Below are 72,089 nucleotides of genomic sequence, written 5' to 3'. Positions count from 1 at the left end.
TATTCAATCTAGACAAACATTAAAATGCTTAGCCAACCATGGCTAAAACCAAAATCACAAATAAATAATTAAGAGTATTCATAATGATGATAAGAATTAAACCTAATGAAAATTGTTTTCTTGAATGATGAACGGATCGAGACGCGTTTCCAGAATGATTGATGTGTTAGAATGATCTTGGGGTTCCCCAAAAATCACCCTTTTTCGTCAAAAAGCTGCTGGAATTCGTCTGGATGCAAAAAGCTACTGCCGTGCCTAGGCCCATATCGTCGTGCCGCGACAAATAACTTGAACTGGAACATCTTTAAATCCTCTCCTGAGATTGAAACTAGGCAAACACCGCTTTTTAAATGATTTTGAAACTAGGCAAACACCTCATAGTATATATAGTCTTAAGGCTATTATTTCACTCACAATCTAATTATGTATAACGCATATAATTTTGAATCTAATATCACTTCATCAAACATGCTTTTTAAATCATTAATATGCGCCGCCAGATGGAGTACCATTTGGCGGCGCATAACCTTCAGTTTCAGATTGTGTTGAAATTCTCAAGACCACCCTAAAACGGCTGAACGAGCAAGACTCTCTGAACGTGCTTGCCATTCGAGGTCGTCTAGATTCCAAAAAAGACATCTTTCCTCGCAAATCGGCACCACGCACCAAACACCACCGACGGTTCGTGGTGCTTGTTGTTTTGTGTCTTTAGCCAAAATGTTAGATCTATCGTATCTTTTGACTCGTAGCTCCGATTTAGTCACCGTTTTTTTAAATCGTGTATTTTTTCGGGATCTATCCGTTAGCAAACTGCCGTAGGCGGTTTGTCCCAAATATTTTTTGAAACGAGACCTCGAAAGCCTTCAATTTTGCCTTTTTTCGATTCTGACCGTTTTGAATTTCTTTTATATTAATCCTTTTGTGTATGCATGACTTAGCATGTATTGTTTTAAGGCTTATTATTTCACATATAATGTAATTATGTATACCACATATAATTTTGAATCTAATGTCACTTCATTAAACACGTTTTTTATATCACAAATATGCCCCGCCAAATGGAGTAACATTTGGCGGCGCATAACCTTTGGTTTCAGATTGAGCTGAAATTCTCGAGGTCACCCTAAACGACCCTACCATTAAGACTCTTGGATAGTGTCTTGACATTCAAGGTCTTCAGGATGCCGAAAAAAGACATTTTACTCATTTTTAATGTTTTCTTTGAACGTTTTCAATTTATATCATATTATTAGATTTATGTATGCAAGATTTAGCATGGTATATATAGTTTAAAGGCCTATTATTTCACTCGCAATGTAATTATGTATAACACATATAATTTTGAATCTAATGTCACTTCATTAAACACGCTCTTTTAAATCATTTGTATGTGTCGCCAGATAGAGTACCATTTGGCGGCGCATAACCTTCAGTTTCAAATTGTGATGTGTTCTCAAGATCGCCCTAAAACGGCCGAATGAGCAAGACGCTCTAAATGTTCTTTCAATTCGAGGTCGTCTTGATTTCGAAAAAGACATCTTTCCTCGCAAATTCGCACCATGCACCAAACACCACCGACATTTCGTAGTGCTTGTTGTTTTATGTCTTTGGCCAAAATGTTAGATCTATCGTATCTTTTGACTCGTAGCTCCGACTCAGTCAACTTTTTTTTAAATCAAGTATTTTTTTCGGGAACTATCCATTGGCAAACTGCCGTAGGCGGTTTGTCCCAAATATTTTTCGAAACGAGACCTCGAAAGCCTTCAATTTTTCCTTTTTTTGATTTTGACTGTTTTATATTTCTTTCATATTAATCCTTTTGTGTATGCATGACTTAGTATGGTACATATTGTTTTAAGGCTTTTATTTCACTTACAATGTAATAATGTATAACACATATAATTTTGAATCAAATGTCACTTCGTTAAACGCTGTTTTTAAATCACTAATATGCGACGCCAAATGGAGTAACATTTGGCGGCGCATAACCTTTGGTTTCAGATTGTGCTAAAATTCTCGAGATCACCCTAAAACAACCCTAACTTCAAGACTCCTGGATAGTGTCTTGACATTCGAGGTCATCAGGATGCCGAAAAAAGACATTTTACACATTTTTATTGTTCTCTTTGAACGATTTATATCGTATTGTTAGTTTTATGTATGCATTACTTAGCATAGTATATATAGTTTTAAGGCCTATTATTTCACTCGCAATGTAATTATGTATAATGCATATAATTATAAATCTAATATCACTTCATCAAACACGCTTTTTTAAATAATTAATATGCGCTGCCAGATGGAGTACCATTTGGCGGCGCATAACCTTCAGTTTTAGATTGTGCTTAAATTCTTAAGATCACCCTAAAACGGCGAAAACTAGCATGACTCTCTGAACGTGCTTGCCATTCGAGGTCGTCTAGATTCCGAAAAAGACATCTTTCATCGCAAATTTGCACCACGCACCAAGCACCACCATTGGTTCGTGGTGCTGGTTGTTTTATGTCTTTGGCCAAAATGTTAGATCTATCATATCTTTTGACTCGTAGCTCCGATTTAATCACCGTTTTTTTAAATCATGTATTTTTAGGGATCCATATGTTTGCAAACTGCCGTAAGAGGTTTGTCCCAAATGTTTTTTGAAACGAGACCTCGAAAGCCTTTCATTTTGCCTCTTTTCGATTTTGACCGTTTTGAATTTCTTTCATAGTAATCCTTTTGTGTATGCATGACTTAGCATGGTACATATTTTTTACAAGCCTATTATTTCACTTTCAATATAATTATGTATAACACATATAATTTCGAATCTAATGTCATTTCATTAAACACGCTTTTTAAATCACTAATATGCGCCGCCAAATGGAGTAACATTTGGCGGCACATAACTTTTGGTTTCAGATTGTGTTGAAATTCTCGAAATCACCCTAAAATGAACCTAACATCAAGACTCCTGGATGGTGTCTTGACATTCGAGGTCGTCAGGATGCCGAAAAAAGATATTTTACTCATTTTTAATGTTCTCTTTGAACGTTTTCAATTTATAATGTATTATTAGTTTTGTGTATGCATGACTTAGCATAGTATATATAGTTTTAAGGCTATTATTTCACTCACAATCTAATTAGGTATAATGCATACAATTTTGAATGTAATATCACTTCATCAAACACGCTTTTTTAAATTATTAATATGCTCCACCAGATGGAGTACCATTTGGCGGCGCATAACCTTCGGTTTCAGATTGTGCTGAAATTCTCAAGACCACCCTAGAACGGCCGACCGAGTAAGACTCTCTGAACGTGCTTGCCATTCGAGGTCATCTAGATTTCGAAAAAGACATCTTTCCTCGCAAATCCGCACTACGCACCAAACACCACCGACGGTTCGTGGTGCTTGTTATTTTGTGTCTTTGGCCAAAATGTTAGATCTATCGTATCTTTTGACTCGTAGCTCCGATTTAGTCACCGTTTTTTTTAAATCGTGTATTTTTTCGAGATCTATCCGTTAGAAAACTGCCGTAGGTGGTTTGTCCCAAATATTTTTTGAAACGAGACCTCGAAAGCCTTTAATTTTGCCTTTTTCGATTGTGACCGTTTTGAATTTGTTTTATATTAATCCTTTTGTGTATGCATGACTTAGCATGATACATATTGTTTTAAGGCCTATTATTTCACACATAATATAATTATGTATACCACTTATAAATTTGAATCTAATGTCACTTCATTAAACACGCTTTTTAAATCACAAATATGCACCGCCAAAAGGAGTAACATTTGGCGGCTCATAACCTTTGGTTTCAGATTGTGATGAAATTCTCGAGATCACCCTAAAACGAACCTAACATCATGACTCCTGGATAGTGTCTTGACATTCGAGGTCGTCAGGATGCCGCAAAAAGACATTTTACTCATTTTTAATGTTCTCTTTGAACGTTTTCAATTTATATCGTATTATTAGTTTTTTTTATGCATGACTTAGCATGGTATATATAGTTTTAAAGCCTATTATTTCACTCGCAATGTACTTATTTATAACGCATATAATTTTAAATCTAATGTCACTTCATTAAACACGCTTTTTTAAATCATTAATATGCACCGCCAGATGGAGTACTATTTGGCGGCGGATAACCTTCAGTTTCATATTGTGATGAAATTCTCAAGATCACCCTAAAACGGACGAACGAGCAAGACTCTCTGAACGTTCTTGCCATTCGAGGTCATCTAGATTCCAAAAAAGACATCTTTCCTCGCAAATTCGCACCATGCACCAAACACCACCGACGGCGTGGTACTTGTTGTTTTGTGTCTTTGGCCAAAATGTTAGATCTATCGTACCTTTTGACTCGTAGCTCCGATTTAGTCACCGTTTATTTAAATTAAGTATTTTTTCGAGATCTATCCATTGGCAAACTGCCGTAGGCGGTTTGTCCCAAATATTTTTCGAAACGAGACCTCGAAAGCCTTCATTTTGCCTTTTTTCGATTTTGACCATTTTGAATTTCTTTCATATTAATCCTTTTGTGTATGCATGACTTAGTATGGTACATATTGTTTTAAGGCCTATTATTTCACTTACAATGTAATTATGTATAACACATATAATTTTGAATCTAATATCACTTCATTAAACACGCTTTTTAAATCACTAATATGCGCCGCCAAATGGAGTAACATTTGGTGGCGCATAACCTTTGGTTTCAGATTGTGCTGAAATTCTCGAGATCGCCCGAAAACGACCCTAACATCAAGACTCCTGAATAGTGTCTTGACATTAGAGGTCCTCAGGATGCCGAAAAAGATATTTTACTCATTTTTAATATTCTCTTTGAACGTTTTCAATTTATATCGTATTATTAGTTTTATGCATGCATGACTTAGCATAGTATATATATATATATATATATATATATATATATATATATATATATATATATATATATATATAGTTTTAAGGCCTATTATTTCACTCGCAATGTAATTATGTATAACGCATATAATTTTCAATTTAATGTCACTTCATCAAACACGATTTTTTAAATCATTAATATGTGCCGCCAAATGGAGTACCATTTGGCGGCGCATAACCTTCAGTTTCAGATTGTGCTGAAATTCTCAAAACTACCCTAAAACGGTCGAACGAGCAAGACTTTCTGAACGTGCTTGCAATTCGAGGTCATCTAGATTTCGAGAAAGACATCTTTCCTCACAAATTTGCACCACGCACCAAACACCACCGACGGTTCGTGGTGCTTGTTGTTTAGTGTCTTTGGCCAAAATGTTAGATCTATCGTATCTTTTGACTCGTAGCTCCGATTTAGTCACCGTTTTTTTAAATCATGAATTTGTTTTGGGTTCTATCCATTGGCAAACTGCCGTAGGCGGTTTTTCCTAAATATTTATCGAAACGAGACCTCGAAAGCCTTTCATTTTGCCTCTTTTCGATTTTGACCATTTTGAATTTCTTTCATAGTAATCCTTTTGTGTATGCATGACTTAGCATTGTACTTATTTTTTAAGGCCTATTATGTCATTTACAATTTAATTATGTATAACACATATAATTTTGAATCTAATGTCACTTCATTAAACACGCTTTTAAAATCACAAATATGCGCTGCCAAATGGAGTAACATTAGGCGGTGCATAACCTTTGGTTTCAGATTGTGCTGAAATTCTCGAGATCACCCTAAAACGACCCTAACATCAAGACTCCTGGATAGTGTCTTGACATTTGAGGTCGTCAGGATGCCGAAAAAGTCATTTTACTCATTTTTAATGTTCTCTTTGAACGTTTTCAATTTATATCGTATTATTAGTTTTATGTATGCAAGACTTAGCATGGTATATATAGTTTTAAGGCCTATTATTTCACTTGCACTGTAATTATGTATAACGCATATAAATTTGAATATAATGTCACTTCATTAAACACGCTTTTTTAAATCATTAATATGCGCCACCCGATGGAGTACCATTTGGCGGCGCATAACCTTCAGTTTCAGATTGTGCTAAAATTCTATAGATCACCCTAAAACGGCCGAACGAGCAAGACTCTCTGAACGTGCTTGCCATTCGAGGTCGTCTAAATTATGAAAAAGTCATCTTTCCTCGCAAATTCGCACCACGCACCAAACACCACCGACGGTTCGTGGTGCTTGTTGTTTTGTGTCTTTGGCCAGAATGTTAGATCTATTGTATCTTTTGACCCGTAGCTCCGATTTAGTCACCATTTTTTTAAATCACGTATTTTTTTCGGGAGCTATCCATTGGCAAACTCCCAAATAATTTTTGAAACGAGACCTTGAAAGCCTTCAATTTTGCCTTTTTCGATTTTGACCATTTTGAATTTCTTTTATATTAATCCTTTTGTGTATGCATGACTTAGCATGGTATATATTGTTTAAGGCCTATTATTTCACATATAATGTAATTATGTATACCACATATAATTTTGAATCTAATGTCACTTCATTAAACACGCTTTTTAAATCATAAATATGCGCCGCCAAATGGAGTAACATTTGGCGGTGCATAACCTTTGGTTTCAGATTGTGCTGAAATTCTCGAGATCACCCTAAAACAACCCTTACATTAAGACTCCTGGATAGTGTCTTGATATTCGAGGTTTTCACGATGCCGAAAGAAGACATTTTACTCATTTTTAATGTTCTCTTTAAACGTTTTCAATTTATATCGTATTATTAATTTTATGTATGCATGACTTAGCGTGGTATATATAGTTTTAAGGCCTATTATTTCACTTGCAATGTAATTATGTATAACGCATATAATTTTGAATCTAGTATCACTTCATCAAACACACTTTTTTAAATCATTAATATTCGCCGCCAGATGGAGTACCATTTTGAAAGGACCCGTTCATATACATTATAAACGATTCACAATAGTTGATTACATTGCGAGGTATTTGACCTCTATATGATACATTTTACAAACATTGCATTCGTTTTTAAAAGACAAACTTTCTTTACATCAAAAATTGACAGGCATGCCTACCATTTCATAATATCCACTATCCAACTATAAATTGATTTAATAATAATCTTTGATGAACTCAATGACTCGAATGCAATGTTCTTCGAAATATGCTATGAAAGACTCCAAGAAATATCTTTAAAATGAGCAAATGCACAGCGGAAGATTTCTTTAACACCTGAGAATAAACATGCTTTAAAGTGTCAACCAAAAGGTTGGTGAGTTCATTAGTTTATCATAATCATTTATTTCCATCATTTTAATAGACCACAAGAATTTCATTTCAAGTTCTCATAAATATACGTCCCATGCATAGAGACAAAAATAATCATTCATATGGTGAACACCTGGTAACCGACATTAACTAGATACATATAAGAATATCCCCTATCATTCCGGGATCCTACTTCGGACATGATATAAATTTCGAAGTACTAAAGCATCCGGTACTTTGGATGGGGTTTGTTAGGCCCAATAGATCTATCTTTAGGATTCACGTCAATTAGGGTGTCTGTTCCCTAATTCTTAGATTACCAGACTTTAATAAAAAGGGGCATATTCGATTTCGATAATTCAACCATAGAATGTAGTTTCAATTACTTGTGTCTATTTCGTCAAACATTTATAAAAACGCATGTATTCTCAGTCCCAAAAATATAAAGGGTAAAAAGGTAAATGAAACTCACCATACTGTATTTCGTAGTAAAAATACATATAACGTCATTGAACAAGTGCAAGGTTGGCCTCGGATTCACGAACCTAAATTAATTATATATAATTATGTGTTGGTCAATATTTGTCTAACAAATTAGGTCAAGTCATAGTGTACCACAATCCTAATGCTCGAGACTAATATGCAAAAGTCAACAAAAGTAAATTTGACTCAAAATAATTTCCAAAAATCTATACATGATTAATATATAGTTTAAATATCGTCATTTTATATTTTTAAATATTTTTAAAAGATTTATTAGAGTAAATAATATAATTTATTTATTAATAAATAAAATTTTTATATTAAATTTATATAATAAAATATACTTTTATATATATTAAGTAATAAAATTTATAGGGTTCATTTAATATCATAAAGATAATATGATAGTTATTATTAAAGTAAGTTATTACACGTAGTAAAATATGTTTGTATCACATATTTATTTGATAAAATAATATCTATAATGATAGTAAGTAAAAGTTGTATTATTTTGTAATAATAATTATTATTATAAAAATATCAATATTTATAATTACTAAGATGACATTATAATAAAACGATAATTCTAATTATGATAACTTTAATATTTACAATAATTTTTAATATTATCTTTAAAGTAATAATTCTATTTAAAATAATAATAATAATGATATTTTATAGTAACAATGACATTTCTATTAAAATGATAATTTTTGTTAAAATGATAGTTTTAATACTAACGATACTTTTAATAATAATAGTAATGATAAAAATAATAAGAACGATAATTTTATCTAAATCAATATCTTATAATATTTTAATTTCATCATGATACTCTTACTCATTATTTTCTAATCGTTTCATTTAATAGCTTTTAATTGTCTTTTATATCGTGTTCATAATAATGATAATAATAGTAATCAAAATAATTAGGTGTTACAAATATTTGTTTTAACTACACTAATATTAATAATGATAGTTACTATAACATTATTAACGATAATACTAATAATTATCTTAATGATAATATAGTAATAATAATAATAACAATAACAATAACCATTTTTAAATAATGATATATATATTAATAATGATAATAATAATAATAATACTAATACTAATAATAATAATAATTGGATAATAATAATAATACTAATTATAACTTTAACGATAATAACGATAGTAATAATAAAAAAAAAATAACAATTTTTAATGATAAATCCCTTTTATTGATAAAGATAATAATAATGATAATAATAAGATAAAACGAGAACGACGATAAAAACGACGATAATAATAATCATTTTTAATAAATATATCGAAAATTCAATTGATTATAACTTCTAATCCGTTCATCGAAACCATTCGATATCTAAAGGAAAAGTTCTTAATTTTTCGCTAGCTTTCCAAGGACATGCATATCTTATACCTTATCTCAACCGCAAGTGTAACTAATTCAATATTCAACCTAACCTGTCTAAGGACAATATCAAAAGTACAAGCATGCATAATCCTAAATACTCGAGCACTAGTCAGGGATACACTATTAGTATGTAAAAGTTAAATTATGAGTACTCACGTATCAATATTGAGATTCAATATTGCAGGAAAGGTACGTAGACGCAACGGAAATGATAAACACTATATTGACCTCACGAGCATACCCATGAACCATACTCAATCACCTCCATAGCTATAACCCATAATTTCCTTAATCCAATCCTACTCGAAAAACAATTTCGAAATCACTCGGACAGCACTCCGTCGTAATATTTTATGTATACTAATAATATCTTGAAATAATACGGAGTAAATATATATATATAAATCGATTGAGAGAGTTTAGAGAAAAATATTTTCAAGTTTCTATGAAATAATGAATCCTATTGAATTCTATTTATAATAGATTTTTAAATTATTAAAGTGAATTATTAAAGTATGAATTATTAAAGTGAATTATTAAAGTATGAATTATTAAAGTATGAATTATTAAAGTGAATTATTAAAGTATGAATTATTAAAGTGAATTACTAAAATTAAAGTAAAGTAAAAATAAAGTAAAGGTAAAGTTTAAGTATAGTAAAAGTATAAAACTATGTACGTATAATACGCGTATAAATATATATAATATTAATTTAAATCGTTATATGTATTTAATAAAATAAAATATAAATATCGTTATCTTTATCATACTAGTTAAGTAATGAGTTGTCAAAAGTGGTTCTAGATATTTATAAAAGTTATATACGTTTTAATAATAAAGTTCTTTTTAAACTGAAAACGTTTTTTTTACGTTTGAAACTAAATAGATCAATCGAGTCTTTATGAGATTCAATCTTCCACTATCCTTTGTCTAGTTCTCAATGATTGACAATTTGTTCTTATTTATAAATCACTTTACCATTTTTTCGAATATTGTTAAAATGGAATATTTTCTCAAATCAACGTGGGCCTTTCAACAGAGACTTGTAATCATAATTCAATATATCTGATAATTCAATCATTTGATCTTATCTTCTAATTCTATTGATAAACATTTTGAAACAGATACAATCATATAAAGTATTTAATCTAATATTTTGTTTACGTTTCAAGTTATAATATATTTACACATATACATATATAATCATATTAGTTCAATGGTTCGTGAATCGTTGGAACTTGGTCGAGGTTGAATGAATGTATGAACATAGTTTAAAATTCTTGCAATTTAACTTAACAAATATTGCTTATCGTGTCGAAAACATATAAAGATTAAAGTTTAAATTTGGTTGGAAATTTTCGGGTTGTCACAGTACCTACCCGTTAAAGAAATTTCGTCTCGAAATTTGAGTGGAAAGGTCGTGAATGATAATAAGTATGTTTTCATGATGCATACGGGCTGAAAATTAGAGTTTTATCATCAGCGAATAATTTGGATATACAATCCATTTATATGAAGAGTACGAATGAAGCTAACATAGAAGAGTGAAATGAGTAAGTGTAGATTCATCTTATCATTTGACGTAGATATGATTGATTCCCAGATTTCAAGGGATTTGAAGAAAATCTTCTTAATAAGATTTAACTCTCCGGTAATCAAGGGAATTAGGATCCGCTTTAAATGCGATCGTCCATTTTAATTGTTCTGTCGGAGATTTTCTTATAAATTCACCTCCTTCATTTCCTTACAACTCACACCTTCTGTTGATGCATTTTATGCAAGTCCCTAGTCATCTACCCACGTCCATTGCAGGTACAACAGTTTACAGGCCACCATGATTGCTCGTTATTATCCTATCCGTGTTTGTATGTGGTTATAGGAACTGCAAGAACGAGATTTAGATGTTTGACTATGTTAGACTTAGTCAGACGTACGAGTGAAGCCTCACTAGTACGGCTGACAGGCTCATACGCACGGTTGATGCTGAGCTAAGTCACAATTACAACCTAAATGAGAAGACACGAGTGAGTGATCACCCGTACGGCTGATGAAGCCAACTCGTACGTGTGATGAATGAATCGTATGGGTGAGTCATCAGCAGGGGTATATAAAGTCATATGTTCTTCATTTTAGGTTAAGCCTCTCATTTGTTACACACACTCAGATCTAGTGAGCTCCTCCGATTCTCTCTCAGTCCAAATCACCCAGGTGGTGAATAATAGCTCTAGGTGTTGATCTAATCACACTTGATTTAGTTGTGGTTTGACTAAATTAATCAAAAAAAACTTAACCTATTCACTAGAGAGTTTGATTCACTTATTCCGCCAGTGTGTGAGTTAAATCTGTTGATTTCTAAGTTCCTAGTCATGTTTCATCACCTTCTATTCTTTCCCCCTCAACTCATATTTTAATGTATTCATCAATATGCTCCATCCAGTTCTGATTCTCGATATACTTCTAACTTTCATATCGATCATTCTTCTTTTTCATCTACCGCCGGAAGAATCTATTTACTTCTACTATACTTCTGGGTTTATAGTGTTTCTAGTTCTCCCGTGTCTTTATATTGCTATATGCATCGATATATATGGTTTATAATTTCTGGTTTGTCGTTGGGATTTATATGTTCCCTTATATTTCAAAGTCTCTGCTTCTATCTTCTATAATCATTATCATTCACAGTTAATGCTCTCTTTTATTTGCTGCAATTTATACCCCAATTTCTATTTCGGAGTTTTGTCCTTTCGTTTCTTCTTCTTGCGATTAAGCACCGCTTGTAATGGTCCAGAATTCACAGATATGAATTTCGGAATGAACATTGTTAATGTTCTAGGAAGGAAATTGTGATGGCACGATCTTGACTTGTCAAATTACTAGAATACCTTGGAAAAGGCCGAATCATCAAGAAATATTTTCTTGATATTTTAGAGGTTAAATAGAATACAAGAGTCGTATAACATGGCACATGATGATGTTATGATCTGTGAATCATCACGTTCCATTTAGAAACTCAGCATGACTTACTGTAATATAATCACATTGATCAAGTGTCATTATATTATACTAATTCATGCTTCAGTTCCCAACATTACTTCAAAATATTCCTATTTTAAACTTGAATGTTTCAGAATTTAGAAACTAAAATAGTTTCTTTTATGATGTAATACAGATAGCGCGAAGAGGTAAATGATTTCAAATAAGAAAAATTAAGAAAATATCTTCAGAAATATGGAGAATATTTATAATGAAAGATATGATGATATTTTAGAATTTATAATATCAGAGGATGATGAAGAATATTGTCCGCAGGGATTTAGAGTCAGGAGCAAGGTATTCGTTAATGACTTCAGCAGGTACTGAATCATTTGGATCCTTTGAAGTCAGGTTCAGTCTTTGTAATTTGTCCACAGCCTCCTTCCTACTTTGCTCAATCCGTTTTCCAGTTCCAAAACTTCTCTTTTTCTGCACTTTGCCAGCACATTTCATCATTATCATCCAGCTTTTACCGTTTAAAGTAGTTTATAGTTTTTTGCTGCTTCATCAGCATTTTTTTTTTCCATTTTCGGAGAACCAATTCGTAGTTCGGAGTGTTTTTCAAAAACTTCACATTCAAATTAAGTCCAGAAGATAGACGTTATATATACACATATAACTGTTGGCGTAGACATCCTACGAGATTTCAAAATACTGATTGCTAATTCCCAATGATTCGTATGGCAATTCTCATTACAAGATGCGAATGAGCAAATGATGGGGTTTCAATGAATAATTATAATGACTTTTTGAAGAGGCTAAAGTTAAAGGGTAATGAAGTTGTTGGTACATCTGCTAATAATGTGGTGGAATGTAAAAGGTTCCCTGGTAACGATGGTGTATATCTCAAGGTTATAATAAGGTTAGTCTGACTGAAAAGTCGAAGTTGACTTGCTGGAGCTGTGACAAAACTGGCTACTTTAAATAGGGGTTGCAAAGTTATTTTTGCTAATAAATGCCAAAGAATCTGACGCGGATACGTTGTTTAAACTTTTACTTTGGTTTCAAGAGTTTTTCGGGTACATAACTGTGGGTAACATGTGGTTGGATCATCATCTCGATTGCTCATCATTCGAAGTGTCTTCAGAAATTTTCGAAGGGTTTGAACACAAATTGTAATCGTTAACATACATTTGATGTTCTAACACAGTTTTGAAGTCAAAATATAGCTTGTGAAAGATGTAAGGATCTAAGAGTGATGATTTTGGTCATATCTCAAGTTGAATTTTGAGATTTCAAAATCAGAATATGTAATTAAATTTTGAATGAGTATGGTTGTTTTGATTTCTATAAAAGAATGTATATTGTTGTGAAAGTAGGGAGTATAATGGATGATTTGCTGAATCAGATTCGAAGAATGTAACATATTAATTGTGAATTTATATATCTCTCGGGTATTACCTACCCGTTAAAAAAAAATTCACAATTAATATTTTGTACAAAAGAATTTTATTACAGTCTTTATGAAAATATATATATGTATATTTTCTTCAGATGTAACATAGATTTAATGAGTTAATGTTAAATTAAACTCATTTGATTTACGGTTGAAACTAGAATTGAATAATCCCTAAAGGCTTTAAAAAGTACATAACTTTTACGCAGTATTTCTTTAATGACATTGAAATTATAAATCAATAATTCGTTATTTGTTGAAGTACGAATGATGTTATCTGAAAAGTTTCGGGTACATCGATGATGAAAGTGTAAAATCAAATATATACTTGATTTATTATGAATTGAAATTTGTTGAATTGCGACAGAGATTGTAGTTAACGCTGGTTAAGTTGCGGCCGAAGGACATACATTATTGCATATTTGTAATATGAATTAACCGAGTAGTTAAGATTCACACACAATAGCTTAGCACGGAAAGATTTATTTCAATATATATATATATATATATATATATATATATATATATATATATATATATATATATATATATATATATATATATATATTTATATATATATATAATATACATATAATTTCTTCAGAGGGAATGAGTTAATTCTTCATAACTCGTTGATACAATGTACACGTTATTGATTCGTAATGATGTCCACAGTGATTCTTGAACTGACAGAGTTTGTGATGTTATCGGTGTTGTTGATTCGGATGTTGACTGTACTGACGATGCTGGTAACGCTGACGGTACTGTTGATGCTGTTGGTAAAGCAAGTTTAGCTTGTTAATCATACACCATTTTTGTCAGGGTTTCTACTCTTCCTTCTATCATTTTGGTTCGTTTAACTGATTTATGGTTAGGGCTAGATTAGATAATCTCTAAGACTTTAGAGATTACATAATCGCCGCGGAATGTTTATCCAATGAAGTTATGAATTAATACTTCATCAGTTATTGTTGTTGGTACTCCTTGGTATCTATGGTGCGTATGACGTTGATGCTCGTGGGACAGATTGTGAAGTTGAGGATTAAGACGCGGTTGTGGTTGGAGGTGGTAATGGTACTGTTGGCATTGATGATGGTGGTACTGGTTATGCTGCTGATGCTGCTGCTGGTGTTTGTAATCTCTGCACCATATTCTCCAAAGCCACTACCCGATCGCGAAGCTCGTTGACTTCTTCTATTACACCGGGGTGATTGTCGATTCGGACGAGCGGATAAATAAAATCTAAAATTTGATGTAATATATAATCGTGACGAGATACTCTGGAAATGAGCGATAAAATGGTGTTTCGGACAGGTTCGTCGGTAAGTGCTTCAGGTTCTTTGTCAAGAGGGCAATGTGGTGGATGGAAGGGATCACCTTCTTCTTGTCTCCAATGATTGAGGAGGCTACGAACCCATCCCCAATTCATCCAGAATAGGTGATGACTGATTGGTTGATCTATTCCGGTCACACTGCTTTCGGAGCTTGAATGGGATTCCATTTCGAAATCTGAGTGACTTGAACTGATGACGAATTCCATTTCGTACGATTGGATAAAGGATTTTTTTTTTTCGATATGAAATGATTTTGGCTAATGGATGGTATTCTAATTACATAGAATATATATATATATATATATATATATATATATATATATATATATATATATATATATATATATATATATATATATATATATATATATATCAAAAGATTTCGTAGATTACGGAGGACTTTACGGGATATGTCAGGCAAAGTTTAAAGTAACAGATACGATAAGATATGATTTAGCAGATATGCTAAGATATGAATTTTTGTCTATACACTATTCTTGCAATCAATGCAGCAAGACGTGTCTTAGACTAAAAATGATAAGCAGGTAATTTCTTGAGGATGATAAGTAGTTAATTTTAGACACAAAATGATAAGCAAAACTTTTGACATGCAGACACGGTCGAAGTCCAGACTCACTAATGCATCCTATCGACTTATCAGTTAGACACACTAATGCAGACCTGGTTCGCTAAGACCACCGCTCTGATACCAACTGAAAGGACCCGTTCATATACATTATAAACGATTCACAATAGTTGATTACATTGCGAGGTATTTGACCTCTATATGATACATTTTACAAACATTGCATTCGTTTTTAAAAGACAAACTTTCTTTACATCGAAAATTGACAGGCATGCATACCATTTCATAATATCCACTATCCAACTATAAATTGATTTAATAATAATCTTTGATGAACTCAATGACTCGAATGCAACGTTCTTCGAAATATGCTATGAAAGACTCCAAGAAATATCTTTAAAATGAGCAAATGCACAGCGGAAGATTTCTTTAACACCTGAGAATAAACATGCTTTAAAGTGTCAACCAAAAGGTTGGTGAGTTCATTAGTTTATCATAATCATTTATTTCCATCATTTTAATAGACCACAAGAATTTCATTTCCAGTTCTCATAAATATACGTCCCATGCATAGAGACAAAAATAATCATTCATATGGTGAACACCTGGTAACCGACATTAACTAGATACATATAAGAATATCCCCTATCATTCTGGGATCCTACTTCGGATATGATATAAATTTCGAAGTACTAAAGCATCCGGTACTTTGGATGGGGTTTGTTAGGCCCAATAGATCTATCTTTAGGATTCGCGTCAATTAGGGTGTCTGTTCCCTAATTCTTAGATTACCAGACTTTAATAAAAAGGGGCATATTCGATTTCGATAATTCAACCATAGAATGTAGTTTCAATTACTTGTGTCTATTTCGTCAAACATTTATAAAAACGCATGTATTCTCAGTCCCAAAAATATAAAGGGTAAAAAGGCAAATGAAACTCACCATACTGTATTTCGTAGTAAAAATACATATAACGTCATTGAACAAGTGCAAGGTTGGCCTCGGATTCACGAACCTAAATTAATTATATATAATTATGTGTTGGTCAATATTTGTCTAACAAATTAGGTCAAGTCATAGTGTACCACAATCCTAATGCTCGAGACTAATATGCAAAAGTCAACAAAAGTAAATTTGACTCAAAATAATTTCCAAAAATCTATACATGATTAATATATAGTTTAAATATCGTCGTTTTATATTTTTAAATATTTTTAAAAGATTTATTAGAGTAAATAATATAATTTATTTATTAATAAATAAAATTTTTATATTAAATTTATATAATAAAATATACTTTTATATATATTAAGTAATAAAATTTATAGGGTTCATTTAATATCATAAAGATAATATGATAGTTATTATTAAAGTAAGTTATTACACGTAGTAAAATATGTTTGTATCACATATTTATTTGATAAAATAATATCTATAATGATAGTAAGTAAAAGTTGTATTATTTTGTAATAATAATTATTATTATAAAAATATCAATATTTATAATTACTAAGATGACATTATAATAAAACGATAATTCTAATTATGATAACTTTAATATTTACGATAATTTTTAGTATTATCTTTAAAATAATAATTCTATTTAAAATAATAATAATAATGATATTTTATAGTAACAATGACATTTCTATTAAAATGATAATTTTTGTTAAAATGATAGTTTTAATACTAACGATACTTTTAATAATAATAGTAATGATAAAAATAATAAGAACGATAATTTTATCTAAATCAATATCTTATAATATTTTAATTTCATCATGATACTCTTACTCATTATTTTCTAATCGTTTCGTTTAATAGCTTTTAATTGTCTTTTATATCGTGTTCATAATAATGATAATAATAGTAATCAAAATAATTAGGTGTTACAAATATTTGTTTTAATTACACTAATATTAATAATGATAGTTACTATAACATTATTAACGATAATACTAATAATTATCTTAATGATAATATAGTAATAATAATAATAACAATAACAATAACCATTTTTAAATAATGATATATATATATATTAATAATGATAATAATAATAATAATACTAATACTAATAATAATAATAATTGGATAATAATAATAATACTAATTATAACTTTAACGATAATAACGATAGTAATAATAAAAAAAATAACAATTTTTAATGATAAATCCCTTTTATTGATAAAGATAATAATAATGAAAATAATAAGATAAAACTAGAACGACGATAAAAACGACGATAATAATAATCATTTTTAATAAATATATCGAAAATTCAATTGATTATAACTTCTAATACGTTCATCGAAACCATTCGATATCTAAAAGAAAAGTTCTTAATTTTTCGCTAGCTTTCCAAGGACATGCATATCTTATACCTTATCTCAACCGCAAGTGTAACTAATTCAATATTCAACCTAACCTGTCTAAGGACAATATCAAAAGTACAAGCATGCATAATCCTAAATACTCGAGCACTAGTCAGGGATACACTATTAGTATGTAAAAGTTAAATTATGAGTACTCACGTATCAATATTGAGATTCAATATTGCAGGAAAGGTACGTAGACGCAACGAAAATGATAAACACTATATTGACCTCACGAGCATACCCATGAACCATACTCAATCACCTCCATAGCTATAACCCATAATTTCCTTAATCCTATCCTACTCGAAAAACAATTTCGAAATCACTCGGACAGCACTCCGTCGTAATATTTTATGTATACTAATAATATCTTGAAATAATACGGAGTAAATATATATATATAAATCGATTGAGAGAGTTTAGAGAAAAATATTTTCAAGTTTCTATGAAATAATGAAACCTATTGAATTCTATTTATAATAGATTTTTAAATTATTAAAGTGAATTATTAAAGTATGAATTATTAAAGTGAATTATTAAAGTATGAATTATTAAAGTGAATTATTAAAGTATGAATTATTAAAGTGAATTATTAAAGTATGAATTATTAAAGTGAATTACTAAAATTAAAGTAAAGTAAAAATAAAGTAAAGGTAAAGTTTAAGTATAGTAAAAGTATAAAACTATGTACGTATAATACGCGTATAAATATATATAATATTAATTTAAATCGTTATATGTATTTAATAAAATAAAATATAAATATCGTTATCTTTATCATACTAGTTAAGTAATGAGTTGTCAAAAGTGGTTCTAGATATTTATAAAAGTTATATACGTTTTAATAATAAAGTTCTTTTTAAACTGAAAACGTTTTTTTTTACGTTTGAAACTAAATAGATCAATCGAGTCTTTATGAGATTCAATCTTCCACTATCCTTTGTCTAGTTCTCAATGATTGACAATTTGTTCTTATTTATAAATCACTTTACCATTTTTCGAATATTGTTAAAATGGAAAAATTTCTCAAATCAACGTGGGCCTTTCAACAGAGACTTGTAATCATAATTCAATATATCTGATAATTCAATCATTTAATCTTATCTTCTAATTCTATTGATAAACATTTTGAAACAGATACAATCATATAAAGTATTTAATCTAATATTTTGTTTACGTTTCAAGTTATAATATATATACACATATACATATATAATCATATTCGTTCAATGGTTCGTGAATCGTTGGAACTTGGTTGAGGTTGAATAAATGTATGAACATAGTTTAAAATTCTTGCAATTTAACTTAACAAATATTGCTTATCGTGTCGAAAACATATAAAGATTAAAGTTTAAATTTGGTTGGAAATTTTCGGGTTGTCACACATTTGGCGGCGCATAACCTTCAATTTCAGATTGTGCTGAAATTCTCAAGACCACCGTAAAACCGCCGAACAAGCAAGACTCTCAGAACATGCTTGCCATTTGAGGTCGTCTAGATTCCGAAAAAGACATCTTTCCTCACAAATTCGCACCACGCACCAAAAACCATCGAAGGTTCGTGGTGCTTGTTGTTTTGTGTCATTGGCCAAAATGTTAGATCTATCGTATCTTTTAACTCGTAGCTCCGATTTAGTCAACGATTTTTTAAATCATGTATTTTTTTCGGGATCTATCCATTGGTAAACTGCCGTATGCGGTTTGTCCCAAATATTTTTCGAAACGAGACCTCGAAAGCCTTTCATTTTGCCACTTTTCAATTTTGACCGTTTTGAATTTCTTTCATAGTAATCCTTTTGTGTATGCATGACTTAGCATGGTACATATTTTTTTGAGGGCCTATTATTTCACTTACAATATAATTATGTATAACACATATAATTTTGAATCTAATGTCACTTAATTAAACATGCTTTTTAAATCACTAATATGCGCTGCCAAATGGAGTAACATTTGGCAGCGCATAACCTTTGGTTTCAGATTGTGCTGAAATTCTCAAAATCACCCTAAAACGATCCTAACATTAAGACTCCTGGATAGTTTCTTGACATTCGAGGTCGTCAGGATGCCAAAAAAAGATATTTTACTCATTTTTAATGTTCTCTTTGAACGTTTTCAATTTATATCGTATTCTTAGTTTTGTGTACGCATGACTTAGCATAGTATATATAGTTTTAAGGCTATTATTTCACTCGCAATGTAATTATGTATAATGCATATGATTTTGAATCTAATATCACTTCATTAAACACGCTTTTTAAATCATTAATATGCGCCGCCAGATGGAGTACCATTTGGCGGGGCATAACCTTCAATTTCATAACCTTCATTTGGCGGCGCTGAAAATTCTCAAGACCACCGTAAAATAGCCGAACGAGCAAGACTCTCCGAACGTGCTTGCCATTCGAGGTCGTCTAGATTCCGAAAAAGACATCTTTCCTCTTAAATTCGCACCATGTACCAAACACCACCGACGGTTCGTGGTGCTTGTTGTTTTGTGTCTTTGGCCAAAATGTTAGATCTATCGTATCTTTTGACTCGTAGTTCCGATTTAGTCACCATTTTTTAAATCGTGTATTTTTTTGGGATCTATGCGTTGGCAAACTGCCGTAGTCCCAAATACTTATCGAAACGAGACCTCGAAAGCCTTCAATTTTGCCTTTTTTGATTTTAACCGTTTTGAATTTCTTTTATATTAATCCTTTTGTGTATGCATGACTTAGCATGATACATATTGTTTTAAGGCTTATTATTTCAAATATAATGTAATTATGTATACCACATATAATTTTGAATCTAATGTCACTTCATTAAACACGCTTTTTAAATCACAAATATGCGCCACCAACTGGAGTAACATTTGGCAGCGCATAACCTTTGGTTTCAGATTGTGCTGAAATTCTCGAAATCACCCTAAAACGAATCTAACATTAAGACTCCTGGATAGTGTCTTGACATTCGAGGTCATCCAGATGCCAAAAAAAGATATTTTACTCATTTTTAATGTTATCTTTGAACGTTTTCAATTTATATCGTATTATTAGTTTTGTGTATGCATGACTTAGCATAGTATATAAAGTTTTAAGGCTATTATTTCACTCGCAATGTAATTATATCTAACGCATATAATTTTGAATCTAATGTCACTTCATTAAACACACTTTTTTAAATCATTAATATGCGCCGCAATATGGAGTGCCATTTGGCGGCGCATAACCTTCAGTTTCAGATTGTGCTGAAATTCTCAAGATCACCCTAAAACGGCCGAACGAGCAAGACTCTCTGAACATGCTTGCCATTCGAGGTCATCTAGATTCCGAAAAAGACATCTTTCCTCGCAAATTCGCACCACCCACCAAACACCACCGACGGTTCGTGGTGCTTGGTGTTTTGTGTCTTTGGCCAAAATGTTAGACCTATCGTATCTTTTAATTCGTAGCTCCGATTTAGTCACCGTTTTTTTAAACCGTTTATTGTTTTAGGATCTATCCATTGGCAAACTTCCATAGGCGGTTTGTCCTAAATATTTTTCGAAACGAGACCTCGGAAGCCTTCAATTTTGACTTTTTCGATTTTGACCTTTTGAATTTCTTTTATATTAATCCTTTTGTGTATATATGACTTAGCATGGGACATATTGTTTTAAGGCCTATTTTTTCACTTATAATGTAATTATGTATACCACATATAATTTTGAATCTAAGGCCACTTCATTAAACACTCTTTTTAAATCACTAATATGCGCCGTCAAATGGAGTAACATTTGGCGGTGCATAATCTTTAGTTTCAGATTGTGCTGAAATTCTCGAGATCACCATAAAACGACCCTAACATCACGACTCCTAGATAGTGTCTTGACATTCGAGGTCGTCAGGATGCCGAAAAAAGACATTTTACTTATTTTTGATGTTCTCTTTGAACGTTTTCAATTTATATCGTATTATTAATTTTATGTATGCATGACTAGCATAGTATATATAGTTTTAAAGCCTATTATTTCACGCGCAATGTAATTATGTATAACGCATATAATTTTGAATCTAATGTCACTTCATTAACCACTCTTTTTTAAATCATTAATACGCGGCGCTAGATGGAGTACCATTTGGCGGCGCATACTTCAGTTTCAGATTGTGCTGAAATTCTCAAGATCACCCTAAAACGGCCGAACGAGTAAGACTCTCTGAACGTGCTTGCCATTCGAGGTCGTCTAGATTCTGAAAAAGACTTCTTTCCTCGCAAATTCACACCATTCACCAAACACCGCCGACGGTTCATGGTTCTTGTTGTTTTGTTTCTTTGGTCAAAATGTTAGATCTATCGTATCTTTTGACTCATAGCTCCGATTTAGTCGTTGTTTTTTTAAATCATGTATTTTTTCGGGATCTATCCATTGGTAATCTGCCGTAGGAGGTTTTGTCCCATATAATTTTTGAAACGAGACCTCGAAAGCCTTTCATTTGGCCTGTTTTCGATTTTGACCGTTTTGAATTTCTTTTATATTAATCCTTTTGTGTATGTATGACTTAGCATGACACATATTGTTTTAAGGCCTATTTATTCACTTATAATGTAATTATGTATACCACATATAATGTTGAATCTAATGTTACTTCATTAAACATGCTTTTAAAATCACTAATATGCGCTGCCAAATGGAGTAACATTTGACGGCGCATAACCTTTAGTTTCAGATTGTGCTAAAATTCTCGAAATCACCCTAAAACGACCCTAACATCAAGACTCGTGGATAGTGTCTTGACATTCGAGGTCGTCAGGATGCTGTAAAAACACATTTTACTCATTTTTAATGTTTTCTTTGAACGTTTTCAATTTATATCGTATTATTAGTTTTATGTATGTAATACTTAGCATGGTATATAAAGGTTTAAGTCCTATTATTTCACTCGCAATGTAATTACATATAATGCATATAATTTTGAATCTAATGTCACTTCATTAAACACGCTTTTTTAAATCATTAATATGCGCCGCCAGATGAGTACCATTTGGCGACGCATAACCTTCAGTTTCAGATTGTGCTGAAATTCTCAAGATCACCCTAAAATGGCCGAACGAGCAAGACTCTCTGAACGTGCTTGCCATTCGAGGTTGTCTAGATTCCAAAAAATACATCTTTCCGTGCAAATTCGTACCACGCACCAAACACCACCGATGGTTCGTGGTGCTTGTTGTTTTGTGTCTTTGGACAAAATGTTAGATCTATCGTATCGTTTGACTCGTAGTTCTGATTTAGTCACCGTTTTTTTAAACCATGTATTTTTTTCGAGATCTATCCATTGGCAAACTACCGTAGGCGGTTGGTACCAAATATTCTTCGAAACGAGACCTCAAAAGCCTTTCATTTTGCCTCTTTTCGATTTTGACTATTTTGAATTTATTTCATAGTAATCCTTTTGTGTATGCATGACTTAGCATGGTACATATTTTTTTAAGGCCTATTATTTCACTTACAATGTAATTAAGTATACACATATAATTTTGAATCTAATTTAACTTCATTAAACACGCTTTTTATGTGACAACCCGGAAATTTCCAACCAAATTTAAACTTTAATCTTTATATGTTTCCGACATCGGAAATTTCCAACCAAATTTAAACTTTAATCTTTATATGTTTCCGACACGATAAGCAATATTTGTTAAGTTAATTTCAAGAATTTTAAACTATATTCATAAATTCATTCAACCTCGAGCAAGTTCCAACGATTCACGAACCATTAAACGAATATGATTATATATGTATATGTGTATATATATTATAACTTGAAACGTAAACAAAATATTAGATTAAATACTTTATATGATTGTATCTGTTTCAAAATGTTTATCAATGAAATTAGAAGATAAGATCAAATGATTGAATTATCAGATATATTGAATTATGATTACAAGTCTCTATTGAAAGGCCCACGTTGATTTGAGAAATCTTTCCATTTTAACAATATTTGGAAAATGGTAAAGTGATTTATAAATAAGAACAAATTGTCAATCATTGAGAACTAGACAAAGGATAGTGGAAGATTGAATCTCATAAAGACTCGATTGATCTATTTAGTTTCAAACGTACAACAACATTTTCAGTTTAAAAAGAACTTTATTATTAAAACGTATATAACTTTTATAAATATCTAGAATCACTTTTGACAACTCATTACTTAACTAGTATGATAAAGATAACGATATTTATATTTTATTTTATTAAATATATATAACGATTTAAATTAATATTATATATATTTATACGCGTATTATACGTACATAGTTTTATACTTTTACTATACTTAAACTTTACCTTTACTTTATTTTTACTTTACTTTAACTTTAATAATTCACTTTAATAATTCATACTTTAATAATTCATACTTTAATAATTCACTTTAATAATTCATACTTTAATAATTCACTTTAATAATTCATACTTTAATAATTCACTTTAATAATTCAAAAATATATTATAAATAGAATTCAATAGGTTTCATTATTTCATAGAAACTTGAAAATATTTTTCTCTAAACTCTCTCAATCGATTTACATATATATATGTACTCCGTATTATTTCAAGATATTATTAGTATACATAAAATATTACGTCGGAGTGCTGTCCGAGTGATTTCGAAATTGTTTTTCGAGTAGGATAGGATTAAGGAAATTATGGGTTATAGCTATGGAGGTGATTGAGTATGGTTCATGGGTATGCTCGTGAGGTCAATATAGTGTTTATCATTTCCGTTGCGTCTACGTACCTTTCCTGCAATATTGAATCTCAATATTGATACGTGAGTACTCATAATTTAACTTTTACATACTAATAGTGTATCCCTGACTAGTGCTCGAGTATTTAGGATTATGCATACTTGTACTTTTGATATTGCCCTTAGACAAGTTAGGTTGAATCTTGAATTAGTTACACTTGCGGTTGAGATAAGGTATAAGATATGCATGTCCTTGGAAAGCTAGCGAAAAATTAAGAACTTTTCCTTTATATATCGAATGGTTTCGATGAACGGATTAGAAGTTATAATCAATTGAATTTTCGATATTTTTATTAAAAATGATTATTATTATCGTCATTTTTATCGTCGTTCTAGTTTTATCTTATTATTATCATTATTATTATATTTATCAATAAAAGAGATTTATCATTAAAAATTGTTATTTTTTTATTATTACTATCGTTATTATCGTTAAAGTTATAATTAGTATTATTATTATTATTATTATCCAATTATTATTATTATTATTATTATTATTATTATTATTATTATTATTATTATTATTATTATTATTATTATTATTATTATTATCATTATTAATATATATATCATTATTTAAAAATGGTTATTGTTATTGTTATTATTATTATTACTATATTATCATTAAGATAATTATTAGTATTATTATTAATAATGTTATAGTAACTATCATTATTAATATTAGTGTAATTAAAATAAATATTTGTAACACCTAATTATTTTGATTACTATTATTATCATTATTATGAACACGATATAAAAGACGATTAAAAGCTATTAAACGAAACGATTAGGAAATAATGAGTAAGAGTATCATGATGAAATTAAAATATTATAAGATATTGATTTAGATAAAATTATCGTTCTTATTATTTTTATCATTACTATTATTATTAAAAGTATCGTTAGTATTAAAACTATGATTTTAACAAAAATTATCATTTTAATAGAAATGTCATTGTTACTATAAAATATCATTATTATTATTATTTTAAATAGAATTATTATTTTAAAGATAATATTAAAAATTATCGTAAATATTAAAGTTATCATAATTAGAATTATCGTTTTATCATAATGTCATCTTAGTAATTATAAATATTGATATTTTTATAATAATTATTATTATTACAAAATAATACAACTTTTACTTACTATCATTATAGATATTATTTTATCAAATAAATATGTGATACAAACATATTTTACTACGTGTAATAACTTACTTTAATAATACCTATCATATTATCTTTATGATATTAAATGAACCCTATAAATTTTATTACTTAATATATATAAAAGAATATTTTATTATATAAATTTAATATAAAATTTTATTTATTAATAAATAAATTATGTTATTTACTCTAATAAATCTTTTAAAAATATTTAAAAATATAAAACGACGATACTTAAACTATATATTAATCATGTATAGATTTTTGGAAATTATTTTGAGTCAAATTTACTTTTGTTGACTTTTGCATATTAGTCTCGAGCATTAGGATTGTGGTACACTATGACTTGACCTAATTTGTTAGACAAATATTGACCAACACATAAATATATATAATTAATTTAGGTTCGTGAATCTGAGGCCAACCTTGCACTTGTTCAATGACGTTATATGTATTTTTACTACGAAATACAGTATGGTGAGTTTCATTTTCCTTTTTACCCTTTATATTTTTGGGACTGAGAATACATGCGCTTTTATAAATGTTTGACGAAATAGACACAAGTAATTGAAACTACATTCTATGGTTGAATTATCGAAATTGAATATGCCCCTTTTTATTAAAGTCTGATAATCTAAGAATTAGGGAACAGGCACCCTAATTGACGCGAATCCTAAAGATAGATCTATTGGGCCTAACAAACCCCATCCAAAGTACCGGATGCTTTAGTACTTCGAAATTTATATCATGTCCGAAGGAGGATCCCGGAATGATAGGGGATATTCTTATATGTATCTAGTTAATGTCGGTTACCAGGTATTCACCATATGAATGATTATTTTTGTCTCTATGCATGGGACGTATATTTATGAGAACTGGAAATGAAATTCTTGTGGTCTATTAAAATGATGGAAATAAATGATTATGATAAACTAATGAACTCACCAACCTTTTGGTTGACACTTTAAAGCATGTTTATTCTCAGGTGTTAAAGAAATCTTCCGCTGTGCATTTGCTCATTTTAAAGATATTACTTGGAGTCTTTCATAGCATATTTCGAAGAACGTTGCATTCGAGTCATTGAGTTCATCAAAGATTATTATTAAATCAATTTATAGTTGGATAGTGGATATTATGAAATGGTATGCATGCCTGTCAATTTTCGATGTAAAGAAATATTGTTTTTTAAAAACGAATGCAATGTTTGTAAAATGTATCATATAGAGGTCAAATACCTCGCAATGTAATCAACTATTGTGAATCGTTTATAATGTATATGAACGGGTCCTTTCAGTTGGTATCAGAGCGGTGGTCTTAGTGAACCAGGTCTGCATTAGTGTGTCTAACTGATAAGTCGATAGGATGCATTAGTGAGTCTGGACTTCGACCGTGTCTGCATGTCAAAAGTTTTGCTTATCATTTTGTGTTGAAAATTAACTACTTATCATCCTCAGGAAATTACCTGCTTATCATTTTTAGTCTAAGACACGTCTTGCTGCATTGATTGCATTAATAGTGTATAGACAAAAATTCATATCTTAGCATATCTGCTAAATCATATCTTATCGTATCTGTTACTTTAAACTTTGCCTGACATATCCCGCAAAGTCCTCCGTAATCTACGAAATTTTTTGATCTATATATATATATATATATATATATATATATATATATATATATATATATATATATATATATATATATATATATATATATATATATATATATATATATATATATATATATATATATATATATATATATATATATATATATATATATATATATATATATATATTCTATGTAATTAGAATACCATCCGTTAGCCAAAATCATTTCATATCGAAAAAAAAAATCCTTTATCCAATCGTACGAAATGGAATTCGTCATCAGTTCAAGTCACTCAGATTCCGAAATGGAATCCCATTCAAGCTCCGAAAGCAGTGTGACCGGAATAGATCAACCAATTAGTCATCACCTATTCTGGATGAATTGGGGATGGGTTCGTAGCCTCCTCAATCATTGGAGACAAGAAGAAGGTGATCCCTTCCATCCACCACATTGCCCTCTTGACGAAGAACCTGAAGCACTTACCGGCGAACCTGTCCGAAACACCATTTTCTCGCTCATTTTCAGAGTATCTCGTCACGATTATATATTACATCAAATTTTAGATTTTATTTATCCGCTCGTCCGAACCGACAATCACCCTGGTGTAATAGAAGAAGTCAACGAGCTTCGCGCTCGGGTAGTGGCTTTGGAGAATATGGTGCAGAGATTACAAACACCAGCAGCAGCATCAGCAGCATAACCAGTACCACCATCATCAACGCCAACAGTACCATTACCATCTCCAACCACAACCGCGTCGTAAACCTCAACTTCACAATCTGTCCCACGAGCATCAACGTCATACGCACCATAGATACCAAGGAGTACCAACAACAATAACTGACGAAGTATTAATTCATAACTTCATTGGAAAAACATTCCGCGGCGATTATGTAATCTCTAAAGTCTTAGAGATTATCTAATCTAGCCCTAACCATAAATCAGTTAAGGGAACCAAAATGATAGAAGGAAGAGTAGAAACCCTGACAAAAATGGTGTGTGATTAACAAGCTAAACTTGCTTTACCAACAGCATCAACAGTACCGTCAGCGTTACCAGCATCGTCAGTACAGTCAACATCCGAATCAACAACACCGATAATATCACAAACTCCGTCAGTTCAAGAATCAGTGTGGACATCATTACGAATCAATAACGTGTATATTGTATCAACGAGTTATGAAGAATTAACTCATTCCCTCTAAAGAAATTATATGTATATTATATATATATATATATACACATATATATATATATATATATACATATATATATATATATATATATATATATATATATTGAAATAAATCTTTCCGTGCTAAGCTATTGTGTGTGAATCTTAACTACTCGGTTAATTCATATTACAAATATGCAATAATGTACGTCCTTCGGCCGCAACTTAACCAGCGTTAACTACAATCTCTGTCGCAATTCAACAAATTCAAATTCATAATAAATCAAGAATATATTTGATTTTACACTTTCATCATCGATGTACCCGAAACTTTTTAGATAACATCATTCGTACTTTGCGAAATTCACAAGAATTCCACGAACCGAACATCATACATCAACAAATAACGAAGTATTGATTCATAATTTCAATGTCATTAAAGAAATACTGCATAAAAGTTATGTACTTTTTAAAGCCTTTAGGGAATATTCAATTCTAGTTTCAACCGTAAATCAAATGAGTTTAATTTAACATTAACTCATTAAATCTATGTTACATCTGAAGAAAATATACATATATATATTTTCATAAAACTGTAATAAAATTCTTTTGTACAAAATATTAATTGTGAAATTTTTTTTAACGGGTAGGTAATACCCGAGAGATATATAAATTCACAATTAATATGTTACATTCTTCGAATCTGATTCAGCAAATCATCCATTATACTCCCTACTTTCACAACAATATACATTCTTTTATAGAAATCAAAACAACCATACTCATTCAAAATTTAATTACATACTCTGATTTTGAAATCTCAAAATTCAACTTGAGATATGACCAAAATCATCACTCTTAGATCCTTACATCTTTCACAAGCTATATTTTGACTTCAAAACTGTGTTAGAATATCAAATGTATATTAACGATTACAATCTATGTTCAAACCCTTCGAAAATTTCTGAAGACACTTCGAATGATGAGCAATCGAGATAATGATCCAACCACATGTTACCCACAGTTATGTACCCGAAAAACTCTTGAAACCAAAGTAAAAGTTTAAACAACGTATCCACGTCAGATTCTTTGGCATTTATTAGCAAAAATAACTTTGCGACTCCTATTCAAAGTAGCCAGTTTTGTCACAGCTCCAGCAAGTCAACTTCGACTTTTCAGTCAGACTAACCTTATTATAACCTTGAGATATACACCATCGTTACCAGGGAACCTTTTACATTCCACCACATTATTAGCAGATGTACCAACAACTTCATTACCCTTTGACTTTAGCCTCTCCAAAAAGTCATTATAATTATTCATTGAAACCCCATCATTTACTCATTCGCATCTTGTAATGAGAATTGCGATACGAATCATTGAGAATTAGCAATCAGTATTTTGAAATCTCGCAGCATGTCTACACCAACAGTTATATGTGTATATATAACGTCTATCTTCTGGACTTAATTTGAATGTGAAGTTTCTGAAAAACACTCCGAACTACGAATTGGTTCTCCGAAAATGGAAAAAATGCTGATGAAGTAGCAAAAACTATAAACGACTTTAAACGGTAAAAGCTGGATGATAATGATGAAGTGTGCTGGCAAAGCGCAGAAAAAGAGAAGTTTTGGAACTGGAAAACGGATTGAGCAAAGTAGGAAGGAGGCTGTGGACAAATTACAAAGACTGAACCTGACTTCAAAGGATCCAAATGATTCAGTACCTGCTGAAGTCATTAACGAATACCTTGCTCCTGACTCTAAACCCCTGCGGACAATATTCTTCATCATCCTCTGATATTAGAAATTCTAAAATATCATCATATCTTTCATTATAAATATCCTCCATATTTCTGAAGATATTTTCTTAATTTTTATTATTTGAAATCATTTACCTCTTCGCGCTATCTGTATTACATCATAAAAGAAACTATTTTAGTTTCTAAATTCTGAAACATTCAAGTTTAAAATAGGAATATTTTGAAGCAGTGTCGAGAACTGAAGCATGAATTAGTATAATATAATGACACTTGATCAATGTGATTATATTACAGTAAGTCATGCTGAGTTTCTAAATAAAACGTGATGATTCACAGATCATAACATTATCATGTGCCATGTTATACGACTCTTGTATTCTATTTAACCTCTAAAATATCAAGAAAATATTTCTTGATGATTCGGCCTTTTCCAAGGTATTCTAGTAATTTGACAAGTCAAGATCGTGCCATCACAATTTCCTTCCTAGAACATTAACAATGTTCATTCCGAAATTCATATCTGTGAATTCTGGACCATTACAAGCGGTGCTTAATCGCAAGAAGAAGAAACGAAAGGACAAAACTCCAAAATAGAAATTGGGGTATAAATTGCAGCAAATAAAAGAGAGCATTAACTGTGAATGATAATGATTATAGAAGACAGAAGCAGAGACTTTGAAATATAAGGGAAAATATAAAGCCCAACGACAAACCAGAAATTATAAACCATATATATCTATGCATATAGCAATATAAAGACACGGGAGAACTAGAAACACTATAAACCCAAGAGTATAGTAGAAGTAAATAGATTCTTCCGGCAGTAGATGAAAAAGAAGAATGACCGATATGAAAGTTAGAAGTATATCGAGAATCAGAACTGGATGGAGCATATTGATGAATACTTTAAAATATGAGTTGAGGGGGAAAGAATAGAAGGTGATGAAACATGACTAGAAACTTAGAAATCAATAGATTTAACTCACACAATGGCGGAATAAGTGAATCAAACCCTCTAGTGAATAGGTTAAGTTTTTTTTTTTTTGATTAATTTAGTCAAACCACAACTAAATCAAGTGTGATTAGATCAACACCTAGAGCTATTTTTCACCACCTGGGTGATTTGGACTGAGAGAGAATCGGAGAAGCTCACTAGATCTGAGTGTGTGTAACAAATGAGAGGCTTAACCTAAAATGAAGAACATAAGACTTTATATACCCCTGTTGTTTACTCACCCATACGATTCATTCATCACACGTACGAGTTGGCTTCATCAGCTGTACGGGTGATCACTCACTCGTGTCTTCTCATTTAGGTTGTAATTGTGACTTAGCTCAGCATCAACCGTGCGTATGAGCCTGTCAGCCGTACTAGTGAGGCTTCACTCGTACGTCTGACTAAGTCTAACATAGTCAAACATCTAAATCTCGTTCCTGCAGTTCCTGTAACCACATACAAACACGGATAGGATAATAACGAGCAATCATGGTGGCCTGTAAACTGTTGTACCGGCAATGGACGTGGGTAGATGTCTAGGGACTTGCATAAAATGCATCAACAGAAGGTGTGAGTTGTAAGGAAACGAATGAGGTGAATTTATAAGAAAATTTCCGACAGAACAATTAAAATGGACGATCGCATTTAAAGCGGATCCTAATTCCCTTGATTACCGGAGAGTCAAATCTTATTAAGAAGATTTTCTTCAAATCCCTTGAAATCTGGGAATCAATCATATATACGTCAAATGATAAGATGAATCTACACTTACTCATTTCACTCTTCTATGTTAGCTTCATTCGTACTCTTCATATAAATGGATTGTTTATCCAAATTATTCGCTGATGATAAAACTCTAATTTTCAGCCCGTATGCATCATGAAAACATACTTATTATCATTCACGACCTTTCCACTCAAATTTCGGGATAAAATTTCTTTAACGGGTAGGTACTGTGACAACCCAGAAATTTCCAACCAAATTTAAACTTTAATCTTTATATGTTTCCGACACAGGAAATTTCCAACCAAATTTAAACTTTAATCTTTATATGTTTACGACACGATAAGCAATATTTGTTAAGTTAATTTCAAGAATTTTAAACTATATTCATAAATTCATTCAACCTCGAGCAAGTTCCAACGATTCACGAACCATTAAACGAATATGATTATATATGTATATGTGTATATATATTATAACTTGAAACGTAAACAAAATATTAGATTAAATACTTTATATGATTGTATCTGTTTCAAAATGTTTATCAATGAAATTAGAAGATAAGATCAAATGATTGAATTATCAGATATATTGAATTATGATTACAAGTCTCTATTGAAAGGCCCACGTTGATTTGAGAAATCTTTCCATTTTAACAATATTTGGAAAATGGTAAAGTGATTTATAAATAAGAACAAATTGTCAATCATTGAGAACTAGACAAAGGATAGTGGAAGATTGAATCTCATAAAGACTCGATTGATCTATTTAGTTTCAAACGTACAACAACATTTTCAGTTTAAAAAGAACTTTATTATTAAAACGTATATAACTTTTATAAATATCTAGAATCACTTTTGACAACTCATTACTTAACTAGTATGATAAAGATAACGATATTTATATTTTATTTTATTAAATATATATAACGATTTAAATTAATATTATATATATTTATACGCGTATTATACGTACATAGTTTTATACTTTTACTATACTTAAATTTTACCTTTACTTTATTTTTCCTTTACTTTAACTTTAATAATTCACTTTAATAATTCATACTTTAATAATTCACTTTAATAATTCACTTTAATAATTCATACTTTAATAATTCACTTTAATAATTCATACTTTAATAATTCACTTTAATAATTCAAAAATCTATTATAAATAGAATTCAATAGGTTTCATTATTTCATAGAAACTTAAAAATATTTTTCTCTAAACTCTCTCAATCGATTTACATATATATATGTACTCTGTATTATTTCAAGATATTATTAGTATACATAAAATATTACGACGGAGTGCTGTCCGAGTGATTTCGAAATTGTTTTTCGAGTAGGATAGGATTAAGGAAATTATGGGTTATAGCTATGGAGGTGATTGAGTATGGTTCATGGGTATGCTCGTGAGGTCAATATAGTGTTTATCATTTCCGTTGCGTCTACGTACCTTTCCTGCAATATTGAATCTCAATATTGATACGTGAGTACTCATAATTTAACTTTTACATACTAATAGTGTATCCCTGACTAGTGCTCTAGTATTTAGGATTATGCATGCTTGTACTTTTGATATTGCCCTTAGACAAGTTAGGTTGAATCTTGAATTAGTTACACTTGCGGTTGAGATAAGGTATAAGATATGCATGTCCTTGGAAAGCTAGCGAAAAATTAAGAACTTTTCCTTTATATATCGAATGGTTTTGATGAACGGATTAGAAGTTATAATCAATTGAATTTTCGATATTTTTATTAAAAATGATTATTATTATCGTCATTTTTATCGTCGTTCTAGTTTTATCTTATTATTATCATTATTATTATATTTATCAATAAAAGGGATTTATCATTAAAAATTGTTATTTTTTTATTATTACTATCGTTATTATCGTTAAAGTTATAATTAGTATTATTATTATTATTATTATTATTATCCAATTATTATTATTATTATTATTATTATTAGTATTATTATTATTATTATTATTATTATTATTATTATTATCATTATTAATATATATATCATTATTTAAAAATGGTTATTGTTATTATTATTATTACTATATTATCATTAAGATAATTATTAGTATTATTATTAATAATGTTATAGTAACTATCATTATTAATATTAGTGTAATTAAAATAAATATTTGTAACACCTAATTATTTTGATTACTATTATTATCATTATTATGAACACGATATAAAAGACGATTAAAAGCTATTAAACGAAACGATTAGGAAATAATGAGTAAGAGTATCATGATGAAATTAAAATATTATAAGATATTGATTTAGATAAAATTATCGTTCTTATTATTTTTATCATTACTATTATTATTAAAAGTATCGTTAGTATTAAAACTATGATTTTAACAAAAATTATCATTTTAATAGAAATGTCATTGTTACTATAAAATATCATTATTATTATTATTATTTTAAATAGAATTATTATTTTAAAGATAATATTAAAAATTATCGTAAATATTAAAGTTATCATAATTAGAATTATCGTTTTATCATAATGTCATCTTAGTAATTATAAATATTGATATTTTTATAATAATTATTATTATTACAAAATAATACAACTTTTACTTACTATCATTATAGATATTATTTTATCAAATAAATATGTGATACAAACATATTTTACTACGTGTAATAACTTACTTTAATAATACCTATCATATTATCTTTATAATATTAAATGAACCCTATAAATTTTATTACTTAATATATATAAAAGTATATTTTATTATATAAATTTAATATAAAATTTTATTTATTAATAAATAAATTATGTTATTTACTCTAATAAATCTTTTAAAAATATTTAAAAATATAAAACGACGATACTTAAACTATATATTAATCATGTATAGATTTTTGGAAATTATTTTGAGTCAAATTTACTTTTGTTGACTTTTGCATATTAGTCTCGAGCATTAGGATTGTGGTACACTATGACTTGACATAATTTTTTAGACAAATATTGACCAACACATAAATATATATAATTAATTTAGGTTCGTGAATCCGAGGCTAACCTTGCACTTGTTCAATGACGTTATATGTATTTTTACTACGAAATACAGTATGGTGAGTTTCATTTGCCTTTTTACCCTTTATATTTTTGGGACTGAGAATACATGCGCTTTTATAAATGTTTGACGAAATAGACACAAGTAATTGAAACTACATTCTATGGTTGAATTATCGAAATCGAATATGCCCCTTTTTATTAAAGTCTGATAATCTAAGAATTAGGGAGGCACCCTAATTGACGCGAATCCTAAAGATAGATCTATTGGGCCTAACAAACCCCATCCAAAGTACCGGATGCTTTAGTACTTCGAAATTTATATCATGTCCGAAGGAGGATCCCTGAATGATAGGGGATATTCTTATATGTATCTAGTTAATGTCGGTTACCAGGTATTCACCATATGAATGATTATTTTTGTCTCTATGCATGGGACGTATATTTATGAGAACTGGAAATGAAATTCTTGTGTTCTATTAAAATGATGGAAATAAATGATTATGATAAACTAATGAACTCACCAACCTTTTGGTTGACACTTTAAAGCATGTTTATTCTCAGGTGTTAAAGAAATCTTCCGCTGTGCATTTGCTCATTTTAAAGATATTACTTGGAGTCTTTCATAGCATATTTCGAAGAACGTTGCATTCGAGTCATTGAGTTCATCAAAGATTATTATCAAATCAATTTATAGTTGGATAGTGGATATTATGAAATGGTATGCATGCCTGTCAATTTTCGATGTAAAGAAATATTATTTTTTAAAAACGAATGCAATGTTTGTAAAATGTATCATATAGAGGTCAAATACCTCGCAATGTAATCAACTATTGTGAATCGTTTATAATGTATATGAATGGGTCCTTTCATTTTAAATCACTAATATGCGCCGCAAAATGTTACTCGAAATCACCCTAAAACGACCCTAACATCAAGACTTCTGGAAAGTTTCTTGAAATTCGAGGTCTTCAGGATGCCAAAAAAAGATATTTTACTCATTTTTAATGTTCTCATTAAACGTTTTCAATTTATATCGTATTATTAGTTTTGTGTATGCATGACTTAGCATAGTATATATAGTTTTAAGGGTATTATTTCACTCGCAATGTAATTATGTATAACGCATATAATTTTGAATCTAATATCACTTCATCAAACACGCTTTTTTAAATCATTAATATGCGCCTCCAGATGGAGTACTATTTGGCAGCACATAACCTTCAGTTTCAGATTGTGCTGAAATTCTCAAGACCACCTTAAAACGGTCGAACGAGCAAGACTCTCTGAACGTGCTTTCCATTCGAGGTCGTCTAGATTCCTAAAAAGACATACTTCCTCGCAAATTCGCACCACACACCAAACACCACCGACGGTTCGTGGTGCTTGTTGTTTTGTGTCTTTGGCCAAAATGTTAGATTTATCGTATCTTTTGACTCATAGATCCGTTTTAGTCACCGTTTTTTTTAATCGTGTATTTTTTCGGGATCAATCCGTTGGCAAACTACCGTAGGAGGTTTGTGTAGTGACCCAAATTTTTCCATGTTTATATATATTAAATGAAATTGTTATTTACATGATTAAGTGTTTCCAACATGTTAAGCAATCAAACTTGGTAAGACTTGATTAACTGAAATAGGTTTCATATAGACAATTGACCACCCAAGTTGACCGGTGATTCACGAACGTTAAAACTTGTAAAAACTATATGATGACATATATATGATTATATATATAGTTAACATGATATTATGATAAGTAAGTATCTCATTAGGTATTTTAACAATGAGTTATATACATAAAATTGAGTTTATTGAATTAAGAAACTCGAAACGATATATATAACGATTATCGTTATAACAACGTCTTACTAAATACATATGAATCATATTAAGATATTGATACACTATGTTTAATCATGATAAATTATAAGTAAACATGTCATTAAGTGTATTAACAATGAACTACATATGTAAAAACAAGACTACTAACTTAATGATTTCGAAACGAGACATATATGTAACGATTATCGTTGTAACAACATTTAACTGTATATATATCATACTAAGATATATTAATATATCATAATATCATGATAATGTAATAATTTAACATTTCATTAGATATAATAAATATTGGGTTAACAACATTTAACATGATTGTTAACTTAAAGGTTTCAAATCAACATTTACATGTAACGACTAACGATGACTTAACGACTCAGTTAAAATGTATATACATGTAGTGTTTTAATATGTATTCATACACTTTTGAAAGAATTAAAGACACTTATCAAAATACTTCTACTTAACAAAAATGCTTACAATTACATCCTCGTTCAGTTTCATCAAAAATTCTACTCGCATGCACCCGTATTCGTACTCGTACAATACACAGCTTTTAGATGTATGTACTATTGGTATATACACTCCAATGATCAGCTCTTAGCAGCCCATGTGAGTCACCTAACACATGTGGGAACCATCATTTGGCAACTAGCATGAAATATCTCATAAAATTACAAAAATATTAGTAATCATTCATGACTTATTTACATGTAAACAAAATTACACATCCTTTATATCTAATCCATATACCAACGACCAAAAACACCTACAAAAACTTTCATTCTTCAATTTTCTTCATCTAATTGATCTCTCTCAAGTTATATCTTTAAGTTCTAAGTGTTCTTCATAAATTCTATAAGTTCTAGTTTCATAAAATCAAGAATACTTCCAAGTTTGCTAGCTTACTTCCAATCTTGTAAAGTGATCATCCAACCTCAAGAAATCTATCTTATTTACAGTAATATATCTTTCTAATACAAGGTAATACTCATATTCAAACTTTGATTCAATTTCTATAACTATAACAATCTTATTTCGAGTGAAAATCTTACTTGAACTTGTTTTCGTGTCATGATTATGCTTCAAGAACTTTCAAGCCATCCAAGGATCCTTTGAAGCTAGATCTATTTTTATCATTTCCAGTAGGTTTATCCACAAAACATGAGGTAGTAATGATGTTCATAACATCATTCGATTCATATATATAAAACTACCTTATTCGAAGGTTTAAACTTGAAATCATTAGAACATACTTTAGTTAATTCTAAACTTGTTCGCAAACAAAAGTTAATCCTTTTAACTTGACTTTTAAAATCAACTAATCACATATTCTATATCTATATGATATGCTAACTTATTGATTTAAAACCTGGAAACACGAAAAACTCCGTAAAACCAAACATACGCCGTCGTAGTAACACCGCGGGCTATTTTGGGTTAGTTAATTAAAAACTATAATAAACTTTGATTTTAAGGTTGTTCTTCTGGGAAAATGATTTTTCTTATGAACATGAAACTATATTCAAAAATCATGGTTAAACTCAAAGTGAAAGTATGTTTTCCAAAATGGTCATCTAGACGTCGTTCTTTCGACTGAAATGACTACCTTTACAAAAACGACTTGTAACCTGTAATTCCGACTATAAACTTATACTTTTTCTGTATATATTCATAAACTTAAGTTCAATATGAAACCATAGCAATTGGATTCACTCAAAACGGATTTAAAACGAAGAAGTTATGGGTAAAACAAGATTGGTTATTTTTGCTTGTTGTAGCTACGTGAAAATTGGTAACAAATCTATATTATTCTTATCCTAGCTAACTCATATTGTTTTATACATGTATTCTAATATATTATGTAATCTTGGGATACCATAGACACGTATGTAAATGTTTTGACATATCATATCGACCCATGTATATATGTTATTTGGAACAACCATAGACACTCTATATGTAGTAATGTTGGAGTTAGCTATACAGGGTTGAGGTTGATTCCAAAAATATATATACTTTAAGTTGTGATCTAGCCTGAGACGTGTATACACTGGTTCGTGGATTGATTCAAGATAATATATATCGATTTATTTCTGTACATCTAACTGTGGACAACTAGTTGTAGGTTACTAACGAGGACAGTTGACTTAATAAACTTAAAACATCAAAATGTATTAAAAGTGTTGTAAATATATTTTGAACATACTTTGATATACATGTACATATTTGTTATAGGTTCGTGAATCGACCAGTGGCCAAGTCTTACTTCCCGACGAAGTAAAAAATCTGTGAAAGTGAGTTATAGTCCCACTTTTAAAATCTAATATTTTTGAGATGAGAATACATGCAGCTCTATAAATGTTTTACAAAATAGACACAAGTACATGAAACTACTTACTATGGTTGAATGATCGATGCTGAATATGCCCCTTTTTGCTTGGTAGCCTAAGAATTAGGGAACATCACTAATTTTGAGAATTAGTGCACGCCTAATTGACGCAAATCCTAAAGATAGATCTATTGGGCCTAACGAACCCCATCCAAAGTACCGGATGCTTTAGTACTTTGAATTCGTTTTTATCATGTCCGAAGGATTTCCCGAAATAATAGGGGATATTCTTATATGCATCTTGTTAATGTCGGTTACCAGGTGTTCACCATATGAATGATTTTTATCTCTATGTATGGGATGTATATTGAAATATGAAATCTTGTGGTCTATTATTATGATTTGATAATATATAGGTTAAACCTATAACTCACCAACATTTTTGTTGACATTTTAAGCATGTTTATTCTCAGGTGATTATTAAGAGCTTCCGCTGTTGCATACTAAAATAAGGACAAGATTTGGAGTCCATGCTTGTATGATATTATGTAAAAAATGCATTCAAGAAACTTATTTTTGATATAATATATTCTTATTGTAAACCATTATGTAATGGTCGTGTGTAAACGGTATATTTTAGATTATCATTATTTGATAATCTACATAATGCTTTTTAAACCTTTATCGATAAAATAAACGTAATGGTTGTTTTAAAAATGAATGCAGTATTTGAAAAATGTCTCATATAGAGGTCAAAACCTCGCGACGAAATCAATTAATATGGAACATTTATAATCAATATGAACGGGACATTTCAGTTGGTATCCGAGCGTTGGCCTTAGACAACCAGAAATTTGCATTAGTATGTCTTATCGAGTTTGTTAGGATACATTAGTGAGTCTGGACTTCGACCGTGTTTTCTTTAAAAACGATTGCTTAACACTTTTGTTGGAAACTATATGTTATTAACATGTAAATATTATGTGATATATTAACCTCTTAATGTGAAAGGACCCGTTCATATACATTATAAACGATTCACAATAGTTGATTACATCGCGAGGTATTTGACCTCTATATGATACATTTTACAAACATTGCATTCGTTTTTAAAAGAAAAACTTTCTTTAAAACGAAAATTGATGGTATGCACACCATTTCATAATACATCCAACTATAATTGACTTAATAATAATCTTGATGAACTCAATGACTTGAATGCAACGTCTTTCAAAATATGCCATGAATGACTCCAAGTAATATCCTTAAAATGAGCTAATGCACATCGGAAGATTTCTTTAATACCAGAGAATAAACATGCTTTAAAGTGTCAACCAAAAGGTTGGTGAGTTCATAGGTTTATCATAACAATCATTTCAATATATTAATAGACCACAAGATTTCCGTTTATAAATATATGTACACTCGCAAGTGTATAAAAGTATTCTATAAGTTGTAGGCACCCGGTAACAAGCCTTAACGTTCATGTTTTACCCTCTGAAAGTACACCGAATCAGGTGTGTTATATAAACCTCGAAGTACTAAAGCATCCCATAGTCAGGATGGGGTTTGTCAGGCCCAATAGATCTATCTTTAGGATTCGCGCCTACCGTACATAGACAAGTAGTTTAATGTTACCAAGCTAAGGGTATATTTCTGGTTTAAACCCACATAGAATTAGTTTTAGTACTTGTGCCTATTTCGTAAAACATTTATAAAACAGCGCATGTATTCTCAGCCCAAAAATATATAAAAAGGGAGTAATGAAACTCACAATACTGTATTTTGTAGTAAAAATACATATGACGTCATTGAACAAGTGCAATGTTGGCCTTGGATTCACGAACGTATCAATATTGAGATTCAATATTGCAGGAAAAGTACGTAGACGCAACGGAGATGATAAACACTAGTTTGACTCACGAGCAATACTCTCGATCAATACCCATAACCTCCATAGCTATAACCCATAATTTCCTTAGCTTTATTCCGTTTGAAAACTTATTTTGAAATTGTCTGAGTATAACTCCATCGTAGTATTTTATGTATACTAATAACATCTTGAAATAATACAAAGAAAATATATATATGTAATTCGATTGAGAGAGTTTAGAGAAATATATTTTCAAGTTTCTATGAAATAATGAAACCTATTCAATTCTATTTATAATAGATTTTTGAATTATTAAAGTATGAATTATTAAAGTGAATTATTAAAGTGAATTATTAAAGTATGAATTATTAAAGTGAATTATTAAAGTGAATTATCAAATTATGAATTATTAAAGTGAATTATTAAAGTGAATTATTAAAGTATGAATTATTAAAGTGAATTATTAAAGTATGAATTATTAAAATTAATTATTAAAGTATGAAAAATTAAAGTTAAGGTAAAGTAAAAGTAAAGTAAAGGTAAAGTTAAAGTATAGTAAAAGTATAAAACTATATACGTATAATACGCGTATAAATATATATAATATTAATTTAAATCGTTATATATATTTAATAAAATAAAATATAAATATCTTTATCTTTATCATACTGGTTAAGTAATGAGTTGTCAAAAGTGATTCTAGATATTTATAAAAGATATATACGTTTTAATAATAAAGTTCTTTTTAAACTGAAAACGTTTTTTGTACTTTTGAAACTAAATCAAATAAATATGATAATTTTGTTTCCAAAACTAAATATATTTAAGAATCATTTTGTTAAAAGGTTAACATAATGGAAATCGTTATATCATAAAACATTTTAGAAAAGTAGAATTATATATATTCATAATAGGTTTCAAGTTTTTAAATTACAGTCTATTGGTGAAGCATGGGATAAAGTCCAAAGGTTAAATAAACGTATGAAATCATCTTAATGAAAAATGTCGAGTTACTTAACTTGTCGATATCCAACATCTAAGTTATTTACACTCCACGTTCTTATTTTCATATTAAATAAAATGAAAGTTAACATAGTTATCTTATCAAGGTCACGAGAAAAATATTATAAAACATTCCTTGGAAATTAAACAGGAATTTCCACTAACCCTTGTCTAGTTCCCGTTAATTGACACATTTGTTCTTATTTATAAATCACTTTACCATTTTCCAAATGTTGTCAAAAAGAATAGATTTCTTAAATCACAGTGGACCTCATAACATAGGCCCGTAATCATATCATAATGTATCTGATAATTCAATCATTTGATATTATCTCTTAATTCTGTCGATAAATGTATCGAAACAAATACGTTCATGTAAAGTATCATATATCTAATACTTTGTTAATGTTTTTAGTTAATATTATATATTATATATACATATCTATATACTCATAATTGTTCGTGAATCGTCGAACACGGTCAAAGGGTAATTGATTACATGAATGTAGTTCCAAACTTTTTGAGATTCAACATTACAAATTCTGCTTATCGTGTCGGAAACATATAAAGGTTAAGTTTAAATTTGCTCGGAAATTTCCGGGTCGTCACAGTACCTACCCGTTAAAGAAATTTCGTCCCGAAATTTGATCGAGGTCGTCATGGCTAACAATAAGAATGTTATTATGACGAATATAAGTTGATTCATAGGGTTTTATCATGATTGAGAAATATGGATAAAATAATTCGATTACTCGAAACGTAAGAGTAAAGCTATCGTAAAAGAGTGAAATGAGAAAATAGGGATTCATCTTATCTTTTGACGTCATCACGGTTGATCTTCGGATTAAAGAAAATCTTTGTAATCTATATAGGATTTGATTCTTCGGTGATTAAGGAAATTATGATCCTCTTCGATTTAATGCGATGATTCATCTCAATTTTTCTGTCGGATATTTCACTATAAATCCACCTCCTTCGTTTCCTTTTAATTCACACCTTCTATTCTTTCTCCCTCAATTCTTACTTTAAAATTATTCGTCAATATGCTTCATCCAGTACTGATTCTCGATATACTCCTCACTTTCATATCTGTCGTTCTTCTTTTTCATCTACCTCCAGAAGAATCTATTTACTTCTACTATACTCTTGGTTTTATAGTGTTTTTAGTTCTCCCGTGTCTTTATATTGCTATATGCATCGATATATATGGTTTATAGTTTCTGGGTTGTTGTTGGGTTTTATATCTTCCCTTATATTTCGATGTCTCTGCTTCTGTCTTCTATAATCATTGTCATCCTCAATTAATGCTCTCTTTTATTTGTTGCGATTTATACCCCAATTTCTATTTCGGAGTTTTGTCCTTTCGTTTCTTCTTCTTGCGATTAAGCACCGCTTGTAATGGTCCAGAATTCGCATATATGAATTTCGGAATGAACATTGTTAATGTTCTAAGAAGCAAATTGTAATGGCACGATCTTGACTTGTCAAATTACTAGAATACCTCGAAAAAGGCCGAATCATCAAGAAATATTTTCTTGATATTTTAGAGGTTAAAGAGAATACAAGAGTCGTGTAACATAGCACATGATGAAATTATGATCTGTGAATCATCACGTTCCATTTAGAAACTCAGCATGACTTACTGTAATATAATCACGTTGATCAAGTGTCATTATATTATACTAGTTCATGCTTCAGTTCCTAACACTACTTCAAAAATATTCCTATTTTAAATTCGAAAGTTTTAGAATTTAGAAACTAAAATAGTTTCTTTTATGATGTAATACAGACAGCACGAAGAGGTAAATGATTTCATATAAGAATAATTATGGAAATATCTTCAGAAATATGGAGAATATTTATAATGAAAGATACGATGATATCTTAAAATTTCTAATATCAGAGGATGATGAAGAATATTGTCCGTAAGGGTTTAGAGTCAGGAGCAAGGTATTCGATAATGACTTCAGCAGACACGGAATCATTTGGATTCTTTAAAGGTAGATTTCATCCTTGTGATTTATCCACAGCCTTCTTCATGGTTTGCTCAATCCGTATTTTTCAGTACCAAATCTTCTCTTTTTCTGAGCTTTGCCAACACACTACTCTTTATCATCAAACTTTTTACTGTTAAGGTCGTTTATAGTTTTTGCTGCTTAATCAGTATTTCGAGAACTAGTTCGTAGTTTAGGGTGTTTTTCAGAAACTTCACATTCAAAGTATATAAGTCCAGAAGATATACACATATAATTGTTGGCGTAGACATGCTGCAAGATTTCAAAATACTAATTGCTAATTTCCGATGATACGTATGGCAATTCTCGTTACAAGATGCAGATGAGTAAATGATGGGGTTTTGATAAATATAAAGATTTTTTGGAAAGTCAAAGATCAATGAAGTTGTTAATAAGTTTACTGCTAATGTGGCGACATATGAAAGGTTCCCGGGTAATAATGATGAAGGGGTAATCATTATAATAAGGCTTATTCGAATGAACAATTGAAGTTGGTTTGCTGGAGCTGTGACAAAACCGTCTATTTTTAGAAGGGATTGAAAAGTTATTTTATCTAGTAAATGCCAAAAGGTCTGACATGGATACATGTTAAATTATGACTTTGGTTTCAAGAGTTTTTCAGGTACGTAACTGTGGATAACATGTGGTTGGATCATCATCTCGATTGTTCATTATTTGAAGTGTCTTCAGGTATTTCGAAGGGCTTGAACACAGATTATAATCGTTAATATACATACGATGTTCCAACACAGTTTTGAAGTTAAAGTATAGCTTTGAAAGATGTAAGAATCTAAGAGTGATGATACCGGTTATAACTTGAATTGAATTCGGCGATTTCAAAATCAGAAAATGTAATTAGATTTTTGAACGAGTATGGTTGTTTTGATTTCTATAAAAGAATGTATATTGTTGTGAAAGTAGGGAGTATAATGGATGATTTGCTGAATCAGATTCGAAGAATGTAACATATTAATTGTGAATTTATATATCTCTCGGGTATTACCTGCCCGTTAAAAAAAATGTCACAATTAATATTTTGTACAAAAGAATTTTATTACAGTATTTATGGAAATATATGTGTATATTTCTTCAGATGTAATATAGATTTAATGAGTTAATATTAAATTAAACTCACTTGATTTATGGTTAAGGCTAGGATAGATAATTTATAAACTTTAGAAATTACATAATCGTCGTAGAATGTTTTCCCAATGAAGTTATGAATCAATACTTCATCGTTGTGGTATTCCTTAGTATGTACAGGGCGTATGACGTCGATGTTCATGGGACTGATTGTGAAGTTGAGGTTTGCGATGCGGTTGTTGTTGGTGGTGGTAATGGTACTGTTGATGTTGTTGATGGTGGTACTGGTTATGTTGCTGGTGTTTGTAACCTTTGCACCATATTCTCCAAAGCCACTACCCGAGCGCGAAGCTCGTTGACTTCTTCTATTACACCGGGGTGATTTTCGGTTCGGACGAGCGAATAAATAAGATCTAGAATTTGGTGTAGTATATAATCATGACGAGATACTCTGGAAATGAGAGAGAAAATGGTGTTTCGGACAGGTTCGTCGGTAAGTGCTTCAGGTTTATTGTCAAGAGGTCAATGTGGTGGATGGAAAGGATCGCCTTCTTCTTGTCTCCAATGATTAAGGAGGCTACGAACCCATCCCCAATTCATCCAGAATAGATGATGGTTGATTGGTTGATCCATTCCAGTCACACTGCTTTCAGAGCTTGAGTGGGATTCCATTTCGGAATTCGAGGAACTTGAACTGATGACGAATTCCATTTCGTACGATTTGATAAAGGATTTTTCGATACAAAATGATTTTTCGGCTATCGGGTGATATTCTAACTACATAGAATATCTATATATATAGATCAAAAGATTTCATAGATTACAGAGGAATTTACGGAATATGTCAGGAAAAGTTTACGGTAATAGATACGATAAGATATGATTTAGCAGATACGCTAAGATATGAATTTTGTCTATACACTATTCATGCAATCAATGCAGCAAGACGTGTCTAGACTAAGAATGAAAAGTAGGTAATTTCCTAAGGATGGTAAGTAGATGATTTTCGACTAAAAATGATAAACAAAACTTTTGACATGCAGACACGGTCGAAGTCCCGACTCACTAATGCATCTTAACAACTATCAGTTAGACACACTAATACAAGACCTGGTTCGCTAAGACCACCGCTATGATACCAACTGAAAGGACCCGTTCATATACATTATAAACGATTCACAATAGTTGATTACATCGCGAGGTATTTGACCTCTATATGATACATTTTACAAACATTGCATTCGTTTTTAAAAGACAAACTTTCTTTAAAACGAAAATTGATGGTATGCACACCATTTCATAATACATCCAACTATAATTGACTTAATAATAATCTTGATGAACTCAATGACTTGAATGCAACGTCTTTTAAAATATGCCATGAATGACTCCAAGTAATATCCTTAAAATGAGCTAATGCACAGCGGAAGATTTCTTTAATACCTGAGAATAAACATGCTTTAAAGTGTCAACCAAAAGGTTGGTGAGTTCATAGGTTTATCATAACAATCATTTCAATATATTAATAGACCACAAGATTTCCGTTTATAAATATATGTACACTCGCAAGTGTATAAAAGTATTCTATAAGTTGTAGGCACCCAGTAACAAGCCTTAACGTTCATGTTTTACACTCTGAAAGTACACTGAATCAGGTGTGTTATATAAACCTCGAAGTTCTAAAGCATCCCATAGTCAGGATGGGGTTTGTCAGGCCCAATAGATCTATCTTTAGGATTCGCGCCTACCGTACATAGACAAGTAGTTTAATGTTACCAAGCTAAGGGTATATTTCTGGTTTAAACCCACATAGAATTAGTTTTAGTACTTGTGCCTATTTCGTAAAACATTTATAAAACAGCGCATGTATTCTCAGCCTAAAAATATATAAAAAGGGAGTAATGAAACTCACAATACTGTACTTTGTAGTAAAAATACATATGACGTCATTGAACAAGTGCAATGTTGGCCTTGGATTCACGAACGTATCAATATTGAGATTCAATATTGCAGGAAAAGTACGTAGACGCAACGGAGATGATAAACACTAGTTTGACTCACGAGCAATACTCTCGATCAATACCCATAACCTCCATAGCTATAACCCATAATTTCCTTAGCTTTATCCCGTTTGAAAACTTATTTTGAAATCGTCTGAGTATAACTCCGTCGTAGTATTTTATGTATACTAATAATATCTTGAAATAATACAAAGAAAATATATATATGTAATTCGATTGAGAGAGTTTAGAGAAATATATTTTCAAGTTTCTATGAAATAATGAAACCTATTCAATTCTATTTATAATAGATTTTTGAATTATTAAAGTATGAATTATTAAAGTGAATTATTAAAGTGAATTATTAAAGTATGAATTATTAAAGTGAATTATTAAAGTGAATTATCAAATTATGAATTATTAAAGTGAATTATTAAAGTGAATTATTAAAGTATGAATTATTAAAGTGAATTATTAAAGTATGAATTATTAAAGTGAATTATTAAAGTGAATTATTAAAGCATGAATTATTAAAGTGAATTATTAAAGTATGAATTATTAAAGTGAATTATTAAAATATGAATTATTAAAATTAATTATTAAAGTATGAATTATTAAAGTTAAAGTAAAGTAAAAGTAAAGTAAAGGTAAACTTAAAGTATAGTAAAAGTATAAAACTATATACGTATAATACGCGTATAAATATATATAATATTAATTTAAATCGTTATATATATTTAATAAAATAAAATATAAATATCTTTATCTTTATCATACTGGTTAAGTAATGAGTTGTCAAAAGTGGTTCTAGATATTTATAAAAGATATATACGTTTTAATAATAAAGTTCTTTTTAAACTGAAAACGTTTTTTGTACTTTTGAAACTAAATCAAATAAATATGATAATTTTGTTTTCCAAAACTAAATATATTTAAGAATCATTTTGTTAAAAGGTTAACATAATGGAAATCGTTATATCATAAAACATTTTAGAATAGTAGAATTATATATATTCATAATAGGTTTCAAGTTTTTAAATTACAGTCTATTGGTGAAGCATGGGATAAAGTCCAAAGGTTAAATAAACGTATGAAATCATCTTAATGAAAAATGTCGAGTTACTTAACTTGTCGATATCCAACATCTAAGTTATTTACACTCCACGTTCTTATTTTCATATTAAATAAAATGAAAGTTAACATAGTTATCTTATCAAGGTCACGAGAAAAATATTATAAAACATGCCTTGGAAATTAAACAGGAATTTCCACTAACCCTTGTCTAGTTCCCGTTAATTGACACATTTGTTCTTATTTATAAATCACTTTACCATTTTCCGAATGTTGTCAAAAAGAATAGATTTCTTAAATCACAGTGGACCTCATAACATAGGCCCGTAATCATATCAGATATATATCTGATAGTTCAATCATTTGATATTATCTCTTAATTCTGTCGATAAATATATCGAAACAAATACGTTCATGTAAAGTATCATATATCTAATACTTTGTTAATGTTTTTAGTTAATATTATATATTATATATACATATCTATATACTCATAATTGTCCGTGAATTGTCGAACACGGTCAAAGGGTAATTGATTACATGAATGTAGTTCCAAACTTTTTGAGATTCAACATTACAAATTCTGCTTATCGTGTCGGAAACATATAAAGGTTAAGTTTAAATTTGCTCGGAAATTTCCGGGTCGTCACATAATGTGTTTGATATTGTGTGATAGATGTCTACCACTAGTACAAATTTCATCGACTCACCTAATAATAATGAAGAGTCAAATATACTTTGGGAAGATTCACAAATTCCCGAAGAGGAACCGGAAGAAGAGGAACCAGAAGAGGAGGAACCGGAAGAGGAGGAACCGGAAGAAGAAGAGGTTCCGGAGGAAGAAATATTGATACCTATAGTAAATTGATTAAATAAAAGAAAATCCTCAACCAACGGACCAAAGTTAATAATGGTCAATGGTGTTTCTGCCGAGGAAGCAAAATATTGGGAAGATTACCAATTTTTCGATGAATCGGATCCCGATGAGGATTCCGATGATGTTACAGAAATTACCTCGACCCAATTTAATAAAGCGAAAGAAAATAATAAGGGAAAAGGTATAAAAATAGAGAAACCCGATTCAACCCCGATGAACTTTATATGTATCGGCAACATCCGTATTTCCTAAAATGTAACAATGACCCGGGAACCTCAAAACCACCAGGTTTTTCTAAACCATTGTGGAAAACGACGGCTCGTATTAGAGGAACACCATATATTCCTAGAAAATTAGGAAAACGAACCAAGTCCGAAGAAGAAGAAACCAGTGATTCAGATTAGAGGGTTGTAATCATGTTGTGTATTATATGTATTGTAGTGTGCTTGTACTTTTATGTTCTATGTAAAAATTGCTTGTATTGTTTGTTAATTATCTTTTACGAATCTAATCCTTGTCTATTTTACAGTATAAAAACAAAATGGACGTTAAGGGTAGACAACCGAATATTTTAGAAGATCTACTAGAGGATATGATTGAGGAAATCTTGTCTAGAGTCGGTCAGAATTCATTAGCACAATTAATTATGGCAAAATTAACTTGTCAAACATTTGAAAGACTTTCCAGAAATGCCTTAGTTTATAAAAGGCTTTCCTTTGATAGGTGGGGTATATCACATTGGGGAGACCGTAAGTTATGCCGTGTTTTCTTTAAAGCGTTAAATGCGGGAAACCCAAATGCAATTTTACGCTACAGGTTAAGAACCTATTTTGACTCAACATATCCCAACATAGGATTTTGTGAATTAGAAAGAGCTTCTAACATGCAACATAAAGAAGCATGTTATGCTTAAGGGTTAGTGATGTTCGCTTCTTACCAAAGTGAGAAAAAGAACATCGGATTACAACTTTTAAATAAAACCTTCCCACAAGTGACAGATTCAGTAGTTGGGGTGAGAAACAAGGTTTTTAGATTATTACGGGGCTGTTGGACATTACGAAACCCTCGTCCTTTTGACGACATTACAACATGCTGCCTAGCCAATGGTCATAACGGTTATTTTCCACAAGGCCAAGGATGGGAAGTCATCTTAGTAAAACTAGAATGCATGACTTGTTTCTGGACTTATGAATTACGTGTCACGACCCTACTTTTTCCGTTATCTTTTATCGTTAATCATTTAACGACCGTTAACTGTTAATTGTGCTACGTCATTTCTATGACCTATATTATTATATTAATAATAATATATTAATTATTATGTGTTATGTGAATATTTGTATTCATATTTTGAATTATACGTTTCTACGTGTCGCGGATTTCTATCCGGCGAATCTTTTCGATTTTTAAACCAACGGTCGCGTTTTTGGGATATTTAAATCCTAATTATTTTAAATATGATATTTTAAGATCATATAATTATATAGGGTATTTATATTTATTTTTCGTCGCGCGTTTGTTATTTCTCCGAATTTTTAATCGCGTAAGCGTGTTTTCGCGTTTCGGGATTCGTTCGGGCTTTCGGGCCATCAGGAATTAAACATTTAGCAATATGGGCTAGTGGGGCCCACTCCTCACCCCACCATTCGGCCGAAATAGCCAAGGGAGGGAGTAATACTCCTTGTTTCCTTATTTTGTGATTTTAATTTCCATTCCACCATAATTTCCTAAACCTAAATCTAATTTTTCTCTTTTTCTCTCTTCCCCTTCCCTTTGGCCGTCGCCTACCACCTCCCCAACATCATCATCTTCATCAATTTTTATTACTTGGATCAAGGATTAAACAACAGCAACGCGTTCCTCGTTCCGTTCTCTACGCGATTATACTTCTTGTTTCTCGATTAGGGTATAAACCCTAACCCTAGAACTTTTGATTTTTCTTTATTTTTCTGTATTTTGATTATATTTTAATAGTATGATGATTACTTGTTGTTGTAATGGTGTTTGTATGCATAGAATTACTCGTAAACACATGTTTTCGGTTTGATAAAATTGGGACAGAAGCTTTTTCGTGTATTTCTGATATTGTGACTCTTATAAAAGTTAAAATAAAGTATCTAGATGATTTCCTCTCATCAAGACATTAATTTTAGACTCCGGATTCATGTCGTTTCGATTCCCGGAGCCCTAGATATGATCAAAGTGGTATTTTGTTAAGATTGAAATGTGATTTTGGTATGAACCAGGTTTGGTCCGACTTTGTGACCATATTTGTTGACTTTAGGGTGTGTTAGTGTGTTAGGACTAATGGTGGGACGGACTTTCATGTTCGGGTCATCTCAATCTGAGCCACGAATCACCCGTTACGTCTAAAACACGATTTTGATTGAATTGAAGTTCCAAGTAGTGTATTGGCTGTACATCACGACTTGTAGGCTGTTCTTGGTGTTGAGTGTACCCAAGTGTCGGGTGTTTTGATTAGGCAGAGATATATGTAAGGCTCGCTGAAAACCGACACCCGAGGGCTCAAGATACGACCCGATGAACTTTTGATTTAAAACTTGTGATTAATTATTAAACTTATGATATAAATAATGAATTTCATTATCATTTAATTACTTATGATATAAAAGGTAATTATTATAATTTAAGACTTATGATATATATTTATTATATCATTTAATTATTATTTATGATTTAATTAACATTTTAATTAAACATATGATTAATAATACTATATTATTAATGGAAAATACTTATGATAAGTATTAAACTTATATTATGAGATTATTATAATAAGACTTATAATAAGGATTAATTAATTATTTAATTATTATAAGGCTTAGTTATTATTTAATTATAATTTAATTATTAAATACTTATGATTTAATAATTATAATTAGAAACTTATGATATGATTAATAATTCATTATTAATTAATAATACTTATGATATGATTTAAAATTTATTATTAATTAATAATACTTATATTATGACTAATATTTAATTAATTAATTAAATACTTATGTTATATTAAATATATCATTTAAACATATATTAACTTTAATAATTCATTTTAAGTTAATTAAACTTATGTTATGACATAATTAGACATATTTAACTTTAACAAATGTTATAACTTACATTATTATTATAACTTACACTTTTAAAATTAACGTTGACTATGTTTGACCAAGGTTGACTTTTGAGTTGACTTTCGGTTGACTTTGACTTTCGTTGACTGTTGTTGACTTTCTAATTAAGGAAACTTTCTTAACTTATAAACTTTCCTAAAATAGCAACTTTCTAAATTTGGAAACTTTCCAAAAATAGAAACTTTCCAAAAATAGAAACTTTCCAAAAATGAAAACCTGCTAAAAATAGAAACTTTCTAAAAATAGAAAGTGTGTGTCCGTAAGCTGTTTCGATCAAACCGATGCATATTGAGTATTGTTCTATGACTACTTGCAACATGTACAATAGCGATCATACTAAGACTTGACCTAAGTTAGTTATTTATATCGACCTGCTTTATTTATAGGTCGGCGTTGTGATCATTCCTGATCACTGTACTCATTTGTTGTTCGCTTAATTTTGTTGGTTACTTCGTTACTATTAAGGTGAGTTATAGTCCCGTTTTTACATACTTTTCAAAGTATATTTTTGGGATGTGATTACATGCATTTTATTTCACGTTTAGACACAAGTGACAATTAAATTTAAATTATTCATTGTGAGTTGGACAAAAATATTCCCTAGTCTGGTAACTGTAATCATTGGTATCTACCGGTGAACGCGAATCCTATGGATAGATCTATCGGGTTTGACAACCCCATTTCGAGCTAGTCGCGCTAGCAATTTATAATCAGAATGTTTAGTACTTCGTAATTTGTTGTAGATACACTGTCCAGTGTATATTTTTTATTGTGTTTGGCAAGGGTAAATAAAGGGTTAAGTGGTTACCAGGTGGCTCATTGATAATGGAATAATGTTTAATGTTTTCTAACATTTTTAAATCTTGTGGTCTAAAGTTTATTCAATTATTTAAACCTATAATTCACTCAACCTTTGTGTTGACAGTTTACTCGCATGTTTTCACAGGTACTTGAGTTTATGTGATGCTTCCGCTGTGTTTAGAAGAGTCTGCATGCATTTGGGCAGATTTTAATGAAACAATTTATGAAACTTTAGCTTGCATTCGGTTTTGAATAATTAATACTTGTGGGTTGTTGACAATGTTTTGTGTCAACTTTGGATTTTTAATATGTTGGGTTACTTTTAAACTACATATTTTGGTATGCTTTCCTTTTTGGGAAACTTTTGAAATAAAAGAATGCAATGTCGTTTGTTAAATTCATTTAAGTTCGATCAAGCTATGGGACCAAGTGACGGAGTCGTTAAGTGTTTTGACGGGGCCATCACATTACGTGTCTTTATTTCCTTTGCTGAACAACTTGCGTATTAACTAGGTTTATCTTCAAAACTGTCATGTATCAAAGTGTACTATATTTCATTTTATATGTAATATAGCGAAGTTGTAAGTTTGAAAAATATTTGTATGTGATATATTATTATAATCAGTTTTTCATATGGAATTGTAGTAGTTGAATTGTATATTAGCTACTAAGTATGAAATTAACGGGTAGGTAGTACCCGAATTTAAACTTATAAAACGCTAATATGAAGAAAAAGCTTTTATAAACGAGTTCATATTATGCTACGAAATACTATTGACTACTCTTAATATTCTGTATGATTAACTCAATTCAGTTGGCTATTTTGAAGGAAATGGCACCGACTACTCGACACACCAAGAATATGAGCGAAGAGGAATTTCGTACCTTTCTTGCTGCAAACATAGCCGCAGTACAGGCTGCGCTACATACCAACAATAACTCTAAATCTAGCAATGCAGCTAACGACGCAAGAAATCGTGTAGGATGCTCCTACAAAGAATTCACTGCCTGCAAACCTTTGGAATTTGATGGAACCGAAGGACCAATTGGATTGAAACGGTGGACCGAGAAAGTCGAATCGGTGTTTGCCATAAGTAAGTGTACTGAAGAGGACAAAGTTAAGTACGCCAAGCATACCTTCACAGGTACTGCGTTAACGTGGTGGAACACCTATCTTGAACAGGTAGGACAAAATGTTGCTTACGTACTACCGTGGTCGGCATTCAAGCAATTGATGAACGAGCAGTACCGTCCTAGAAACGAAGTCAATAAGCTCAAGGTAGAGCTTAGAGAGTTACGAACACAAGGGTTCGACATTACCACATACGAACGACGATTCACAGAGTTGTGCCTATTGTGTCCGGGAACATTCGAAGATGAAGAAGAGAAGATCGACGCGTTTGTAAAAGGATTACCAGAAAGGATTCAAGAAAATGTGAGTTCACGCGATCCCGCTTCCATACAAAAGGCAAGTCGAATGGCTCATAAACTCATAAATCAGATTGAGGGAAGAATTAAAGAGCAGGCGGCCGAAGAAGCCAACAAGAAACAACTCAAGAGGAAGTGGGAGGAAAACGGTGACAAGAGTCACCAGTACAACAACAACAATTACAACCAAAATCGCAACAACTATCCCAACAACTGCAACATAAATCGCAACAACAACAATCGCAATCCCAACAACAACAACTACAATAAACGTCCCAACAACAACAATTACAATAATCGTCCCAACAGCAATAACAACCGCAACAACAACAATAATCAGAAATAGCAATGCCAAAGGTGTGAAGAGAATCACCCAGGGTTCTGCACAACATTTTGCAACAGGTGAAAAAGAAATGGTCATAGTGTGACAAAGTGTGAGGTCTACGGACCAATGTATAACAGAACTAAAGGAACAAATAATGCCGAAACGAGTAATGTCGGAACAAGTAGTGTCGGAGCAAGTACTGCCAACGTAGTCTGTTATAAATGTGGAAAACCGGGCCACATTATTAAAAATTGCCCGAATCATGGGAATACTAATGGGCAGGGCCGCGGAAGAGTTTTCAATATTAATACGGCAGAAGCGCAGGAAGACCCGGAGCTTGTTACGGGTACGTTTCTCATTGACAATAAATCTGCTTATGTTTTATTTGATTCGGGTGTGGATAGAAGCTATATGAGTAGAGATTTTTGTGCTAAGTTAAGTTGCCCATTGACGCCTTTGGATAGTAAATTTTTACTCGAATTAGCAAACGGTAAATTAATTTCAGCAGATAATATATGTCGAGATAGAGAAATTAAACTGGGGGATGAAATGTTTAAAATTGATTTAATACCAGTCGAGTTAGGGAGTTTTGATGTAACAATTGGCATGGACTGGTTAAAAAAGGTGAGAGCAGAAGTCATTTGTTACAAAAATGCGATTCGCATTATGCGTGAAAAAGGAAAACCTTTAATAGTGTACGGAGAAAAGAACAACGCGAAATTAAATCTTATTAGTAGTTTGAAGGCACAAAAACTAATAAGAAAAGGTTGTTATGTCATTCTAGCACACATCGAGGAAGTTAAACCTGAAGAAAAGAACATCAGTGATGTTCCCGTCGCAAAAGAATTTCCCGATGTATTTCCGAAAGAATTATCGGGATTACCCCCGCATCGATCCGTTGAATTTTAAATAGACCTTGTACCAGGAGCTGCACCAATAGCTCGTGCTCCATACAGACTCGCACCCAGCGAAAAGAAAGAATTACAAAGTCAGTCAAGAAGAAAGATGGTACGTTCAGGTTGTGTATCGACTACCGAGAGTTGAACAAACTTACCATCAAGAACCGCTACCCACTACTGAGAATCGACGACTTATTTGATCAACTACAAGGATCGTCTATTTATTCGAATATCGATTTACGTTCTGGATATCTTCAAATGTGGGTGAAGGAGGATGATATTCCAAAGACTGCTTTTAGGACGCGTTACGGTCATTACGAGTTTATGGTTATGCCGTTTGGATTGACTAATGCACCAGCTGTGTTCATGGACCTCATGAACCGAGTGTGTGGGCCATATCTTGACAAGTTTGTCATTGTTTTCATCGATGACATACTTATTTACTCGAAGAATGAAAGCACGAAGAATATTTGAGAAAAGTGCTAGAGTTGCTGAGAAAAGAAAAAACTGTACGCTAAGTTTTCAAAGTGTGCATTTTGTTTGGAAGAAGTTCAATTCCTCGATCACATAGTGAACAAAGAAGGTATTCAGGTGGATCCAGCAAATATTGAAACCGTTGAAAAGTGGGAAACCCCGAAAACTCCGAAACACATACACCAGTTTTTAGGACTAGCTGGTTACTACAGAAGGTTCATCCAAGACTTTTCCAGAATAGCAAAACCCTTGACTACATTAACGCATAAAGGGAAGAAATTTGAATGGAAAGATGAACAAGAGAAAGCGTTTCAATTGTTAAAGAAAAAGTTAACTACGGCACCTATATTGTCATTACCTGAAGGAAATGATAATTTTGTGATATATTGTGACGCCTCAAAGCAAGGTCTCGGTTGTGTATTAATGCAACGAACGAAAGTAATTGCTTATGCGTCTAGACAATTGAAGATTCACGAACAGAATTATACGACGCATGATTTGGAATTAGGTGCGGTTGTTTTTGCATTAAAGACTTGGAGGCACTATTTATATGGGGTCAAAAGTATTATATATACCGACCACAAAAGTCTTCAACACATATTTAATTAGAAACAACTGAACATGAGGCAGCCCAGATGGATTGAATTGTTGAATGTCTATGACTTTAAGATTCGTTACCACCCAGGGAAGGCAAATGTGGTAGCCGACGCCTTGAGCAGAAAGGACAGAGAACCCATTCGTGTAAAATCTATGAATATAATGATTCACACTAACCTTACTACTCAAATAAAGGAGGCGCAACAAGGAGTTTTAAAAGAGGGAAACTTAAAGGATGATATACCCAAAGGATCGGAGAAGCATCTTAATATTCGGGAAGACGGAACCCGGTATAGGGCTGAAAGAATTTGGGTACCAAAATTTGGAGATATGAGAGAAATGGTACTTAGAGAAGCTCATAAAACCAGATACTCAATACATCCTGGAACGGGGAAGATGTACAAGGATCTCAAGAAACATTTTTGGTGGCCATGTATGAAAGCCGATGTTGCTAAATACTTAGGGGAATGTTTGACGTGTTCTAAGGTCAAAGCGGAGCATCAGAAACCATCAGGTCTACTTCAACAACCCAAAATCCCGGAAAGGAAATGGGAAAACATTACCATGGATTTCATCACTAAATTGCCAAGTACTGCAAGTGGTTTTGATACTATTTGGGTAATAGTTGATCGTCTCACCAAATCAGCACACTTCCTGCCAATAAGAGAAGATGACAAGATGGAGAAGTTAGCACGACTGTATTTGAAGGAAGTCGTCTCCAGACATGGAATACCAATCTCTATTATCTCTGATAGGGATGGCAGATTTATTTCAAGATTCTGGCAGACATTACAGCAAGCATTAGGAACTCGTCTAGAGTACTGCCTATCATGCTACGAGAAAAAGGACGATACAAACGCTTGAAGACATGCTACGAGCATGTGTTATTGATTTCGGAAAGAGTTGGGATCGACATCTACTGTTAGCAGAATGTTCCTACAACAACAGCTACCATTCAAGCATTGAGATGGCGTCGTTTGAAGCACTTTATGGTAGAAAGTGCAAGTCTCCGATTTATTGGAGTGAAGTGGGGGATAGACAGATTACGGGTCCAGAGATAATACAAGAAACTACTGAGAAGATCATCCAAATTTAACAACGGTTGAAAACCGCCCAAAGTCGACAAAAGAGCTATGCCGACATTAAAAGAAAAGATATAGAATTTGAAATTGGAGAGATGGTCATGCTTAAGGTTGCACCTTGGAAAGGCGTTTTTCGATTTGGTAAACGAGGGAAATTAAATCCAAGGTATATAGGACCATTCAAGATTATTGATCATGTTGGACCAGTAGCTTACCGACTTGAATTACCACAACAACTCGCGGCTGTACATAACACTTTCCACGTCTCAAATTTGAAGAAATGTTTTGCTAAAGAAGATCTCACTATTCCGTTAGACGAAATCCAAATCAACAAAAAACTTCAATTCGTCGAAGAATCCGTCGAAATAATGGATCGTGAGGTTAAAAGACTTAAGCAAAACAAGATACCAATTGTTAAAGTTTGATGGAATGCTCGTAGAGGACCCGAGTTCACCTGGGAATGAGAAGATCAGATGAAGAAGAAATACCCGCACTTATTTCCAGAAGATACATCAACACCTCCAACTGCTTAAAATTTCGGGACAAAATTTATTTAACGGGTAGGTACTGTAGTGACCCGAACTTTTCCATATTTATATATATTAAATGAAATTGTTATTTACATGATTAAGTGTTTCTAACATGTTAAGCAATCAAACTTGTTAAGACTTGATTAATTGAAATAGGTTTCATATAGACAATTGACCACCCAAGTTGACCGGTGATTCACGAACGTTAAAACTTGTAAAAACTATATGATGACATATATATAATTATATATATAGTTAACATGATATTATGATAAGTAAGTATCTCATTAGGTATTTTAATAATGAGTTATATACATAAAATTGAGTTTATTGAATTAAGAAACTAGAAACGATATATATAACAATTATCGTTATAACAACGTCTTACTAAATACATATGAATCATATTATGATATTGATACACTATGTTTAATCATGATAAATTATAAGTAAACATGTCATTAAGTGTATTAACAATGAACTACATATGTAAAAACAAGACTACTAACTTAATGATTTCGAAACGAGACATATATGTAACGATTATCGTTGTAACAACATTTAACTGTATATATATCATACTAAGATATATTAATAAATCATAATATCATGATAATGTAATAATTTAACATCTCATTAGATATAATAAATATTGGGTTAACAACATTTAACATGATCGTTAACTTAAAGGTTTCAAATCAACATTTACATGTAGCGACTAACGATGACTTAACGACTCAGTTAAAATGTATATACATGTAGTGTTTTAATATGTATTCATACACTTTTGAAAGAATTCAATACACTTATCAAAATACTTCTACTTAACAAAAATGCTTACAATTACATCCTCATTTAGTTTCATCAACAATTCTACTCATATGCACCCGTATTCGTACTCGTACAATACACAGCTTTTAGATGTATGTAATATTGGTATATACACTCCAATGATCATCTATTAGCAGCCCATGTGAGTCACCTAACACATGTGGGAACCATCATTTGGCAACTAGCATGAAATATCTCATAAAATTACAAAAATATTAGTAATCATTCATGACTTATTTACATGTAAACAAAATTACACATCCTTTATATCTAATCCATATACCAACGACCAAAAACACCTACAAACACTTTAATTCTTCAATTTCCTTCATCTAATTGATCTCGCTTAAGTTCTATCTTCAAGTTCTAAGTGTTCTTCATAAATTCTATAAGTTCTAGTTTCATAAAATCAAGAATACTTCCAAGTTTGCTAGCTTACTTCCAATCTTGTAAAGTGATCATCCAACCTCAAGAAATCTTTCTTATTTACAGTAAGATATATTTCTAATACAAGGTAATACTCATATTCAAACTTTGATTCAATTTCTATAACTATAACAATCTTATTTCGAGTGAAAATCTTACTTGAACTTGTTTTCGTGTCATGATTCTGCTTCAAGAACTTTCAAGCCATCCAAGGATCCTTTGAAGCTAGATCTATTTTTCTCATTTCCAGTAGGTTTATCCACAAAACTTGAGGTAGTAATGATGTTCATAACATCATTCGATTCATATATATAAAACTACCTTATTCGAAGGTTTAAACTTGAAATCACTAGAACATAGTTTAGTTAATTCTAAACTTGTTCGCAAACAAAAGTTAATCTTTTTAACTTGAATTTTAAAATCAACTAAACACATGTTATATATCTATATGATATGCTAACTTAATGATTTAAAACCTGGAAACACGAAAAACACCGTAAAACCGGACATACGCCGTCGTAGTAACACCGCGGGCTGTTTTGGGTTAGTTAATTAAAAACTATGATAAACTTTGATTTAAAAGTTGTTCTTCTGGGAAAATGATTTTTATTATGAATATGAAACTATATCCAAAAATCATGGTTAAACTCAAAGTGGAAGTATGTTTTCCAAAATGGTCATCTAGACATCGTTCTTTCGACTGAAATGACTACCTTTACAAAAATGACCTGTAACCTGTAATTCCGACTATAAACTTATACTTTTTCTGTATAGATTCATAAACTTAAGTTCAATATGAAACCATAGCAATTGGATTCACTCAAAACGGATTTAAAACGAAGAAGTTATGGGTAAAACAAGATTGGTTATTTTTGCTTGTTGTAGCTACGTGAAAATTGGTAACAAATCTATATTATTCTTATCCTAGCTAACTCATATTGTTTATACATGTATTCTAATATATTATGTAATCTTGGGATACCATAGACACGTATGCAAATGTTTTGACATATCATATCGACCCATGTATATATGTTATTTGGAACAACCATAGACACTCTATATGCAGTAATGTTGGAGTTAGCTATACAGGGTTGAGGTTGATTCCAAAAATATATATACTTTGAGTTGTGATCTAGCCTAAGACGTGTATACACTGGGTCGTGGATTGATTCAAGATAATATATATCGATTTATTTCTGTACATCTAACTGTGGACAACTAGTTGTAGGTTACTAACGAGGACAGCCGACTTAATAAACTTAAAACAACAAAATGTATTAAAAGTGTTGTAGATATATTTTGAACATACTTTTATATATATGTACATATTTGTTATAGGTTCGTGAATCGACCAGTGGCCAAGTCTTACTTCCCGACGAAGTAAAAAATCTGTGAAAGTGAGTTATAGTCCCACTTTTAAAATCTAATATTTTTGGGATGAGAATACATGCAGCTTTATAAATGTTTTACAAAATATACACAAGTACATGAAACTACTACTTCTATGGTTGAATGATCGAAGCCGAATATGCCCCTTTTTGCTCGGTAGCCTAAGAATTAGGGAACATCACTAATTTTGAGAATTAGTGCACGCCTAATTGACGCGAATCCTAAAGATAGATCTATTGGGCCTAACGAACCCCATCCAAAGTACCGGATGCTTTAGTACTTCGAATTCATTTTTATCATGTTCGAAGGATTTCCCGGAATGATAGGGGATATTCTTATATGCATCTTGTTAATGTCGGTTACCAGGTGTTCACCATATGAATGATTTTTATCTCTATGTATGGGATGTATATTGAAATATGAAATCTTGTAGTCTATTATTATGATTTGATAATATATAGGTTAAACCTATAACTCGCCACCATTTTTGTTAACATTTTAAGCATGTTTATTCTCAGGTGATTATTAAGAGCTTCCGCTGTTGCATACTAAAATAAGGACAAGATTTGGAGTCCATGCTTGTATGATATTATGTAAAAACTGCATTCAAGAAACTTATTTTTGATGTAATATATTCTTATTGTAAACCATTATGTAATGGTCGTGTGTAAACGGTATATTTTAGATTATCATTATTTGATAATCTACGTAATGCTTTTTAAACCTTTATCGATAAAATAAAGGTAATGGTGGTTTTAAAAATGAACGTAGTCTTTGAAAAACGTCTCATATAGAGGTCAAAACCTCGCGACAAAATCAATTAATATGGAACGTTTATAATCAATATGAACGGGACATTTCAGTTTGTACCAAATATTTTTTCAAAAACAAACCTCGAAAGCCTTCAATTTTGCCTTTTTCAATTTTGACCGTTTTGAATTTATTTTATATTAATCCTTTTGTGTATGCATGAATTAGCATAGTACATATTGTTTTAAGGCCTATTATTTCACTTATAATGTAAATATGTATACCACATATTATTTTGAATCTAAGGTCACTTCATTAAACACGCTTTTTAAATCACAAATATGCGCCGCCAAATGGAGTAACATTTGGCGGCGCATAACTTTTGGTTTCAGATTTTGCTAAAATTCTCGAGATCACCCTAAAACGACCCTAACATCAAGACTTCTGGATAGTGTCTTGACATTCGAGGTCGTCAGGATGCCGAAAAAAGACAATTTACTCATTTTTATTGTTTTCTTTGAACGTTTTCAATTTATATTGTATTATTAGTTTTATGTATGCGTGACTTAGCATGGTATATATAGTTTTAAGGCCTATTATTTTACACACAATGTAATTATGTATAACGCATATAATTTGAAATCTAATGTCTCTTCATTAAACACGCTTTTTTAAATCATTAATATGCGCCGCCAGATGGAGTACCATTTAGCGGCGCATAACCTTCAGTTTCATATTGTGCTAAAATTCTCAAGATCACCCTAAAACGGCCGAATGAGCAAGACTCTCTGAACGTGCTTTCCATTCGAGGTTATCTAGATTCTAAAAAAGACATCTTTACTCACAAATTCGCACCACTCACCAAACATCATCGACAGTTCGTGGTGCTTGGTGTTTTGTGTCTTTGGCCAAAATGTTAAATCTATCGTATCTTTTGACTCGTAACTCCAATTTAGTCACCGTTTTTTTAAATCGTTTATTTTTTTAGGATCTATCCATTGGCAAACTGCCGTAAGCGGTTTGTCCCAAAAATTTTCGAAACGAGACCTCGAAAGCCTTTCATTTTGCCTCTTTTTGATTTTAACCTTTTTGAATTTCTTTCATAGTAATCCTTTTGTGTATGCATGACTTAACATGGTACATATTTTTTAAGGCCTATTATTTCACTTACAATGTAATTATGTATAACACATATAATTTTGAATCTAATGTCACTTTATTAAACACGCAATTTAAATCACTAATATGCGCCGCCAAATGGAGTAACATTTGGCGGCGCATAACCTTTAGTTTCAGATTGTGCTGAAATTCTCGAGATCACCCTAAAACGACCCTAACATGAAGACTCCTGGATAGTGTCTTGACATTCGAGTTCGTCAGGATGCCAAAAAAAGAAATTTTACTCATTTTTAATGTTCTCTTTGAACGTTTTTAATTTATATCGTATTATTAGTTTTATGTATGCATGACTTAGCATGGTATATATTGTTTTAAGGTCTATTATTTCATTCGCAATGTACTTATGTATAACACATATAATTTTGAATCTAATGTAACTTCATTAAACACGCTTTTTAAAATCATTAATATGCGCCGTCAGATGGAGTGCTATTTGGCGGCGCATAACCTTTAGTTTCAGATTGTGCTGAAATTCTCAAGATCACCCTAAAATGGCCGAACGAGTAATACTCTCTGAACGTGCTTACCATTTGAGGCCGTCTAGATTCCGAAAAAGACATCTTTTCTTGCAAATTCGCACCACGTACCAAACATCACCGACGGTTCGTGGTGCTTGTTGTTTTGTGTCTTTGGCCAAAATGTTAGATCTATCGTATCTTCTGACTCGTAACTCCGATTTAGTCACCGTTTTTTTAAATCATATATTCTTTTGGGATTTATCCATTGGCAAACTGCCGTAGGCGGTTTTTCCCAAATATTTTTCGAAACGAGACCTAGAAAGCCTTTCATTTTGCCTCTTTTCAATTTTGATCATTTTGATTTCTTTCATAGTAATCCTTTTGTGTATGCATGACTTAGCATGGTACATATTTTTTAAGGCCTATTATTTCACTTACAATGTAATTATGTATAACACATATAATTTTGAATCTAATATCACTTCATTAAACACGCTTTTTAAATCACTAACATTATAACACCCCACCAGATTCCCATCTGACACGTGTTAATCATAGGTCCCACAGTAACAGTTACGCCCTCTATATGAGACGTTTCAAAGCATTCACATTTAATTTTATTAAAACATTTGACTTTAAAACATAAGTTAAAACCAAAGTAATAATATTTTGATCGTAACCACCAGCCAACAGTATTAAACATGTTTAAATGTTTAAATGAGAACGTAATAAATGTCTTTATTAAATCATGTTGATTCCACGGCCAGTCCCAAAGCATCAAAACAGACAGCGGAAGCTACACCTCTTATGGACCTGAGAATAAAACACGTAAAAATAGGTCAACAATATTGTTGGTGAATCTACAGGTTTAAATAATGTAAACATTATATGAAAACAGTACTCAGAAAAATAGTGTAATTGCATTGACCACGATATTTCAATAAATACAACCCAAATGTTGCAAAATGTTACATAATCCATGAGCATCTGAATACTAGCATAAAGACTTGCATATAGTATACACTACACTTATCCTTTACCCCATAAAATGTATACACTTGTTCGAGTGTACATAAAGTTCAAAGTAAATGCACCACAGTTATAGTAGGGTGAGGTTTGTCTAACCTAACGGATCCGTCCATCTAAATTGTGCTTACCCGAAGGTAATAAAAGTATTCAAGCTAGGGGCTTTGTGAACAATAACTCAATATGTAATAATAGTACTCATGTCAAAAGTAAAAGCATTTGAAAAATGTAAATATAACCAGCATGTATTCTCATCCCAGAAAATATATAAAAAGCGGTACTGTAGACTCACCTTTGAAAAGCTCGGAATGAAAAGTAAGCGAAATAGCTTGTATGGTTTACTATCGAGTAATGCAACCTAATTATATGTATTTAGGTTGGTCAGTATATATGTCTTATAAAATACTGGTTTCGTAGAGTAAGTTGTCCTATTGCTTAGACTCGACGCGTTTCAAGTAGAAGTCAACACATAGTCAACTAGTCCGTGCAAGTCAACAAAAGTCAACCAAAGTCAAACCAAAAGTCAAACTTGGTCAAAGTGGTCAAAAAAAGTCAACACATCAGTACGTTCATGAAATCTTGGTCAACATGTCAATCTTAAGTCAGCTAACATAGTTTAGCTCACAGTTTGTCAAGTACGCGTTCACAGTTTATCGTTTAGCATACAATTCATGCACAAGTTGCAATCAACGCACATAATTCACTGCACACAAATCAAGGTAATATGAAAAACTCTAGATCACAACTAGACTCATAAAATTTTCCAAAAAGCCTAGCCAAGGCCTCGTACGATGTATACAAGTCGAGTTTCAGATAAGGTGCAATTAAGGTTTACCAAATCAGTTTCTGCTCGCGCAGCAGTTTTAGAAAAATTCTCATTTAATTTAGAAAATAGCTATTAAAGAACGGCCAATTGGAAATGACTCTAGATATTCCAAATTATGAGTGGTAAAATAATCAAATCATTTCATGTAGCTATTTTGTACAGTTTATTCCCTAAAATCAGACCATCTGTTTTAAACAACATCCAGGCATGTCATTTAGTGATGCATATAACACATAGCAAACGATGTTTTCAGAAGCTACCATAAATGAAATATATTTAGGAATATCTAAATAACAATAATCCAGAAGATCAAGTTCTCAAACTATGCAAAAGTCGACTTATATAGCTAAAGGTGCATACGTAGCAGATTTGGACAGAATACAGGTTATTGTTTTCGAACGCACATTATGCAAGCTATACCAATCCATACAACACAAGGCCTAGATGAAAAGTTATCTACAACATATGAATTTTATATATATGCAAATACTTGATTCAATACGCATTTCAAATTGCTTTTAGAATTTATTTTAAGTTACCGAGCAAATCAGTTTTGTCATGAACATTCGTTTAAGCATAACGTGAGCTTTACAACACCAAATAGCATGATATCCTAGTCTAAATTGAATGTTTTTGAATTATCTACTCAATTATGATTATTATATAACTCAATTCCATACCCATTTTTTCAGAATTCGAATAAATCACAGATTCATCAATAAAACTTCATTTAATCGTAACTTACACATACGGTAACGAAAATACGCAAATCCAAAGCCTAAAATTATCAATTTTTAGAGAGGATTAAAAATATGTAATAATATTTAACATTCAACAAGGTTAAATTTTTGTTATCATGCAAAACAAATTCCGAATTAACCCTAATCACATCAAACAATAGAATTAACGCACGCAATTAACATAGACGCGTATAGGCATGAGCAATAGACTTCATACACTATCAAACATCAATAAAATCATATTTATATCAATTAGGGTTTATAGATTTATACCTCAAACAATCAAATTGGTTACACCAATGCGTAGAGGATGACGAGAATTGCAACGTTCGTGTTGAAGGTTTAATCTAAAAGTGAAAATTGAGTGGTGATTGTAGGGTGGTGATGGCGACGGTCGTAGGAGAGGGAGAAGCAAAAAAAAATGTCGACTGGAATTAGGGTGTACATTAGGGTGCAGTATTATTATGCTAGCTATTTATATCCAAGGCCCTAATTCTAATCACTAGTTAATTTGTAAACTCAAACAAAAAATAAAAGGGGAGGGTGTAGGCCATTCGGATGAATGGGGCCCACCTGTGTATCTCGGGCTCGTGTTGTCCAAAAGCGTGTACTCGTGGTCCGTTTCAAGTGCCGTTTAACGTACCGAAGGCCCGGAACGCTAAACTGATCATTAAAACGCAACCAAATGTTTAATTTATTAAAATACCAATAAATTAAATATTTTACAAAGTTATTAATTATTAAAATAATTATTAAAAATAAACCCGAGCGTTTCGTTACTCGAAAAGTAATTTTGCAGTTATTCAAACCGTATCATTTTTATCGTATTTCATTAACCAAAATAAGCTTATTAATTAATATTAACCCATATTAATTCATGTAACCCTCCACGGATCAAGTATGCATTTAATACATTTAAACACATATAATTTCAAGTAATCACCGTTAAAATGAATAACAGACAGTTAACGGAAGTGACGGAAAAAGTAGGGTTGTTACATTACCCACCTGTTAATGAAAATTTCGTCCCGAAATTTTAGTGAACGTCCGCTGAAGTAGTTCCTTCCGGAATAAGTTGCGGGTACTTTTGCCTCATTTGATCATCACGCTCCCACGTGAACTCTGGTCCTCTGCGTGCATTCCAACGATAGGAATGTTACTTTGCTTTAAGCGTTTGACCTCGCGGTCCATGATCTCGACAGGTTCCTCAATAAAATGAAGTTTGTCATCGATGCGCAGTTCCTCTAAAGGAATCGCCAAGTTCTCGTCGGCTAGGCATTTCTTCAGGTTGGATACATGAAAAGTGTCGTGTATTCCACTGAGTGCTTGTGGCAGTTTCAATGTGTAAGTTACTGGTCCAACCCTTTCAGTTATCTCGAACAGTCCAACATATCAAGGACTCAATTTACCTCGTTTTTTGAACCGTGCTTGTCATTCGAGGTCGTCAAGATTTTGAAAAAGACATCTTTCCTAGCAAATTCGCGCCACGCACCAAACACCACCGAATGTTTGTGGTGCTTGTTGTTTTGTGTCTTTGGCCAAAATGTTAGATCTATCGTATCTTTTGATTCGCAGCTCTGATTTAGTCACCATTTTTTTAAATCGCGTATTTTTTTCGGGATCTATGCGTTGGAAAGCTGCCGTATGTGGTTTGTCCCAAATATTTTTCAAAAAGAGACCTCGAATGCCTTCAATTTTGAATTTTTCGATTTTGATCGTTTTGAATTTATTTTAAGTTAATTATTTTGTGTATGCATGACTTAGAATGGTATATATAGTTTTAAGGCCTATTATTTCACTCGCAATGTAATTATGTATAACGCATATAATTTTGAATCTAATGTCACTTCATTAAACACGCTTTTTTAAATCATTAATATGCGTCGCCAGATGGAGTACCATTTGGCGGCGCATAACCTTCAGTTTCAGATTGTACTGAAATTCACAAGATTGAAATGCCCCGTCCGAATCCATCTGGATGAAGTCTTCAACAGTTGGTCCCATTGCGAGGTTCTGACCTCTATATGCCATAAACGACTCCATGTAATATGAGCAAATGCACAGCGGAAGATTTCTTTCATACCTGAGAATAAACATGCTTTAAAGTGTCAACTAAAAGGTTGATGAGTTCATAAGTTTATCATAAACAATAAAAATTCATCATTTTGATAGACCACAAGATTTAAATGCTGCAGGTATAAATGGCCCCGAATCCTATACCCACCTGTAATGTACATGCGATATCTTTTAAATACAGTACACCTTTCTTGTGTACGAAACCATTTTTCATAAATCTTAGTAACCGTACACATATCTCGTGCACAAAATAACATACACATAACCTGTGTATAAAATCATTCTCTCGATACATAACATTCATATCAATTGGTGGCAATTATCATGTCCACATAATTCAATGGTGGCAATTATCATGTCCACATAATTCAATGGTGGCAATTATCATGTTCACATAATTCAATGGTGGCAATTATCATGTCCACATAATTCAATGGTAATCCGCAAAACTTCCGTCTTCATAATAATTCATTCGAGGAATGTTTTGCTTGTGTCTATCTCGTCAAACATTTATAAAAGCATTTCATGTATTCGCATATCAAAATATATTTCAAAAGTATTTAATAAAGCAGTTGTAAAAACAGCGCATGTATTCTCAGTCCCAAAATTTTAAAGAGTAAAAGGGAGCAAATGAACTCATCATACTGTATTTTGTAGTAAAAATACATATGACGTCATTTAACAAGTGTAGGGTTGGCCTCGGATTCACGAACCTATATTATTAATGTATATTAACACATATATTTGTAATCGAACAAATTTATATATATTATATCTTAGTTTATATGTTATATGTATTTAATTTGTATATATTTAAAATGATTAATATTTATATATGTAGATATCTTAATATGTATATTAGTATTTTATCAATAATTTGTTATTTGTAATATTTATAAAAATAATGTTAATATGTTTAGTATATAATTATGTGTAATATAAGTATAATATTTATTTGTTATAAAAATAATAATTAAAATGATAATTAAAATAATAATGATAGTTAAAATAGTAATGATAATAAAAATGATAGTTTTTAATAATACTATAAATTAATTAGAATAATATTAACACTAATATTTTTTTTATATAAAAATCATTTCAATAATAATAATAATAATGATAATGATAATAATAATAATAATAATAATAATAATAATAATAATAATAATAATAATAATAATAATAATAATAATAATAATAATAATAATAATAATAATAATAATAATAATAATGATGATGATGATGATAATGATAAATAAGTAAACTACCTCAAAGGAGTAGTCCTATAAATAAAAATGCCCAAGTCCGGGTCTGAACCCGCGACGTCCCGCTAACCCTATAACAACCTAAACCATTATCATCTCAGCTCATCTCATCATCACTTTTCTTCGTAAGAAAAATAATAGAAACAGGAACGAGTAAAATAATAGCGTGCAGTAGCAACCAAGGATTTCATCTTTATCTTCGGTTCAACATCTTGATGGACTCATCATCATATAAACTGAGATTTGGGTTTTGGCCCAAAAAGAAACCGAAACTTGGCAGCCCAATTAGAAGTCGAAGCATAGTGGTCCAATAGCAGCAACATGGGTAACCGATTAACACTAGTAACGGGTAGTAATTTAGTATGTAATTTTTCGGTTAGTTATGGTTTTATTTGAATATCTTCATCATCGTTTAGTTAACACAATCACTATCATCTCGTATCACAACTTCATCGTAACACAATCCTCATCATGATAATATTCATCATCTACCATCGTTACCATCATCATAACGTCGAACCCATCATAAAATTATGATTATCATTATCTCTTTTATGTATTATTCATCGTCCCCGTTAACATTCCTCATCTTACATCATAATTAACTTGCTAACATGTCATTAAACGTCATCATCTCAACGAATTTCCTCATGACACAAAGTGGATTCAGTGTTTGAATATAGAGCTTAATTAATATAGCCCAATCGATTAAACAAAACAAGCCCAATCCATTTAATAACATAAGTCCATTCGAATTAACAGATAAGAATAAGAGGGGAACAAAGAAATCGTCAGTGGGGTTCTTGTGGCCAAGTGAATCCTTCAATTAATCACTAAAAAAAATATGCCAAAGATGTCGACAGCAGCCACTCCATTTATTTTATATATTGCTTATATAACGTGATATATTATGTGGCCAATAATCTTTGAAAAACTAAGCTAATACCTTTCTTCATATACCATCATTTTTATCTCGTGGCCTTCCTTAAATTTGTAAGATTGGTGTTTTAAATAGAAGGACAAAGCAAGTGAGTGTGTGATGTTCAAATGAAATATAAACAGGAAGGAACCGCGAGATAGCAGCAATAGTTTGGGTTGTTGAGTATGATTCTCGGAGAGAGATGGTAGAGAGAGATGATCATGGTGTAAGCTCACGGTGGTGTTGGGTTATGATGGAAGTGGTGGTTACCGTATGGTTGTGGGGTGGTGATGTGGTGGGTTCGATATATAGGTGGTGGGTTGTGATCCATGGTGGTGATCTTTTGCCACAATGGTGTTCAATGGTGAGGTTATAAAAGTGGTGACAATTAAGTGGGTATCAAAATGGTGTTGGTTTAATGATGTTTGAGTCTATTTGACAGCTGCAACAACAATAATACAACTTACAATGGTAGCTGCAGTTTAGCAGAAGTTTTGATGATGGTTTTGGATTAGCTTTCGATCTTGGTAATAAATCTGAAAAAGGTACATAAGCTGAAATATCGTGTAAGTGGTTTCAATGGTCGAATGGGGATCCGTGGTGGTTGTTGTGTCGAATAGGAATAGGAGACACACGCAGTTATAGCTTCTATAAATGGGTTGTTTTAAACGGCTGCAGATCAATGAAAAAGAAACAGAAAATCAGGAAAGAGAGAGGAGAGAGAGATGATGGTTGGAGATGTATGGTAATTGTTGATGATGGTATTCTTCGGGTCAAGATGGTGTTTTGTGTTCGGGTTAGCTTACATTTGAAACAGAATAGAAGTTCATAGTAGTAGACCTTAACAATAACAATTTACAAGTTATTAATGTTGTGGTGTTCGATGATGGTAGTGGCGATTAGGTTTGATCAATCTGAAATAGAAAGATGACATAGTTCGATCATTTGCAGGGAATAAGAAATTGGAACTTAGGGTGACTGTTTTCAAGCTTGAAGAAAGACACAAGGAAGAAATTGGAAGAGAAATGCATGGTTGGTGATGTAAATGATTTGTGATGATTGAGGTAATATGTACCTGCATATATAATTCATATGTAAAGGTAGTTTGATTGGTTATGGCTAATCATGTAGAGAGTAAGTGGCACCTAAACATAAATTAATAAAATAAGAAAAAGTAGTCTTAAATCTTGACACTAGTACACGGGTAAACAGAAAAATATAGCAAACTGATTGTGATTTCAACTAATATGGTACGATTGATTTTGATAGATAGCAAATTAAGAGACACAAACAAAATCTTAAACAGTTTGATTGTTATGTTAAACTGATCCACTTATCTACCTGATTTTATAATCGTTATAATTAAATAGTTAAATAGATTTATAATAATAATATTAATAAAATTATTAATAAAAATTCATATTTTATAAATAATAATAATAATAATAATAATAATAATAATTAATAATAACATTAACAACTATGATAATAATAAACAATTTTAAGAAATGATATTAGTAACAATAAAATGATGAATTGTTTTATTTATATGATAATATTAATTAATAATTAATAATGACTTTAATAATAATGCAATTATATGTTAAAATTTCATTTTATCATATATATCTACATTCATATATATATATATATATATATATATATATATATATATATATATAT

The sequence above is a fragment of the Rutidosis leptorrhynchoides genome, chromosome 8, assembly GCF_046630445.1.
Source record: "Rutidosis leptorrhynchoides isolate AG116_Rl617_1_P2 chromosome 8, CSIRO_AGI_Rlap_v1, whole genome shotgun sequence".
NCBI lineage: Eukaryota > Viridiplantae > Streptophyta > Magnoliopsida > Asterales > Asteraceae > Rutidosis > Rutidosis leptorrhynchoides.
Note: the sequence above shows the minus strand (reverse complement) of the source record.